The sequence below is a fragment of the Hypomesus transpacificus genome, chromosome 14 (assembly GCF_021917145.1).
Source record: "Hypomesus transpacificus isolate Combined female chromosome 14, fHypTra1, whole genome shotgun sequence".
Classification (NCBI taxonomy): Eukaryota; Metazoa; Chordata; class Actinopteri; order Osmeriformes; family Osmeridae; genus Hypomesus; species Hypomesus transpacificus.
Genome location: NC_061073.1, coordinates 3,145,869 through 3,216,463, shown reverse-complemented (window position 1 = coordinate 3,216,463; position 70,595 = coordinate 3,145,869). Strand labels below are relative to the sequence as shown.

Sequence of the window (70,595 nt, the reverse complement as noted above, 5' to 3'; positions counted from 1 at the left end):
AGAGACACTGCAAACACCAGGCCACTTGATAGAAAAACGTGATTTTACTTATCAGTTTACAATTAAAGTCTAATTTAGTACTCACCTTGGTCATTTATAGATGATCCTACATACTGATTATGACACCCTCTAAGTTCAGCAAATGTGTCACAATTTTACACCTGCCCTTCAAGCGAACACGCTGAACGATGGGTGAACGATAACTCTCCGGTATCTGAAATCACGGAACACAACATTTGACTGATTAATAACTAGTCTCTGAGAAATTTACAATTTTCCTAAAGAAAATATCACAATAGTATAAAACTATCAAAAACCGAGATGAACAACTTTGACTTTGAATGTTATCACAGTCCATTCGACGCCAAAGTTCTCAGATACCGTCAACATATTTACAGTAACAAAACCATTTAACACAAAAGTAGATTGTGAGGTTAGTTTTAGGCTATAACTTTCTTGGCAGATTCATCCCAGACCTCAATATTTGTTACTTACCCACGGAATCTTCTGCTACTTGTGCTGTGAAGTGTCCGCTTTCCACGGCGTGGCGTCTCCAAATGTATCACACAGGAACGATGCTGAAACGTATGATTTAACATGAATTTATATGCTCGGCTACATTATGACATCACGTATTGTCGTAGGCTACTAATGGCTGTGTTACGTCACGTCTAGTTTATTGGTTTTATCCAATGGTCACATCAATGGAACTCTTGAAACAATTATGTCACAATCCAGGTTAGATCGATTTTTGTTCCATCTCCTGCTGCCAAGAGGAAAAAGCTCCAAAATTAATGTCCGTTTCTATGCAAGTTTTGTATCACCTCGCGTCCAGTTATCAGCTGGTGTTCACAATCACAGCTATAATAACTGAGTGACACTTCCAAGCAGCTAACTATAGTTAAGTCTAAGAGCTAGTTTACAAAAAATACACGACAAGCAGGCCAACACATGGTACTGACAATTGCCATATTTACAAAAACGAATTTTAGTATATACGTTATGAAGTAGCCTGATAATAATAGTGAGTTCCTCCAAATCTAGTAGTAGTAGTACAGTTGGCCTATGGATTGAGACTTTCTGGTTAAATCGCAACTGTGGCGGTTTGTGGGGCCGTTTAGAAAATTCAGACTGTCCCTTACACAAACATGAACCACATAGACATTCACATATGAAACGTTCACACACATTCATACTACTGAAAAGTTACTACACATAGGCCTACAAATTAAATGCTGGCACAGGCGCATGTGAAACCTATTCACACTTTTTGGCAGATTCATCACGACCTCTCAATATTTGTTATTTACCCAAGGAATCTTCCGCTACTTGTGCTGTGAAGTGTCTCCCGCTTTCCACGGTTTGGCGTCTCCACATGTACACAGGAATGATGCTCAAACGTATAACTGACCTAAATGATTTGCCCATGGATTTATATGCTCGGCTACATTATGACGTCACGTGTTGCGGTACTCATGGCTGTGTCACTCACAAATATATATATTTATATATATATATATATATAAAGACTATGGTGTCACTCACAAATTGTTTATTGGTTTTATACAATGGTCGACTGCGAGGATTTTTCGTTGTCACTTCTTTTCATGGCAAGCCTACAGCCCTGCCCTGAAATGTATGGAGAGAGATATGTCTCAAAAGTATTCGTAAATGCAAGTACCATGATCCACAAATGTTTCACGATTTACAAATGTGTTTTGCGATCCACAAAAACAAAATTCTAACTCGTGATTTGTAAGTTGGCATTTACATAAATGTGCTATGATTTGTACACATAGATGTCCATTCGTAAATATATCGTTTGTAATTTCTTAAAATACTTAACATTTCGTGCGTGCATTTCTCATGGTCTGTCATTTGTAAATCTACAATTCGCGTGTGAAGTGTTGAATCTGCATTTGTGGATCGCCCAATACACGCGTGCAAATCCTTCTTCCTATGACGTAATTTTGAGACAATCTTTTCGGTCTTTTGCGATCCACACACAAATGGCTTTCTGATTCACAAATGCAAGCCTCCCCCCCCCCCCCCCCCCCCCCCCCCCCCCTTCGACAGTGCCATCCTATCCGGTAGGTGGCAGTGTTGTCCTCTGCCTTGATGGTTGTACGCCAGCGCGTTCAAGGATTTTGCCGCCTTCAGGGCGCTTTCAGATTCTTAAAGCTATGGCTGGACAAGGATCGACTCCTGATGGTGTGCCTTCGACAGTAAGTAAAAATCGCTTGAAAATGCCTTACTCGCTTAACAGCGAGATAGTAAGCCAGCTAGTTAGCTAATGAAATGTGTAACTTTGCTAAGAGAAGTGATTGTAATTGCTGGATTTGTGATAGTGATTGTAATTACATTACCTTACTACTTTGGTTCTTGTTAATTAGCTAGCTACTGTTAGCTGTACCAACATAAACAATGGAGCTAACGCTAGTTAACTAACTAGCTTTCGACAGTGAAATGATAGGCGGCAGTGTTGTTCGATCAGCCAGTGAGCAAGTTACACCTGGGCTGCTACGCTGCTGTCATGGAAGCTGACAGAAGTCAACAAACGGGATGGGTATGTGCTATGCAATATCAGTAAAAGCGATGTGCAGACTAGTCCCTGTGACTAACAGGTCCGTGTACTTTGCAGCCAACGGATTTTCGTTTACTGTAGCATTTCTTAAAGAAGATATGCAGCAGCAATGAAAGAAAGTAACATCGACCTGTACACATCTTGTATTGCTGCACACCAAATTACAGCTTACTTTGATATTTGAGTATGTAAATACGCTCTCAAACCGTACGTGTAGCATTGCCTTCAGCAGCGTCAAACTGACATTTCTCCATTGAAAGTGGTTGGGTAGACGATAATGGGACCCCCTGGCTAACTGCTAAAATCAGGAAAGTAACATTTCTAGGCATATCCTGATTGGATTTCAAAACCAGAATGTTATAATATATGTGTGTATCTATATATATTAAAAGTACAATGCTGTGACAACAACGTTTTTAATTTGTATTATAGAGCCAGTGTCACAATGTCATAAGTACCAGTTTAACTGTAGCTCATGTATCCTGATGGATGTACTGAGTACTTTTCTGCCGTGGACTCTCTTCTATAGAATTTAAATTATTGTTGCACTTTGCATGCTGCTGCCCTTTAGTGAATGTTAATTTTGGTTGAAAAGATTGACCTTGGTTTAAAAGCCTGACTTCTCACCAGACATTTCCTGTTATATTCGCTTTTTAGGAAATTTTAAGACAACACGTTCTGGATAGACTGCTCAGCAGAGTGACACATGCACTCCAGCAAACACCACTTGATACAGACTATCTGGAATTTGTATGTAGACAGGAAATGGTTTTCCTCAACGTTATGTCACACCATATTCCGGTGTCCCAGGAAGTTACAGAGAAGTTAATGGAGTTATGCAATGCACTTCAAAATCAGAGAGAACATCAGCAACGTCCTCCCACACCAGTCCAACTTGACATGCAAAGTGGATGTGGACGACCAAAGATAACAATATGTGTTGAATATCTAAGGCATCTACTGGAACTTGGACTGCCAGTGGTGACAATTGCAAGTTTAGTCGGGATTTCTCGTGCTACACTGTACAGAAGAATGGCTGACAACAACCTCTCTGTCAGAGGAATGTACAGTGCCATGACCGATGCAGAAGTAGATGAACGTGTCTCTGAAATAAAAGAGAGGATGCCGCATGCAGGGTACAGATTAGTGAAGGGTACTCTGAAGGCACAAGGACATCGACTCCAGTGGCTTCGTGTGAAAGCATCAATGCATCGTGTAGACAGCGTTGGGATACTGTCAAGAATGACCCAACTGGGATGTGTTATCAGGCGAACATACTCCGTGCCATGCCCCAAGTACCTTGTGCATATAGACACCAATCACAAACTCATCAGGTAACCTGTGTTCTTGTGCTTAATAAGGTGGACTAATTTATGCATGTTCGACAGATGTTTGATAACGAACATACAAAACTGAAAATAGCACCCGAGATGTAGTCACCTTTTTCTAAGGATTGTTCTTTTCACTGTCCATCAGGTACAACATAGTTATTTTTGGTGGAATTGATGGCTTTTCACGTAAGGTGAGAGTAACCTTCAATTTCACATAATGAGCAGCTCAATGTTAAGATAATCATTGGACTAACAACATACACTGCTTCAGCTCAGATAAAAGTTTTATTACCACAAGATATTAAAATCAACCAAGATTGAGTAAAACATTTCCTCTGCAATTTTGTCTGTTTACATTTGAGAGATCTTGTCAAAATTGATGTCATTGAAGATTTCAGTTATACTTGTACTATACATGTTCTATTCATCAGTTTCACCATGTAAGGGTATGCAAGAGAGTTGTGACACTCCACCATTATTTGGGTTGAACTACATTTTTTTGTATTCGCAATGATGGTACGTACAATAATTGTGTATGTCTACAGATTATGTACCTGAGGGCTGCAAACAATAATCGGTCCGACACCACCTTAGCCTTCTTCAGCCAGGCTGTTCAGGATTTTGGATATCCACTCAGGTAAATTTGTAACTCAGGTCAGGTGCTGTGTTAATGATTTGTTACCCAAAAAAAGCCTGTCTTGTTCCAAAGGTCCATTATTTGTGTTTTGGTCAATGTCTTTAGAGTGCGAGCAGATCAAGGGGGAGAGAATGTTGGTGTTGCCCGTTTGATGTTTACCGTGCGTGGACCAGACAGTGGCAGCTTTATAGCTGGAAAAAGTGTCCATAACCAAAGGTATACCTTGTCTTAAATATTTTAGTAAGAAGACAGAACTACTTAATGTGGCTAGCAGATATATATTTTGTTTTCAACAGAATCGAGAGACTTTGGCGTGACATTTGGATGGGGGTCACCAATGTGTTTTACCACATTTTCCACATGCTGGAGGAAGAGGGCCTCCTCGATCTAAGCAATGCCACGCATTTCTTTTGCCTTCACTATGTTTTTCTGCCACGTCTTGAAGTAAACCTAGATGTGTTTAGAGAAGGATGGGACAATCACCCTCTAAGAACGGAGCAGAACCTCACACCAAACCAGTTGTGGGAGGTTGGTCAGATGCAACATCCCATTCCAAATCCAGAGGTATCATTGAACATGAATTATTTTTGCTTATATTCCTTTCTCTTTATATGCAAATAGATACTGCAATACACAATGGTTTACTATAGGAAAAAAAATGTCCCTTTCTACATGTTTTTTCTTCCAACTTTTAAGGAGATGAACATCCCTCAGATTGATTGGGAGGAAAGTGGGGAGGTCCCAGACCCACATATTGGAGTGAATGTTCCTCAGCTGGGGAGCCCACTCACTCCTGAGCAACTGGCTGCATTACAGCACCACATTCATCCTCTGCAGCCTTCAGAATCCAATGGTATTGACATATATATGACAACCGTGCAGTATGTTGAAGGATTGCTGCAGGAACGTTAAGATGCTACTTTCATGTGAAAAATAGAAATCCTCAAAAAAAAAATTGGTTGATCAGATATTTATTTTTCTTTCAAGTTTTCAACACAAAAACAGAACACGTAACCCAAGTTCAGAAACCCTCACAAATGATTTTTTTTTTTGGTCAGAAATGTAATCCACAGTACCTTGATTTCTTTCTGTATTGAGGTGTGTTGAAAAGTATAACGTAGGGTGATTAGTCAAAAAATAAATACTCCAAAATAGAACAACTGACCATCACTTACTCAGTATGTGCTAGCTATGTTGTGTTACGCAAGCGCAGCAGAGAAGGCCATTCTTCATTCTGCATTCTTTTCAAAGTGTCACAAGCAAAATAAAATGTTTTTTTAAGTTGTTCACCTTATTACACCAGGCCGAACCCACTCTCAACAGACTGTAGACATATAATTAGATCCGCTTTTAGAGCGGAGTACCTGGTGTAGTGATTAGAGATACGTAAACGCTCATAGCAGGTGCTCGAGGTTGGTAGGTGGTTACGACCACATGAGTTCACAATTTCTAACTTGAGGGTATTGGATGGCACCTCCCAACCGACCCAGAACTTCAGAAGCTGCCGCAAAATGTCTGGGGATGCTAAAGCAATACAACAAAGATTATTACATATGGTATTTATATTTATGAACATGATTTGATGATTGTCTGCTAGATATTTGTATATTTAGATATATGTTTTAGAACTTGTACCCTCTTCAACGAAGGTTCGAAGAAATCCAGAGATGAGGCTGACTTTGCCATCTGAGATTTCACTGTCACTGTTGTCACTGTCATCTGTTTGTTTCGATGGGGGCCATGTGATGGACTCTAGGACCATCTGACAAGTGGGGAAAAACATTATTCCATGTAACATTTATAAAGAAGTAATCATATACATTGCTCATAACAATTAAGGGAACACTGAAGTCATCGGGTCTCAATGGACTAAATAGAAGAGAAAGGGTGCCAATGGCGGACCTGCCAGCCAATCCTGGTGTTGTCTGGCGAATGCCAATCAAGCTGCACGATGCTGGGCTGTGAGCACAGGTCCCACCGGAGAATGTCAGGCTTCATTGATTCAATCGCTTATGCTTCCTAACTGGACAGATTGATGTCTCTGAAGTTTAATTGACTTGGTGTTGTACTGTGATGATTACGTGTTCCCTTAATTTTTTTGAGCAGTGTAGTTACTTGTCAACTTACTTGGGAGGTGAGTTTCACAACAGACTCTCTGGGGAACAATAGGGGAGCAACATCTGGTCGACAGGCAAGTAGTGGCCAAATTCCAGTGTCCTTCAACCCCTTTCTGATTTGCTTTATTTGAGCATTTGATCTGCCAAGTACCTGTGAAATATTAACTTTTAAATTCAAGTTGGATAATTTTACATTCATTTTGATTAATAAATGATGCAAAGCGCAAGGAATTACTATAATATGGCTTATGGGTTAAGATATTTAAAAAAGGTTTTTCAGAGAAATACAAATTACAGCATGAGAAAGCAGCTGCTGGAAGAGTAGTAGTCTGTTTGTCTCCTTGGTTGGCACCGGGAAATACCACTCCAGACAAAGGTTGGTTACTCGTGAAGACTCTTCTTCACCCAATTCTTCCTTCAGCAACTTCAACAGAGTAAAATTAATATACACATCAGTTTGTGGACATGAAACATGAATGACGCTGATCTTGTGACAGAAGTTATTCTTTACTCACCAGACCGATGGTTTCCCTGTGGTCTATATCTGAGCAGTCCTCTAGGCAGAGCGATGATGTGGCCGTTTCCTTTGAGCCATATCTCAAGGAATCCACCACTGCCAGACTAAGCCCTGACAGAGTAGGACCGCCATGAATTGCGGAGTGGCCAATCATCCTACCAGCCATAAGGAACAGGTCACTGTCAATGAGGGCTGCGGACAAGGCAGGCACAAGGTGGTCTGTTTGTCCTTCAAACATTGTAGTCACTGCAGCATTTCCTGAACCATTACAGATAAATACACAAGCAAATCAAAGTTAATTGAAGAACATGACAGGTACTATAAGGACAGTTTGAAGAAACACATTTGAGAAATTTAGTGTCAGGAAATGTGTTTACACTGGTATCCCTATCTCGCTCCAGCCTATTAGTTTATGTTTGAATAGCACTAAATGCCAAATGTTAGTGAAAAGTACAAACCCAAGTTCAGTTTAAACCCATGTTTTAATTTGGAAATGGTTGATGACAGGGTATGTCTAGCAACCCCCACACCAACTGCAGCATCCCCTGCAATAAAAACACTTATGTGAGACAAGTATTTTACTTCCTTCTCTAACAAAATGTTCATATTTTGTCACTCTGCTCTTCAAAATCATCCACATACTGGTTAAAATAAAAGTAAATGTAAACACAGATGTGTCATTCTGAAATAGATATAGTTAAAGACCATGGTACTAACTCATCACATACAGTTTGGGAAATGTCCCAATTCATATGTGATTTGAAGTTGCTGGATTTACTGTACAACTATCATGGGGTCATTACAGAAATTTGATACAACATAGGCATGATTTCCATGGGCAGTGCATAAAAAAAAACGTATTAATGCTGATTGCACTTTAACATATAGAATGTTTAATTAATGTGTTACATCTATCAAACAATACCTAGAATGCGGCACTTGAAAGGTGCTGTCCATTGGCTCTTTTGACGCATTTCTTTGTAAAAAGAAACAAGGGCACTGTCCCGCTCCTCATCATCATCCCTGGCATCCAGTGACAGCAGTAGAGATGGCTGGTGTTCTCCTCCTTGCCTCAGTTCTTGTAGAAACAGCCGCATGGCTTCTAGGGGGGTATCTGCTGTTTTCCATGCTTTTTGTGAGACAAGGATGGAATGCGTGTAATTATACTACACTGATCATGAACAGTTTCATTTCCAAACAGGATATACAAATGTTGGATTCATGTAAGGATTTAGCTGACATGATGATTGTATGAGCAGTTGATCAGGTCCAAGAAAGCTTTAGTGTCTCCCTATATCACAATAGTCTTGCTTTGTTACCTGTTGCTAAAGAAGTTGTTAAACGAAGGGCTGATCGAGCCACAGAGGAATCTGCAGATGAAGGGCCTGGAACCTCCATATCAGGCTCCACAATTGTGTTGTTGCAGAAGGATCTTACAACAAAAGGGACATAACACAAAACATTATGGCACATGTCAATACCACAGTAATTGTGTAGAATAGCTTGGATCCTCTTTTGTTACCATACATTGCTTACCATAAAATCCTTTCACAACCTTAAACCTTTAAAACACATTTTATTCACCAAGCACAATTGTTTTATGTGCCATTTCTGTTTGTACACTTCCTATGCTATAGCTGGAAAATAAATGCTTTCACATGTGATACTGCATTAAAATTAACAAGTTGTTTTACCTTTCTGCACAAACACTGGCATGAAGAGGGAGCACTGAAGTAGGAAATACTTCTTGGCATATAGGGCACACCTGTACAGATGACAATATTGACAAATAGGAAACCATATATTCAACATCACTTACAACAGAAAACACTGATGACAACAATTATAAAAAAAATTGATAAAGATTTATAACAAAGTACATTAATCGCCATTTTCCATAGTTTGTTTCAAGTAGGTAAATTTGGCAACAGTTACCCCTTGCTCCTCTGAAGTGCCAATGGCATCATTCTCCTCCTCATTCTCCTCCTCTATGACCGCCACACCACTCTGCTCCTGTTAGCAATGTTGTTGAGCCATGTTACACAATGTAATTGTTTAAATAGTGCACATAATACGTAATACAGTGTAAAGATCAATTAACACTGTTGGATTGTGCCCAATTGACATTGTGATTGCAATTGACATTGAAACATCTTATCAACATGACATCCAATCACAGATCACACAACTCACCTCTGTTGTTGGTTGGCAATTCTCGGCATGAAGTGCCAACATTTGCAGGGGCATGGTTGTATTGCAAGTCAGGCAAGGCACCTGTGGCATCCTTGCAAATTCTGCTGCATTGTAAGGAAGTGGCTCTGTGTCCAACTCCTCTTGCAGAGGAACCAAAAAGAGGACATTTTTCCCATTGTTTGATGCAGTGCGAAGCTGCCGGACAGAGTAGCCTTCTGTGTCCATGGGGACGATAGAGAGCTTCCTTTGGCCACTGCCTCCTAAATCATAACATAAAATGATGTCAGTATGACAACAATAGTGGAAAAAAATGTCACACTGCTCTCTAACAGCCACACCAGCAGTAAGCATAAGGGCTAACCATCAGTGCAAAAAAGATCTTGTTTCTGTGAACAATACCTGTTGCCTTGAAAAACATCCACCTTCCTTCAAGGGGGCGGAGTTTCAAAAACTCCTCTTCTATCAGTGACACTATCTAAAAAGACATCAAAATCACAATAAAGATGTTGAGTTCTAAGTGGCATCCTCTGCAATGGACAAAGGGGCAGTGAAATCAATAATATATCAAATGAGGCCTACGTAAATGTCATTATTATTTCATAGCAACATATAAAATCAAATTAAGACCTCTTTATGGCTGCTGTCCTCTGGCACTGACACCATTCGTTTTCCTAGCCCTGTCTGGGCTAGCTCGAGCTCCTTAGAACCTGTGGGGGTCCGATTGGTGGGTCCTGACATTACATTTATTTGGAGGTCAAGGTTTTTAACAGGAACAGACCGGGGAGAGCTGGAAAACCGTCCTTTCCCTCTTTTGTTTGTTTTTGATAAAAACATATTTGGAAACTGCCTACAAAAGGAGACAAACAAGATAGCATTTACAAGAATAATGGAACTCTCATTTTTATTTATAACAGAAATGTAGTTGTTTCCCACTGGATGGCCATATTGTCTTAAAGTTTGCCATCTTCAGTCTTACCTCTTTAATGACTGGTTAACACTTGAAGTCATGGTGGGCGTGGTGGGGGTCTGACAGATACCGTTAGTTGTAGTTGGGCAGTTGGGGAGGATGCCGGGGTGTAGAGCTGGAGGAAGGCTATGAGAGGTATTGGCTGCCCTAGTCAGAGCAGTCAACAATGCCTGAGCCATGTTCTCCACCATGTTCTGTTATTTAAAATATGGTACAAATTCCCATTCAAAATGTTGTTACAAAGAGATATGGAATCATTATCTTATATCGAACACTGCCGCCTATCATTTCACTGTCGAAAGCTAGTTAGTTAACTAGCTCCATTGTTTATGTTGGTACAGCTAACAGTAGCTAGCTAATTAACAAAAACCAAAGTAGTAAGGTAATGTAATTACAATCACTATCACAAATCCAGCAATTACAATCACTTCTCTTAGCAAAGTTACACATTTCATTAGCTAACTAGCTGGCTTACTATCTCGCTGTTAAGCGAGTAAGGCATTTTCAAGCGATTTTTACTTACTGTCGAAGGCACACCATCAGGAGTCGATCCTTGTCCAGCCATAGCTTTAAGAATCTGAAAGCGCCCTGAAGGCGGCAAAATCCTTGAACGCGCTGGCGTACAACCATCAAGGCAGAGGACAACACTGCCACCTACCGGATAGGATGGCACTGTCGAAGGGGGGGGGGGGGGGGGGGGGGGGGGAGGCTTGCATTTGTGAATCAGAAAGCCATTTGTGTGTGGATCGCAAAAGACCGAAAAGATTGTCTCAAAATTACGTCATAGGAAGAAGGATTTGCACGCGTGTATTGGGCGATCCACAAATGCAGATTCAACACTTCACACGCGAATTGTAGATTTACAAATGACAGACCATGAGAAATGCACGCACGAAATGTTAAGTATTTTAAGAAATTACAAACGATATATTTACGAATGGACATCTATGTGTACAAATCATAGCACATTTATGTAAATGCCAACTTACAAATCACGAGTTAGAATTTTGTTTTTGTGGATCGCAAAACACATTTGTAAATCGTGAAATATTTGTGGATCATGGTACTTGCATTTACGAATACAATAAAATACAATACAATAGAATAAAGTGCAAGTAGACAGGTTTAGTGCAGTTCTGTGATGGTGGCTCTGAAAGAGGTAGATGAGTTGAACAGTCTTATTGCGGTTGGGAGGAACGATTTCCTGAATCGTTCCTTAGAGCAGCGGGGTTGAATGAGTCTGTGGCTGAAGCTGCTTCTTAGCTTGTCCAGGGTTTTGTGGAGGGGGTGAGAGGGATGGTCCATGATTGCCAGCAGTTTTGTCAGTATCCTGTCCTCCACCACCTCCTCCAGGGTGACAAGCTTAGAGCCAACCACAGACTCTGCTTTCCTTATGAGTTTTCTCAGTTTGTTGACGTCCTTTGCCTTGCAGACAGGAGAGTAAGTATTTGACCCAGTGTTAACAGTGCAGGTGAAAGAACCATGTTTCTGAACTGGCTCTCATGGGAGAGAAACTAGAGAAATATTTATTTGACAGGAACACATCAATTAATATGCTCAAGTCACGTGCCAATCTTGCTGGCGTTCATTGGCTAACATGTACCCTTAAATAGCCTGAGGAGTGAAACGGGCTAAACTAGCCTGGCTAGCTAGTAACGGAGATCTCTTTCTCAGGCAAATGATGAATGAAACAGGTTTGGTTGAAGAAATCCGAAATTCTGGCTATCTTCAGATGGCTTGTATCTACCAAAGGCAGTCCTCCCTGACGTTCTAAGTGTAGAATGGAGTGACAAACAACATTGTGCAGACTGCCAGTGAGCGAGCCGAGTCTGACTGAGGCTAACGTCAAAACACTACTGTACAGTAACGGGGACGCAGTCTCACTCAGATTGCCAGTTTTACACAAATCACAAAAATAATTGGACCAGCTGGCAAAAAGCAGAATTCCCAGATCTCTTGAAAGCTGCCCTGCTCGACTTTTTTTGATGTAGGACTGACTGTAAAACTGAAAAAAAAATGAACTTTGTCTTGACGTGAAGACATGGCTGCCGCCTAAGACTATGCGGTCTACCGGGCGACATTCTCACTCAAATTTCAAGAATTCCGTGCCCCAAATCAAAATTCTGATGTGACAGATCAATGTGGAATAGCTTTCTCCCAAAAAGGTTGTCCTCCTCGACCTTTTTGGTCTTTTAAAATCTAACTATTGGAATAATCCGTGTAACTAGCCCTTATAAAGGCTACAGTTACCCCGTTTTCTGCCACCATGCTGCGCGCGTATCCAGAATGTTTACAAACAAATAATTGGTCCGGATCCGTGTCAGACGGGCGAGGAGGGCAATACGCGGCTAGCAGGACCCATTAGCCGATCAGAAAGCTTGTACTGTCGTTGCCATATAATAATTCATATTACACCAATAGACCACCATTACATTTTTCCTCTCGCGCACCCCCTAGAGGCGCACCACACTTTGGGAATCCCTAGAAGCTGCACTATACTAACCCTAAATGCACATAAACACCATTACAACTCAATATCCTATTCTAACCTAGGTGGAGTACAGTACAATAGTGCAAAAATTGCAGATCAATGCAAAAATTGCAGATTACTTCAAATAACTAGTGTCTGTTAGAAATAGGCTCACAGTGAAAGAAATGAAGGCCTTCATTTAGCGGTTTGTTCTCTTAGAGGGCACATTGAAACGCTGACCGAGGGCTTTACAGTGAAGTCACCAGACAGCATGCTGGACCAGGCAGTGTTTACAGTGAAGTCACAGGACAGCATGCTGGACCAGGCAGTGTTTACAGTGAAGTCACAGGACAGCATGCTGGACCAGGCAGTGTTTGCAGTGAAGTCACCAGACAGCATGCTGGACCAGGCAGTGTTTACAGTGAAGTCACAGGACAGCATGCTGGACCAGGCAGTGTTTACAGTGAAGTCACAGGACAGCATGCTGGACCAGGCAGTGTTTGCAGTGAAGTCACCAGACAGCATGCTGGACCAGGCAGTGTTTACAGTGAAGTCACAGGACAGCATGCTGGACCAGGCAGTGTTTACAGTGAAGTCACCACACAGCATCCTGGACCAGGTAGTGTTCCCCGGCACATCTCTCTGTCTTCCAGGGTCATCTGTCTTTCTTGCCCCCAACCACCCTCACACTGAAGACACTATTTACAGTAACGACAATGTGTTTGTGGAGTGTTTGTAGAGTGTTTGCTTGAATGTAAATGTTCCGCCAGGTCAGTGTGGCTCTCCTCAGTCACAGGTGCAGTTCTTCCTGTTTCAGAGAGAGGTTATCTAGAAAAGCTAAGGCTATACGCAAATGGTAATGTAATGAAGTCTGTGGTAAAGAAGTCTTTTGAGCGCCTTGTGCTGGCACACCTCAAATCCATCACAGACCCCTTCCTGGACACACTGCAGTTTGCCTACAGAGCCAACAGGTCGGTGGATGATGCCGTTAACATGGCCCTCCACTTCACCCTACAGCATCTGGACTCCCCAGCATCCTACGCCAGGATCCTGTTTGTGGACTTCAGCTCTGCCTTCAACACCATCATCCCCGCCCTGCTCCAGGACAAGCTCTCCCAGCTGAACGTCCCCGACTCCACCTGCAGGTGGATCACAGACTTCCTGTCTGACAGGAAGCAGTGCATTAAGCTGGGAACACAAGTCTCTGACTCCCGGTCCATCAGCACCGGATCTGCTCAGGGCTGCGTCCTTTCTCCTCTGCTCTTCTCCCTGTACACCAACAGCTGCACCTCGAGTCATCCGTCTGTCAAACTCCTGAAGTTTGCGGATGACACCACCCTCATTGGGCTCATCTCTGACGGGTACGAGTCTGACTACAGGTGGGAAGCTGACAACCTGGTGACCTGGTGTAGCCAGAACAACTTAGAGCTCAATACTCTTAAGACAGTGGAGATGGTTGTGGACTTCAGGAAGAACACAGCCCCACTCACACCATAACCCTGTGTGACTCCCCAGTCAACACTGTGGAGTCCTTCCGCTTGGGTATTTTTAGGTTAAATTGTAAATTGCTACTTATATTTTTATGCTACTTATATTTTTATTTCTTATTCCCCTTAGTATTACCTAGACCCCCCTTAGTATTAGCTAGACTTTGCTCCTTTTGTATAGTTAGTCCACATATTTAAGTTTCAATATTCCTATATGTTAAATGTATGCACCTCCCTGCCAAAGTAAGTTCCTTGTTTGTGCAAACACTCATGACGAATAAAATCCCTTCTGATTCTGATTCTGAAATGTATTTGTTCATGAAATTAAATGCAACAAAACGTTTTCATGAATTCATGATTGTAAACCTGGCACATACACATGAATTGCCTACATGTTATTTTTTAAATGCAAAATTTATTACACGGAGCATGTTAAAGGAAATACATGAAAAAATCCTGTTGCTATGCTGTCACCCTGTTGGTAATCAGAGTGGAAGTTCTGTGTAATGTTGAGGCCAATCAGGGAGGTGTGTGAGGTCTGGAGGGCTGGTGGAGGAGGAGACTGTGCTGCAGGTTAGTTCCAGGGCTGAGGGATGTGTTCTTGATGGGACGTCTCGGATGTTCTGGAGAGTCTCTACGGGAGAACACCCAGGGGAAGGGGGGGGGAGGGGGGGGATTGGTTTGATGGGTCGTGCGTGTTTGTAGGATGAATGGTTGGATGGATGAATAGATAGAGGGATACAGAGAGAGAGAGAGAGAGAGAGAGAGAGAGAGAGAGAGAGAGAGAGAGAGAGAGAGAGAGAGAGAGAGAGAGAGATTGATGTATGTTGTAATGTATGTTTGAAGGATAATGGTTGTAGGGGTGCATAGACAGACAGAAAAATAAGATTGATAAATTGATAGTGTAGAGAGAGAGAGAGAGAGAGAGAGAGAGAGAGAGAGAGAGAGAGAGAGAGAGAGATGAGGGTGGATGGGGGGGAGGGGGGAGGGGTAAGAAGGTGTTGGGTGATCTCCTCGTTTAGGTGTTGAAAAGAGAGAGAGGACACATCATCTTCTCTAGAACCCTAGTCCTGCATGTCTGGATGGGCCCCAGACTATTGGGACCCGTCTCCTCTCAGGGTCTCCCTCTTGTTTCCAGACGTCATTTCAATATCTTCCTCCTCAAACATCTGCCCAAAGTCAGGCAGGAACACCCGCTCCTCCTGAGTGTTGTGGCTGTGCATCCACACGTGCTCTGGTGGGGTGCTGGGGCAGGACATGAGGCACTGGCTGAAGGAGTACTGCTCGGCCACAAGATCCAGCATCCTCTCAGGAGAGGAGGTCCCCTCCACCATGTCCATGGCTCTCCTCTTGGGGAGCAGAGCCGGCTGCTCCTCACTGGCCTGGGGCCTCAGCGGGGCCTGAGGTGGCCTGGTCAGCGGGGCCTGAGATGCCCTGGTCAGCGGGGCCTGAGATGCCCTGGTCAGCGGGGCCTGAGGTGGCCTGGTCAGCGGGGCCTGAGGCCTCAGCGGGGCCTGAGTCTTGCCGTCTCCGTCAGGCGGGTGGCGAGAGATCGGCGGGAAGAGACAGGATTTCTTCGCTGCGCCGTCGTCCTGGGAGGCCTCGGAGGCCTGGTCAGCACGCGCTTGCAGACGCCGGACCTTTTGGGAGGTACGCTTCTGTGGTTTGGCGCTGGTGGGTGGAGCCACAACCAGGTTGCTGACAGGGTTGGACAGTTTGGACGGGTGAGCTGACTTCTGTGTCCTGTCTGCGGAAGCTGCGTTGTCAATGGGTGGACGAATCAGAAGGTAGCTAGGACGCCGTTTGCCCACCAGACTGGTAGGAAGAGAGGGCAGAGTTTCCTGGGCAACCTTTGTTTGTTCTGTAGGGAAATCAAACTTCTGGTTAGCGTGACTTCCGGCAGCTTCTAGTCTAACTCCAGCAGGCATAGTGGGTGCCAGAAGGTTGAGAAGAGAATGTATTGAGGTTAGCATTCAAGAACTTACTTTGTAGGACGATCCGTGTAGTTGGCACAGCGCAGGAGACGTCCATCTGGGAGTCCAGCGTTGCGGTGCGTGAGACGGCCGGTGCCTCGATGTGAGGGAGGACCGGAGTCAGGGGCGCCTTCTCAGAGTCAGACGCGGCGACGAGACGTCTACGCTTGCCGCGAGCAGACGGCTGCCCTGGAGGCCGAGCAGGGGAGCACAGAGGAGGGAACGGCTGCCTCTGCTCTGTCTGATCCAGCTTCAGTCCAGTTTTGGGCCTGAACTCAAGTTTGGAGTATGGCTGGACGCTTGAATCTTTGTTTGAAATCAAACGAACCATAGAACTGGACTTGCAGCTCGGGGGCCGAGGAACTTTCAGTTTGGCCTCTTTTTTACCGTGCTGATTCTTAGAGGCACCTGCCGCCTCCTGTGTCTTCAGCGGAGGCAGGCGAGTCTTTGCTGCTGGAGCATCGGCCAAGGTGTCTTCTGGTACCGACTGCAAACCAGAGCTGGTCTTACCAGATAACTTTGGGTTTCTGGTGAGATCCCTGGACTGTTTCCCTGGCTCAGTCTCCTTCCGTTTCCTGGATGAGGTTAGTGAGGGAAAGCGAGACGCCCCTGGAAGGGACGCCCCATCTTCTTTCTTTCCTTTATTCATGACTGCAAAGGAAGGCGAAGGGAGAGACACTGCAAACACCAGGCCACTTGATAGAAAAACGTGATTTTACTTATCAGTTTACAATTAAAGTCTAATTTAGTACTCACCTTGGTCATTTATAGATGATCCTACATACTGATTATGACACCCTCTAAGTTCAGCAAATGTGTCACAATTTTACACCTGCCCTTCAAGCGAACACACTGAACGATGGGTGAACGATAAGTCTCCAGTATCTGAAACCACGGAACACAACATTTGACTGATTAATAACTAGGCTCTGAGAAATTTACAATTTTCATAAAGAAAATATCACAATAGTATAAAACTATCAAAAACCGAGATGGACAACTTTGACTTTGAATGTTATCACAGTCCATTCGACGCCAAAGTTCTCAGATACCGTCAACATATTTACAGTAACAAAACCATTTAACACAAAAGTAGATTGTGAGGTTAGTTTTAGGCTATAACTTTCTTGGCAGATTCATCCCAGACCTCAATATTTGTTACTTACCCACGGAATCTTCTGCTACTTGTGCTGTGAAGTGTTCGCTTTCCACGGCGTGGCGTCTCCAAATGTATCACACAGGAACGATGCTGAAACGTATGACTTAACATGAATTATATGCTCGGCTACATTATGACATCACGTATCGTCGTAGACTACTAATGGCTGTGTTACGTCACGACTAGTTTATTGGTTTTATCCAATGGTCACATCAATGGAACTCTGGAAACAAATATGTCACAATCCAGGTTAGTTCGATTTTTGTTCCATCTCCTGCTGCCAAGAGGAAAAAGCTCCAAAAAGTATGTCCGTTTCTATGCAAGTTTTGTATCACCTCGCGTCCAGTTATCTATGGAGGATTATAGGGGCCAAAACTAAATAAATAAATACTTGGATAAATAAATAATTATATAACACAAAGCTTAAATAAATGACACAAAATATATAAATGTTACATGTATTTGTGTTTTTTATGTATATATATATGTTTATGTTTTCATGTGTTTACATTTATTCATTTATACTTACATTTATTCATTTATACTTACATTTATTTATTTATACTTACATTTATGTATTTATACTTACATTTATCCACGGTGAAACTTCCTGCAGCAAAATAAATCTGTCGTCCCCCGTCACCAAGTCAGGGGGCGGGTCAAAGCCTCTGATTGGTGAATGAACTACGGTGGCCCTGAAGTGCAAACCACACCCCCTAATATGAGTACATCCCCCAAATGAAAATATTCCCCCCCCCGTACGAGTCAACCCCCCTACCAAAACGGATGACTTGTTCACCTCCCCCCAATACAAAAACCTGCTCCCCCCCAATAGAGTCAACTCCCCCCAAATCGGATGACTTGTTCACCTCCCCCCAATACAAAAACGCGCTCCCCCCCAATACGGGTCAACTCCCCCCAAAACGGATGACTTGTTCACCTCCCCCCAATACAAAAACCTGCTCCCCCCCAATAGAGTCAACTCCCCCCAAATCGGATGACTTGTTCACCTCCCCCCAATACAAAAACGCGCTCCCCCCCAATACGAGTCAACTCCCCCCAAATCGGATGACTTGTTCACCTCCCCCCAATACAAAAACGCGCTCCCCCAAATGGAAAACGACATTACATTAACTCAAAAACACATTACATTAACTCTGAACGGAAAGGGTAGGTACTACACTTTAGCACTGATTGGATGCAGTAGGCTAACTAACAAGAAATAAGAAATTGATCGACAGAAGTACAAAATGCAATAGCCTGGCAGAGTTACGTGCACCAGAACATGTGTTTGGCTATAGAAGAATGTAGCAAATAGTAGGCTACTTAGGCAAAAGTATTTCGAGTTAAATGTAAAAATCGATAGCCAAACATCTATCCTGGTCCACGTTACTCTGTCATTGTGGCATTTCATTCTTCTGTAGTGGACTATTAGTTTTTTCTTCTGAAAAGTCCTGCTTCCTTCAACTGCGTTTTTAGCGTGCGCATAGGCTACATATTGTGAAACGTTAACAGCAGATCTAAGATTATTTAATAGGAATTACCCTGATTAAAATAAAGAGTAGTGTAATGACTCTGAATTGTAAACATTAATGTTTCCTCTTTCCTTCCAATCAAAACGATTAAGTTCATGATAATGACAGAGTTACTTGGACTAGTTGTTTGGCTATCGATGTTTACGTTTAACACTGCAATTTATGCTTTTGCATACATAGCCTATGCTACATGCTTTGATACCCAAATAAATGTTCTGGTGCACGTAACTCTGTCAGGCTATTGCATTTTGTACTTCTGTCAATCAATTTCTTATTTCTTGTCAGTTAGCCTACTGCATCCAATCAGCGCTAAAGTGTAGTACCTACCCTTTCCGTTCAGAGTTAATGTAATGTGTTTTTGAGTTAATGTAATGTTGTTTTCCATTTGGGGGAGCGCGTTTTTGTATTGGGGGGAGGTGAACAAGTCATGCGATTTGAGGGGAGTTGACTCTATTGGGGGGGAGTATTTTCATTTGGGGGATGTACTCATATTAAGGGGGGTCATTTGCACTTCAAGGCCACCGTAATGAACAATATTACACACCACGCAGGCTCAACCAGTCGATCAAGCTCTCTTCAAGCTAGAGGGATCCTCTATCGCCTCACTCTACAGCTGTTAGGGGTGTGCGACACTGCACGATGTGGTATAGATCCGATACCAAGGAGTAAATACAGGGCCAGTATTGCCAATACCGATACTTTGGGCTTAGAAAAGCAGTGGAGGGGCAAAGTGAGTTTGAGCGAAGTTAGACGGTGTTTGCACAACCACTATGATGTAAAGGGAGTTGTGTACTCAGTGTGGAATGAAACTTAAGTATCGATCTTATCACGCTATCAATCAGGCTATTGATACCAACGTTGGTATCGATAGTTGCCGGGTTTCCCAACCCGGCCACTGTCGGTCTTAAGATCGATATGCCCACCCCTATGCTGTATCATCTCGCTGAGGATCGTGAACACGTTTTCATCGATGTCTGTGTCAGTTAGGGCCAATATCATTCCTATAATTTCAGCGAAGCTCTCAAAATGATGTAAAAAAAAAGTGAACTGGCAGGTGCCTCCATCTCTTCAGCTTCCGCCAACATTTCGACCACTGTAGCATTCAATATTTCATTCATTGAATACGCACAAGGTGCTGCCACCTTGAAATAGTCAAAAGCAGTCGATTCAAGTTTAACCACCAATCAGAGGCTTTGACCCGCCCCCTGACTTGGTGACGGGGGGACGACAGATTTATTTTGCTGCAGGAAGTTTCACCGTGGATAAATGTAAGTATAAATACATAAATGTAAGTATAAATAAATAAATGTAAGTATAAATGAATAAATGTAAGTATAAATGAATAAATGTAAACACATGAAAACGTAAACGTATATATATATATATATATATATACACACAAATACATGTAACATTTATATATTTTGTGTAATTTATTTAAGCTTTGTGTTATATAATTATTTATTTATCCAAGTATTTATTTATTTAGTTTTGGCCCCTATAATCCTCCATAGTTATCAGCTGGTGTTCACAATCACAGCTACAATAGCTGGGTGACACTTACATTTAGTCATTTAGCAGACGCTCTTACCCAGAGCGACTTAAAGTAAGTACAGGGACATTCCCCCCGAGGCAAGTAGGGTGAAGTGCCTTCTGACTCCTGCAGCTAAGTATATTTAATTTTATTTACTTGACACTTCCAAGCAGCTAAGTATATTTAAGTCTAAGAGCTAGTTTACAAAAAAATACACGACAAGCAGGCCAACACATTGTACTGACATTTGCCATATTTACAAAAACAAATTTGAGTATATACGTTATGAAGTAGCCTAATAATTATCAGTAGCGGTTAGAACCGAAACTGTACTGTCCTGTAGCTAGTGGTCCAGGACAGTGTAGCTAGTGGTCCAGGACAGCGCCTCCACTGGCACAGGACAGTAGCTAGTGGTCCAGGACAGCGCCTCCGCTGGCACAGGACAGTAGCTAGTGGTCCAGGACAGTGGTCCAGGACAGCGCCTCCGCTGGCACAGGACAGTAGTGTTAAGGAAGAATTCGAGTGGCACTGTGTCGATCTGAATAGTCAAGGGATATGGTTTTAATACAATTTATTAGACTATACAATTACATATGATTTAAACAAAGTACTTTGTGATCCGTCTTGGCGAAGGGTGTGATAGCCACAAATCGTTCGCAAGAGTGATGATCAGCCAGCACACATGCACTGCCTTATATAAACTTAAGATCAAATGGCATTCTATATGGTCAATCAATCAATGAAACAAACTCTGTGATTGGCCAACTCAACTTGGTGACAGTTTGAAACAATACATCTCCCTAGCAATTGCTTCACTGTTCTTTGATGGGGCATATCTCCCCAAACCAATAGATAATAAAGCAGCAGGAGTTGACCAGCCAAATGGTCAACTGTCCTTTGTGTGACCATCTTCAAACAAGAATTTAATTAACATCACCTATGAAGCAGGAAGGGTCAGAGCAGCTTGATCCATTTATCTACCTTCCCCCAGGTCACAAGAACAATACTTTTAATTAATACAAACAATGAAACAGGACACAGTCCTTCTAGCCAAAGTTCAGAGCAACTGTCTCATTGACCCCTTACAGTAACCAGAGGACAGAAGGCCATATAAAATGCTTCACCCATCCCCCAGGGCAAGCTGCCCACAGAGCCATCAGCACCTCACATTCCTTTGAACTCAACTTAATTATTTTCCCTTCCTGTCTCTTACCAATGAACATAGAAGATTATAGATTTCATACACATACATCTATGCATATGACCAACATTTCCACTACATTTCCATTCTTTTTTTTTTTTAAACAACACCATAATTCAAACAGTGCATTGAGAAAAATAAAAATCAACATCAAAATAAGTAAGCAATGCAACTCAGTAAAAAACATCCATACCGAATACAAACATACACAAAGCAAATGTATTCCCATCAATCTAAACATACCCTTATATTTAGAACATCAGAAGCAAACACATTAATATCTTCTTCTGTAAATCTGATTTCATACTATCATTCACATTGACCTCTTCTTCCATCTTCAGTTGGCTATAGGCAATCTTCTTTCAGGCAGTGTAGTCTAGTCGAACCAATTGCAAACGACGATCAAATTGCTCACAGCAACTTTCAACGACACTGCACTTTGCGTACAGCTCGGAAATTTTCTTGGTACTACGCAGAACGCGCATCCTCTCCTTCCGTCTCCAGGCAAGGCGCACGCTCGCAACGGTTAGCGTGTATCCACGTTGCTCTCCCCTCGATCCTAACCGCCGAATTAGTCGTCAGGAGAATCTGGTATGGTACCAGGACTTGCGTTTCAGGTCCTTCACCACAATCCAGTCCCCTGGTATCAAATCATGCAGCGGTCCAGTCACCGGAAGAAGAATAACCTCCACCTGCCTGTGAATCTCACACAAAGTACACTACAAAGGGTTGCACAGTGATAAACAAGCACACTCACAAAGGTCAGTTAAAAAGTTAACTGACTTCTTGTCGTCCGACTTCAAGATCCCATTTTCTCATTCAACTGAAATTATTGACACAATGTTGACTCCTATCAACTCCAAAAATAACTTCCTTAACCAAGTGTGACCCATTATCATTATATATCCTCAAAGAAAAGAAAAATCTAATTGAAGAATAATCTAAATTACCAAAAGCTTGACCACTGAGCCCAAATCTGCCTGAAATGTCTAAAACTTCTTCCAACAACTTCTTCTATCAATCATCAACAATCATGAAACAGTATCACTTCTCCAAAATGTAACTCTAAAAACTCCTTCTATCAATAATCAAATAGTTTCTCTAACCTTAAACGTGAAGCTTAACGTGTTAAATTCCCTTTCCCATATTACTTGTTCCACATATGAGTCTAACAAAATGAATATGCAATCATTACAAATCCCCATGTATGTTAAAATTAATATATCACACAAACTGTAGAGGCATGATCTTTCCATGTGTTAACTGAGCAAAATCTCAAGATAAATGTGTTATGCAGACCATACAACCTCCATTTCATTCTCATATCCTTCCTTTTTCCAAAATGCATTTTCTTGTGGATTAGTCCAAATCTCCATTCCACCATTCCTTTTTCCATCCGTCTGCTGCATTCTGTAATTCTTGTCAAATATACTCAAACAAAACACAATTCTCACTCTGGGTTAAATACAGTCAAACATTTTCAACTTAGCAGTATTTCATCAAACCCCCACAATCTTACCACAGAGCCAAACTTCTGACACTAAAGTCATAAAACCCCCATAGTCACTTTCTGTTTGGATCAGTCAGTCATCAGTCAGTCATAAATTACTAAACGTCATCTCTTCCTCTCTAAGAAGCCCGCGCTTCCCTTAAAGAATCTGTGACAAATATTGCAACAAAGTCACACAACAATTTTTCTCAAAAGACTCCTGTAAACCCAAATTTGTTAAGTTAAGCTTATCAGAACATGGCAACACCATCTCAGCACTCCCTGTAAACATATGTCAACATCAAAAACATATTCTAGTCAGTTCATCATTGCTTGCAGGCAATCTACAAACCTTCTCCAGCTAGTTTCAGCACTAGCATTTCTCTGTGAAATAATCATCATTGTTAGAGTGAACCCCACATTTGCATACAGCAAGTTGTTCTACAGGTGAAAATAAGAAACTCCCTGTTACCATACCTTTCCCAAATTCATATGTAACACCAATGATGTATTTAACCATCAGCTAATGTGTTTAACTCTTTTCCCTTTTATGAATTGACAAGCTTACACTGAAGCAACCAACTTTTGAACCAATCTTTAGAGAATCAAACTATTTTAGAAAACAACCAAACTAAGAATAACCTCAACTTTTAATCTCTTATTATCTTTTCTTAAAAATACTTTATGAACCGTTCAAATTACTACCTTTATATTTGATTCTCTTCTATTTTTCTGTATTTAAATTCACCAAATCAAATCTCTCTTTGTCCAAGACATTAGGAAAACCATCCACTACCCCAAATCAGAATTTAATCTGCATGATTCCAAAATGAAACATAAATCTTAGCCAAACCTATACCCCCTGTATATTTCTACATAGGTTAGATAGGTAGAGCTTCATAACTTGCTTTGGCTGCAGTCCAAAACAGGCTAATTAGCACAAACCATCAAAACCACAATTTATCAGACATAATGAGTCTTCCCAAATCATTTCAAACCCAAAAGTTATAATAACCCTCTTCATGCATCAATACCACAATAAAACATCCTCATCACAGCCTAACTGTTCATCCCAAACCTTGTGACAGGCTCTGATAAAACACCCAAATAAAACTTAAAACCACATTACAATCAAACTCAAATAAAAGTACATTGTAATAATCTTCTCTTTCTCATTTCAAAACCAAATTACATCCAATACTCTATCAAACTCTTAAAAACCTTAGATTTTACTTTTTTTTTTTTTTTACTTAAAATGTTTGCCCATATACTTCTTCAAAGCATATGCATAGTTCCTTTTCCTTTTTTAACCTTTAAATTCACAATTTAACAAAAGTAACATAACCCCATAAAACAAAACCTTGTTCTTTAACTTTTCAAATGTCTTATCAAAGCATGTAATACAGAATACTCCTTTGAATATTCATATACCAACCAAAACACCCTTAGCATGCGTAATGCACGGATCTCAAATCTCAAATTGGCGGACCAAAAACCCCAAAATGAAAACATTTAACTTGACTATTTTGTAGTTTGTATATGGTTTAGTGTAACACTTCTCACTTTTACTCTTAGTTTTACTCAATGAATCAACTCAAATAAACATAGCTTATCTATCAGCACGCATTTTAAACTCGAATCAAACAAGCGCTCTGGGACAGAGCAAAACTCTGAAACTTTTTCTTTAAACAACCATCACATCTGTGAACTTCCCACACAAATGAAAATAAAAACCATCGTTTGCTTCCATGTCAATGGATATCTAGTACGCACATGTTAAAATCAAATGTAGATATTACAGTAACCTCATTCACATAACACAAAACCGAAGCAACATTTCCAGATAAATTCAATACGTAGGCCTGAACAAAAAATATTCCTTTAACAACATAAACTGAAATTTCCGTTTGAACACATAAAAAACTCTATAAACGTTTCAATAACCTTGGATTGTAATTCTTCGAATGAATATCGCTTTCGTTGCCAAAACTGGCCTTCACCAATTATCTGACCCAAGAACCCAAATTTAGCAGCGCAATAGCCTACTAATCTAATATCGAATCAAGCTCATAAGATAGAAACTCGGTCTGTACATGATTTCCAAATCAAAAGTATGCCAACTCACAATATTTTCTTAACTTTGACAAAGAAACAGAAACACACATGTGTTTCAAACCAATACATTTCTATTTTCAACGTCAAATTCTCTTTCAGATGAGTGTATATATATATATTTTTATTTCCTCTTTCTTTTTTTTTAAATCACTCATGATGCTGTGGGCCACTGCACGCAGAATGAGCCGCTAGACTCAAGCGCATGCGCCTCTTTTCAAATGGAGAATTCAGCCAAAGAATTAACATTAGCATTTTCAAGAACAGACTGTCTCCATCCTCAAAACAAATCAGACAGATGTAAAATCTAACATCAAATATCGGTTAACACACAGTTGTAAAACAATATAACAAGTCAATCGTCACTCCTCTACCAACGATGTCATAACCGATAAACATCCATAAGAATCTGAAGAGAATATAACAAAGTCTCTCCCAAGTGTTTCATCTGTGTACGTGTGTCAACATAGTAGCCTTCGTCACCAGTTCGGACTTCAATTTACGGTCAAGAATTTGCGAGTTTGCCCCCAATTTCCAGAAAACTTTCAACAGTGATGACACATCTTCGTACATTCACGTCCATAATGCTCAATACACCCAATCAAACCACACATTTTGTGCTCAACATAGATTGACCATTCCTATCCAATCGTGTTGGCCTAACTTTGTGTCTTCGACTTTCCTACATGTTTTCCAACCACATTTAAACATGTTCTGCATTCACTTTGATCAATCGTAACTCAGTGCTGTCCCTCGAGACAGAAGCAATGCCACCCAAGCCTATAACATTCTTAAACTCGTTCAGGGACTCAAACCCTTTTGTACCGGAGGGGACTTTAACTTCTCCTTAGGGACTCAAACCCTTTTGTACCGGAGGGGACTTTAACTTCTCCTTCTTTTGAATAATAGGCAATAGTGCAATAGTGCAAGTCAAAGCACAAGCCGCAATCTTTGCGGGAATCCAAAGCAAATCTATAAACAAATTCCAGGATCCTGCTTTCTTGACTTATCTTAGACATCCGTCTGTCAGAAAACACTTCAGTCGTAAGACAAACGTACGTCTGACCTCAGTTTCTTCTCGCTTAGCCAGCAAGACCTAATGCGCCTGCGCATCCACCCGCTAACCACTACGGGCTACAGATGAATACCCACCGCAAAGTTTGTCTGCGGAACAGCCATACAATTTGAATCGTGAATCTGTGTGGAAATAGATGAAAATTTCCCCACACTATCTGTTCTAATATCTATTTCTCTTTGACTCTACCTACCTCCATCCAATTCTGAAAAGCCATCCAACCAAGCTTACATCTATTATTTTCCAAATCGTGTAACAATTTCTCTCTGCACAAGCTTTTCATAATTTCACAACAAAATGAACCCACACTCCGAAATCCACATATATCAATCCATATTTGCATTTGCAATAAACTATCGTTACCATACTTTTGCTTCATGTAATCAATGTTTGGGCAGGTTAATTCTGCCTCCAGACCATCTTTAGCCCTATTCATTTTCGAATTACAATCCGTATTTGAACACATTGAACCAACAATAACCAACGAAGGAACATAAAGACACAATTACCCCCTTCCTTCCTTTCTTTTTTTTTTTTCTCAAATTCCGATTTCACAACTTGTCAATGAACATATACCCTTACCGAATAGCCTACAATCGTAAATTACAAACGTTCAAACCAAAATAAAAAATAATTTAAAATTTTGATTTTTGTAATTTGTAGATATAGCTTTTACGTTAACACCATTAATTACTACCCATACTTCTTTTAACCTAAAAAAACATAACTTGCAAGTAAAACAAAAATGAACACGCGCGTTTACAAACTCACTTTGAAATTTCATAGGCCCATACTTCCTAACTTCTTTTCTTTATCTTTTTTTTTTTTTTTTTTTAACTCAGCTGGTTACCAATTCTCACAAGTATACTTTTCCACTTCTCTTCTGGACTTAGAAATCATGTAGCGCCTTAGTAATAAATAAGAACTGTTATGACCACCATAAGCCAATACAACTTCTCAAACTATCACCAATCCAACATATTCTAATCCTTAGGGTCTCCAAGAAACACATAACACGATATCACATGTGAATTTTTTCTCCCTCTGTGTTGTTTCGTCAAACACACGACCTCTATGTATGTCCGTCGACACACTCTGCAGATTTGTTTTTTACGACTCTCACGTAAAAGATAGGTTCAACAACCGTACCTCATTAATTCGTACGACTCACACGTACAGGACACTGTTCCTCTGACCACTGCCCAATTACTAACTTTTAACCGAATTATTGACAATAGCCTATAACCATATTTAGACAATTCAATATCACACAGTGACCAAAAAGAATATCTCACCTGTTTCTTTAAGACCCCGCGTCAGCAACAGCGCAACCAGTAAAACTCCCCTAGAATCGGCCCCGCTGTCTCCGAAAAATTTTGGAGGTTAAGGCAGCTGTTCCAGCCGGACTGATCAAATCGCCGTCAGAGGGAGAAGTCTGTTAAACGCTGAGCAGACGAGGATCCCGGGTTTCGGCACCAAGTGTTAAGGAAGAATTCGAGTGGCACTGTGTCGATCTGAATAGTCAAGGGATATGGTTTTAATACAATTTATTAGACTATACAATTACATATGATTTAAACAAAGTACTTTGTGATCCGTCTTGGCGAAGGGTGTAATAGCCACAAATCGTTCGCAAGAGTGATGATCAGCCAGCACACATGCACTGCCTTATATAAACTTAAGATCAAATGGCATTCTATATGGTCAATCAATCAATGAAACAAACTCTGTGATTGGCCAACTCAACTTGGTGACAGTTTGAAACAATACATCTCCCTAGCAATTGCTTCACTGTTCTTTGATGGGGCATATCTCCCCAAACCAATAGATAATAAAGCAGCAGGAGTTGACCAGCCAAATGGTCAACTGTCCTTTGTGTGACCATCTTCAAACAAGAATTTAATTAACATCACCTATGAAGCAGGAAGGGTCAGAGCAGCTTGATCCATTTATCTACCTTCCCCCAGGTCACAAGAACAATACTTTTAATTAACACAAACAATGAAACAGGACACAGTCCTTCTAGCCAAAGTTCAGAGCAACTGTCTCATTGACCCCTTACAGTAACCAGAGGACAGAAGGCCATATAAAATGCTTCACCCATCCCCCAGGGCAAGCTGCCCACAGAGCCATCAGCACCTCACATTCCTTTGAACTCAACTTAATTATTTTCCCTTCCTGTCTCTTACCAATGAACATAGAAGATTATAGATTTCATACACATACATCTATGCATATGACCAACATTTCCACTACAGTAGCTAGTGGTCCAGGACAGCGCCTCCGCTGGCACAGGACAGTGGTACGTGACAGCGCCTCCACTGGTACATGACAGTTACTGTTCTGTTGATAGTGGTACGCAACTGTCTCGTAACAGTTGCATTGGTTGTCTTGCAGCATTTTTGTTGACTGTCGCATAACATTTTAGAATGGGAGAACAGGCTATAAACTTTTATTTTCAAAATATAAGTTAAACTGTCTTTAAACCATGCTTGACATGTCGCTACAAACTTACCGTACAAAGTAGTCAATTTTTATATTGTGTGTAATGTAAAGCAGACTGTTATGTATTGACTTAGTAAAAACGTATTTTACTCAGAGTAACTGAATTTAGACGTCTATTAATTGTATATTACACATAAATCTGTTTATGTAAATATAAAAAAGTAGGCTACAATTGTTTCAGTATCCACTTAACAAAACACACAGGATTCAGGAAGATCCGTCTTATATCTTAGGAACTGTTTTGTTTAAAAAGTTAAAGCCTATGGCTATAATGTTAAAGAAGGCTATTTTAACTGTCTCGCAACACTCACATAGCGTATCCTGTTGTCTTGTGACAGTGTGTCTCTAAGTTAATTGGTTTAAACCAGAGCTGGTTTCAACCAGAGTTGGCCCTTACAGTTCTACAAGATTTTATTTTAGTCTTGGTGCAATCAATGGCGGGTAAGGCGACATTTTCTGATTCTGATTTCAGATTTTAACAATCAATTTGGTTTTGAAATAAGGTCAAAAGATAGGCAAATTAGATAGGCTATTTGACTGTTTGATATTGTTTTAACACAAATGGTATATTTGTCCATAGAAGTGTGGCGATTTGTAAGAGCACAAATCCCCGCTGTCCTGTTACCGTTGTCTCTGCAGACTGCCACTGCTGCGCGACACTCACATGCTATTAAGCCTCATAAAATATGTTTTTTGCACAAACTGTATATTAGTCTATTGTAGGCTATAGGCCTATGTATATGGGTTCGGGTTAGAAGCGTCGATTACCGGTCGTATGTTTACTTTGAAGAGTGAAAAATATTTGCACTCGACAAAATTTCAGGAGCTAGCTTTCTTGACATCCAGTATTTTTCATTTTCAAAATCACACTGGGAAAAGCAGTAGGCAACATGAGTGTATGGCGGCTGACCTGAATGTCTTTGTTTTCCAGAAGCTGGGGACAGAGGGGTAGGAAATGTATTTACTGAGCATATGCCTGCATGAGGGAGTATGTGTTGGTTGTAGGTGTTGTGATTTTCTTATATTTATTCCACCTGCAGTTCACTCTATCCAGAGGTAAAGACTCTCCTCTGGCTACAGTGTGAAGACTGCAAAGGATGGCTGCACACAGATTGTGCTGGTGTCGTAGAGCAATCCATCAGAGATCCCTACTGGTGTGGTTGCAAGAGACCTTTGCCTTTGAACTTTGATGGGTATGTGGCTGGTTTGGTATACTTTCCTACTTTCACATTACAAATTAAATGGATGTCAATGACTTGTTATTCTTTGTAGGACACTAAGAGCTCTGCAGCAGGATGGAGTGCAGGGTCTCATTGGTGACGATGAGCTCCAGGTAAATCTGGTTCACTAAACAATAGTAATCAACAATAATAATAATAAACACACATTATTGTCTTGGCTTGGGTGTCTTATGGTCTGCAAAAATATGTCCTCACAGAAAATACATCAAGCACTGGTGTCTGATGAAATTAAGTCGAGCCGGATGTAACTTTGGAGAAATCCCGGAACCTCATTGAAACTGAAGCAGCTTTTAAGACCAAGCGTTTCCTTTTCAATGAAGAAAATGTAAGTTTAATGCATTTGGTTATTAACAAAATATTCCACAAGTGCCTTGGATTAATTTATTAGTCATTGGATTCTGCTATGACCATTACATATCTTTGAACAAAAATATATACTGCATGCGTTTGCCAAAGTAGCCTATGTGGTCAAATAATGTACATATGTCAAGAAGACAATTAATGATCCGGATATTACATGATATAATCTTCACATATTAATATGAAAACTCATTGTGTGCTTTAGCAAGAAACATGCATTTTTATAACAGACTATTTCTCTCTTTTCTTAACATTTTGTATCCATCCCCAGAGTATCAAACTACTTGACAGAATAAAGGGCACTTTGGAGTTGGATGGTGACCGGACATACTTGATTTTCTGTTTGATGTGATGAAGCCTGAAGTAAGGAAATATCAAGTCAATTCATTTCACACCTTTTATGTAATGTATATGTCTAAATTGGCCCTGGTCAAAATAATTGTAACAATATATTCTGTTACCGTTGTTTTTGATGAGCATTTCAATTGTTGATGTCTTTGTTAAGGTCACCATCCACATCATCAAAAAGAACGACAGTGTTTGCCGGTACATGGCTGAGATGTGCCTTGCCTCAGGAACTGTGTTTGAGTGAATATATAGTGTACTACAGTGTTTTGTACATGTACAAAAAGTGTTTTGAATTGTATTATTTATGTTTTCAAATACATCTATTTTTATTGAAAATATTAATGGTATGTGTTGATTTTTATTTTATTGAGAGAAATGCTTGTAAACAAAGAAAACTAATGTAACCTGGCTGTGCTGACTGACAGGGAACTGCAATTTAACAGTGTATTGGAAAATGAAAATACTCAAACCTTGTTATTATAAACACATTCACATTTCATTTTGTCTTTACAATAATAAAGAAAACATAATTCTTCATTATTTCCATATGAAGAACAATGTCAATAAATGACACCCCTTGACTGCAAAATGTAGGTAACCTATAGCCTATGTTGACTTTAATCATTAAAATTAATGATATACACGCCGTCACTAGGAGGCGCTGATAACAATAATGCAATAATAACGTCTCCGGCGGTGGCTCATGTGCATTCAGTTACTCTGAGTAAAATACGTTTTTACTAAGTCAATACGTAACAGTCTGCTTTACATTACACACAATGTAAAAATGGACTACTTTGTATGGTAAGCTTGTAGCGACACGTCAAGCATGGTTTAGAGACAGTTTAACTTATATTTTGAAAATAAAAGTTTATAGCCTGTTCTCCCATTCTAAAATGTTATGCGACAGTCAATAAAAATGCTGCAAGACAACCAATGCAACTGTTACGAGACAGTTGCGTTCCACTATCAACAGAACAGTAACTGTCATGTACCAGTGGAGGCGCTGTCACATACCACTGTCCTGTGCCAGCGGAGGCGCTGTCCTGGACCACTAGCTACTGTCATGTACCAGTGGAGGCACCTCCTGGACCACTAGCTATTGTCCTGTGCCAGCGGAGGCGCTGTCCTGGACCAATAGCTACTGTCATGTACCAGTGGAGGCGCTGTCCTGGACCACTAGCTACTGTCCTGTGCCAGCGGAGGCGCTGTCCTGGACCACTAGAGGCGCTGTCCTGGACCACTAGAGGCGCTGTCCTGGACCACTAGCTACACTGTCCTGGACCACTAGCTACAGGACAGTACAGTTTCGGTTCTAACCGCCTCTCATAATAATAGTGAGTTCCTCCAAATCTGGTACAGATAGCAATAAATAATCGACTATACTAACCCTAATACTAAAACTTTCTAAATATACAGGTAACAATAAATAATACACTAAAAGCGGTTCCCAAACGTTTTAGGCCACGCACCCCCTACTACATGCCGACTGGGTTCACGCACCCCCACTCCCCCACACCTTTAAAAAAATAGCAACAGCCTATTAAGCCGCATTAAAATCGTACCAATGAGAGAACAGTTTGCTAGCGTGTGGAGTTTGTTTACAAGATTTAGTCCGCTGAAAACGCCCTGTTTTGCAGAGTAGGTTTCTGCAGCGATCCTGGCGTAAGATAGATAGATAGATAGATAGATAGATAGATAGATAGATAGATAGATAGATAGATAGATAGATAGATAGATAGATAGACAGAGTACTTTATTCATCCCCGAAGGGAAATTAAGTTGTCATAGCAGCCGGTATATTTGAATACAATAAAATACAATACAATAGAATAAAGTGCAAGGAGACAGGTTTAGTGCAGTTCTGTGATGGTGGCTCTGACAGAGGTAGATGAGTTGAACAGTCTTATTGCGGTTGGGAGGAACGATTTCCTGTATCGTTCCTTAGAGCAGCGGGGTTGAATGAGTCTGTGGCTGAAGCTGCTTCTTAGCTTGTCCAGGGTTTTGTGGAGGGGGTGAGAGGGATGGTCAATGATTGCCAGCAGTTTTGCCAGTATCCTGTCCTCCACCACCTTCTCCAGGGTGACAAGCTTAGAGCCAACCACAGACTCTGCTTTCCTTATGAGTTTTCTCAGTTTGTTGGCGTCCTTTGCCTTGATGCCCGCACCCCAGGACACCACAGCAAAGAGGATGGTGCTCGCCACAACAGACTGATAGAACATCTGCAGTATCTTGTTGCAGACGTGGAAGGACCTGAGCCTCCTCAGGAAGTAAAGCCGGCTCAGGCCCGTCTTGTAGACGGCCTGTGTGTTGGCGGACCAGTCCGGTTTATTGTCCAGTGTGACACCCAGGTACTTGTATGCCGACACCACCTCCACATCCGTCCCACCGATGCAGACAGGAGAGTAAGTATTTGACCCAGTGTTAACAGTGCAGGTGAAAGAAACATGTTTCTGAACTAGCTCTCATGGGAGAGAAACTAGAGAAATATTTATTTGACAGGAACACATCAATTTATATGCTCAAGTCACGTGCCAATCTTGCTGGCGTTCATTGGCTAACATGTACCCTTAAATAGCCTGAGGAGTGAAACAGGCTAAACTAGCCTGGCTAACTAGTAACAGAGATCTCTTTCTCAGGCAAATGATGAATGAAACAGGCTTGGTTGAAGAAATACGAGATTCTGGCTAGATTCTAGATCTTCAGCTGGCTTGTATCTACCAAAGGCAGTCCTCCCTGACGTTTAAAGTGTAGAATGGAGTGACAAACAACATTGTGCAGACTGCCAGTGAGCGAGTCGAGTCTGACTGAGGCTAACGTCAAAACACTACTGTACAGTAACGGGGACGCAGTCTCACTCAGATTGCCAGTTTTACACAAATCACAAAAATAATTGGACCAGCTGGCAAAAAGCAGAATTCCCAGATCTCTTGAAAGCTGCCCTGCTCGACTTTTTTTGTTGTAGGACTGACTGTAAAACTGTAAAAAAGATTAACTTTGTCATGACGTGAATACATGGCTGCCGCCTAAGACTATGCGGTCTACCGGGCTACATTCTCACTCAAATTTCAAGACTTTCGTGCCCCAAATCAAAATTCTGATGTGACAGATCAATGTGGAGTCTCCCAAAAAGGTTGTCCTCCTCGACCTTTTTGGTCTTTTAAAATCTAACTATTGGAATAATCCGTGTAACTAGCCCTTATAAAGGCTACATTTTCCCCGTTTTCTGCCACCATGATGCGCGCGCATCCAGAATGTTTACAAACAAATAATTGGTCCGGATCCGTGTCAGACGGGCGAGGAGGGCAATATGCGTCTAGCAGGACCCATTAGCCAATCAGAAAGCTTGTACTGTTGCCATATAATAATTCATATTACACCAATAGACCACCATTACATTTTTCCTCTCGCGCACCCCCTAGAGGCGCACCACACTTTGGGAATCCCTAGAAGCTGCACTATACTAACCCTAAATGCACATAAACGCCATTACAACTCAATATCCTATTCTAACCTAGGTGGAGTACAGTACAATAGTGCAAAAATTGCAGATCAATGCAAAAATTGCAGATTACTTCAAATAACTACTGTCTGTTAGAAATAGGCTCACAGTGAAAGAAATGAAGGCCTTCATTCAGCGGTTTGTTCTCTTAGAGGGCACATTGAAACGCTGACCGAGGGCTTTACAGTGAAGTCACCAGACAGCATGCTGGACCAGGCAGTGTTTACAGTGAAGTCACCAGACAGCATGCTGGACCAGGCAGTGTTTACAGTGAAGTCACAGGACAGCATGCTGGACCAGGCAGTGTTTACAGTGAAGTCACAGGACAGCATGCTGGACCAGGCAGTGTTTACAGTGAAGTCACCAGACAGCATGCTGGACCAGGCAGTGTTTACAGTGAAGTCACCAGACAGCATCCTGGACCAGGCAGTGTTTACAGTGAAGTCACAGGACAGCATGCTGGACCAGGCAGTGTTTACAGTGAAGTCACCACACAGCATCCTGGACCAGGCAGTGTTCCCCGGCACATCTCTCTGTCTTCCAGGGTCATCTGTCTTTCTTGCCCCCAACCACCCTCACACTGAAGACACTATTTACAGTAACGACAATGTGTTTGTAGAGTGTTTGTAGAGTGTTTGCTTGAATGTAAATGTTCCGCCAGGTCAGTGTGGCTCTCCTCAGTCACAGGTGCAGTTCTTCCTGTTTCAGAGAGAGGTTATCTAGAAAAGCTAAGGCTATACGCAAATGGTAATGTAATGAAGTCTGTGGTAATGAAGTCTTTTGAGCGCCTTGAGCTGGCACACCTCAAATCCATCACAGACCCCTTCCTGGACCCACTGCAGTTTGCCTACAGAGCCAACAGGTCGGTGGATGATGCCGTTAACATGGCCCTCCACTTCACCCTACAGCATCTGGACTCCCCAGCATCCTACGCCAGGATCCTGTTTGTGGACTTCAGCTCTGCCTTCAACACCATCAGCCCCGCCCTGCTCCAGGACAAGCTCTCCCAGCTGAACGTGCCCGACTCCACCTGCAGGTGGATCACAGACTTCCTGTCTGACAGGAAGCAGTGCGTTAAGCTGGGAACACAAGTCTCTGACTCCCGGTCCATCAGCACCGGATCTCTTCAGGGCTGCGTCCTTTCTCCTCTGCTCTTCTCCCTGTACACCAACAGCTGCACCTCGAGTCATCCGTCTGTCAAACTCCTGAAGTTTGCGGATGACACCACCCTCATTGGGCTCATCTCTGACGGGTACGAGTCTGACTACAGGTGGGAAGCTGACAACCTGGTGACCTGGTGTAGCCAGAACAACTTAGAGCTCAATACTCTTAAGACAGTGGAGATGGTTGTGGACTTCAGGAAGAACACAGCCCCACTCACACCATAACCCTGTGTGACTCCCCAGTCAACACTGTGGAGTCCTTCCGCTTGGGTATTTTTAGGTTAAATTGTAAATTGCTACTTATATTTTTATGCTACTTATATTTTTATTTCTTATTCCCCTTAGTATTACCTAGACCCCCCTTAGTATTAGCTAGACTTTGCTCCTTTTGTATAGTTAGTCCACATATTTAAGTTTCAATATTCCTATATGTTAAATGTATGCACCTCCCTGCCAAAGTAAGTTCCTTGTTTGTGCAAACACTCATGACGAATAAAATCCCTTCTGATTCTGATTCTGAAATGTATTTGTTCATGAAATTAAATGCAACAAAACGTTTTCATGAATTCATGATTGTAAACCTGGCACATACACATGAATTGCCTACATGTTATTTTTTAAATGCAAAATTTATTACACGGAGCATGTTAAAGGAAATACATGAAAAAATCCTGTTGCTATGCTGTCACCCTGTTGGTAATCAGAGTGGAGGTTCTGTGTAATGTTGAGGCCAATCAGGGAGGTGTGTGAGGTCTGGAGGGCTGGTGGAGGAGGAGACTGTGCTGCAGGTTAGTTCCAGGGCTGAGGGATGTGTTCTTGATGGGACGTCTCGGATGTTCTGGAGAGTCTCTACGGGAGAACACCCAGGGGAAGGGGGGGGAGGGGGGGGATTGGTTTGATGGGTCGTGCGTGTTTGTAGGATGAATGGTTGGATGGATGAATAGATAGAGGGATACAGAGAGAGAGAGAGAGAGAGAGAGAGAGAGAGAGAGAGAGAGAGAGAGAGAGAGAGAGAGAGAGAGAGAGAGAGATTGATGTATGTTGTAATGTATGTTTGAAGGACAATGGTTGTAGGGGTGCATAGACAGACAGAAAAATAAGATTGATAAATTGATAGTGTAGAGAGAGAGAGAGAGAGAGAGAGAGAGAGAGAGAGAGAGAGTGAGAGAGAGATGAGGGTGGATGGGGGGGAGGGGGGAGGGGTAAGAAGGTATTGGGTGATCTCCTCGTTTAGGTGTTGAAAAGAGAGAGAGGACACATCATCTTCTCTAGAACCCTAGTCCTGCATGTCTGGATGGGCCCCAGACTATTGGGACCCGTCTCCTCTCAGGGTCTCCCTCTTGTTTCCAGACGTCATTTCAATATCTTCCTCCTCAAACATCTGCCCAAAGTCAGGCAGGAACACCCGCTCCTCCTGGGTGTTGTGGCTGTGCATCCACACGTGCTCTGGTGGGGTGCTGGGGCAGGACATGAGGCACTGGCTGAAGGAGTACTGCTCGGCCACCAGATCCAGCATCCTCTCAGGAGAGGAGGTCTTCTCCACCATGTCCATGGCTCTCCTCTTGGGGAGCAGAGCCGGCTGCTCCTCACTGGCCTGAGGCCTCAGCGGGGCCTGAGGTGGCCTGGTCAGCGGGGCCTGAGATGCCCTGGTCAGCGGGGCCTGAGATGCCCTGGTCAGCGGGGCCTGAGGTGGCCTGGTCAGCGGGGCCTGAGGCCTCAGTGGGGCCTGAGTCTTGCTGTCTCCGTCAGGCGGGTGGCGAGAGATCGGCGGGAAGAGACAGGATTTCTTCGCTGCGCCGTCGTCCTGGGAGGCCTCGGAGGCCTGGTCGGCACGCACTTGCAGACGCCGGACCTTTTGGGAGGTACGCTTCTGTGGTTTGGCGCTGGTGGGTGGAGCCACAACCAGGTTGCTGACAGGGTTGGACAGTTTGGACGGGTGAGCTGACTTCTGTGTCCTGTCTGCGGAAGCTGCGTTGTCAATGGGTGGACGAATCAGAAGGTAGCTAGGACGCCGTTTGCCCACCAGACTGGTAGGAAGAGAGGGCAGAGTTTCCGGGGCAACCTTTGTTTGTTCTATAGGGAAATCAAACTTCTGGTTAGCGTGACTTCCGGCAGCTTCTAGTCTAACTCCAGCAGGCATAGTGGGTGCCAGAAGGTTAGAGAATGTATTGAGGTTAGCATTCAAGAACTTACTTTGTAGGACGATCCGTGTAGTTGGCACAGCGCAGGAGACGTCCATCTGGGAGTCCAGCGTTGCGGTGCGTGAGACGGCCGGTGCCTCGATGTGAGGGAGGACCGGAGTCAGGGGCGCCTTCTCAGAGTCAGACGCGGCGACGAGACGTCTACGCTTGCCGCGAGCAGACGGCTGCCCTGGAGGCCGAGCAGGGGGGCACAGAGGAGGGAACGGCTGCCTCTGCTCTGTCTGATCCAGCTTCAGTCCAGTTTTGGGCCTGAACTCAAGTTTGGAGTCTGGCTGGACGCTTGAATCTTTGTTTGAAATCAAACGAACCATAGAACTGGACTTGCAACTCGGGGGCCGAGGAACTTTCAGTTTGGCCTCTTTTTTACCGGGCTGACTCTTAGAGGCGCCTGCCGCCTCCTGTGTCCTCAGCGGAGGCAGGCGAGTCTTTGCTGCTGGAGCATCGGCCAAGGTGTCTTCTGGTACCGACTGCAAACCAGAGCTGGTCTTACCAGATAACTTTGGGTTTCTGGTGAGATCCCTGGACTGTTTCCCTGGCTCAGTCTCCTTCCGTTTCCTGGATGAGGTTAGTGAGGGAAAGCGAGACGCCCCTGGAAGGGACGCCCCATCTTCTTTCTTTCCTTTATTCATGACTGCAAAGGAAGGCGAAGGGAGAGACACTGCAAACACCAGGCCACTTGATAGAACTGATTAGAAAAACGTGATTTTACTTATCAGTTTACAATTAAAGTCTAATTTAGTACTCACCTTGGTCATTTATAGATGATCCTACATACTGATTATGACACCCTCTAAATTCAGCAAATGTGTCACACTTTTACACCTGCCCTTCAAGCGAACACGCTGAACGATGGGTGAACGATAAGTCTCCGGTATCTGAAATCACGGAACACAACATTTGACTGATTAATAACTAGTCTCTGAGAAATGTAAAATGTTCCTAAAGAAAATATCACAATAGTATAAAACTATCAAAAACCGAGATGAACAACTTTGACTTTGAATGTTATCACAGTCCATTCGACGCCAAAGTTCTCAGATACCGTCAACTTATTTACAGTAACAAAACCATTTAACACAAAAGTAGATTGTGAGGTTAGTTTTAGGCTATAACTTTCTTGGCAGATTCATCCCAGACCTCAATATTTGTTACTTACCCACGGAATCTTCTGCTACTTGTGCTGTGAAGTGTCCGCTTTCCACGGCGTGGCGTCTCCAAATGTATCACACAGGAACGATGCTGAAACGTATGATTTAACATGAATTTATATGCTCGGCTACATTATGACATGACGTATTGTCGTAGGCTACTAATGGCTGTGTTACGTCACGTCTAGTTTATTGGTTTTATCCAATGGTCACATCAATGGAACTCTTGAAACAATTATGTCACAATCCAGGTTAGATCGATTTTTGTTCCATCTCCTGCTGCCAAGAGGAAAAAGCTCCAAAATTAATGTCCGTTTCTATGCAAGTTTTGTATCACCTCGCGTCCAGTTATCAGCTGGTGTTCACAATCACAGCTATAATAACTGAGTGACACTTCCAAGCAGCTAACTATAGTTAAGTCTAAGAGCTAGTTTACAAAAAATACACGACAAGCAGGCCAACACATGGTACTGACAATTGCCATATTTACAAAAACGAATTTTAGTATATACGTTATGAAGTAGCCTGATAATAATAGTGAGTTCCTCCAAATCTAGTAGTAGTAGTACAGTTGGCCTATGGATTGAGACTTTCTGGTTAAATCGCAACTGTGGCGGTTTGTGGGGCCGTTTAGAAAATTCAGACTGTCCCTTACACAAACATGAACCACATAGACATTCACATATGAAACGTTCACACACATTCATACTACTGAAAAGTTACTACACATAGGCCTACAAATTAAATGCTGGCACAGGCGCATGTGAAACCTATTCACACTTTTTGGCAGATTCATCACGACCTCTCAATATTTGTTATTTACCCAAGGAATCTTCCGCTACTTGTGCTGTGAAGTGTCTCCCGCTTTCCACGGTTTGGCGTCTCCACATGTACACAGGAATGATGCTCAAACGTATAACTGACCTAAATGATTTGCCCATGGATTTATATGCTCGGCTACATTATGACGTCACGTGTTGCGGTACTCATGGCTGTGTCACTCACAAATATATATATTTATATATATATATATATATAAAGACTATGGTGTCACTCACAAATTGTTTATTGGTTTTATACAATGGTCGACTGCGAGGATTTTTCGTTGTCACTTCTTTTCATGGCAAGCCTACAGCCCTGCCCTGAAATGTATGGAGAGAGATATGTCTCAAAAGTATTCGTAAATTCAAGTACCATGATCCACAAATGTTTCACGATTTACAAATGTGTTTTGCGATCCACAAAAACAAAATTCTAACTCGTGATTTGTAAGTTGGCATTTACATAAATGTGCTATGATTTGTACACATAGATGTCCATTCGTAAATATATCGTTTGTAATTTCTTAAAATACTTAACATTTCGTGCGTGCATTTCTCATGGTCTGTCATTTGTAAATCTACAATTCGCGTGTGAAGTGTTGAATCTGCATTTGTGGATCGCCCAATACACGCGTGCAAATCCTTCTTCCTATGACGTAATTTTGAGACAATCTTTTCGGTCTTTTGCGATCCACACACAAATGGCTTTCTGATTCACAAATGCAAGCCTCCCCCCCCCCCCCCCCCCCCCCCCCCTTCGACAGTGCCATCCTATCCGGTAGGTGGCAGTGTTGTCCTCTGCCTTGATGGTTGTACGCCAGCGCGTTCAAGGATTTTGCCGCCTTCAGGGCGCTTTCAGATTCTTAAAGCTATGGCTGGACAAGGATCGACTCCTGATGGTGTGCCTTCGACAGTAAGTAAAAATCGCTTGAAAATGCCTTACTCGCTTAACAGCGAGATAGTAAGCCAGCTAGTTAGCTAATGAAATGTGTAACTTTGCTAAGAGAAGTGATTGTAATTGCTGGATTTGTGATAGTGATTGTAATTACATTACCTTACTACTTTGGTTCTTGTTAATTAGCTAGCTACTGTTAGCTGTACCAACATAAACAATGGAGCTAATGCTAGTTAACTAACTAGCTTTCGACAGTGAAATGATAGGCGGCAGTGTTGTTCGATCAGCCAGTGAGCAAGTTACACCTGGGCTGCTACGCTGCTGTCATGGAAGCTGACAGAAGTCAACAAACGGGATGGGTATGTGCTATGCAATATCAGTAAAAGCGATGTGCAGACTAGTCCCTGTGACTAACAGGTCCGTGTACTTTGCAGCCAACGGATTTTCGTTTACTGTAGCATTTCTTAAAGAAGATATGCAGCAGCAATGAAAGAAAGTAACATCGACCTGTACACATCTTGTATTGCTGCACACCAAATTACAGCTTACTTTGATATTTGAGTATGTAAATACGCTCTCAAACCGTACGTGTAGCATTGCCTTCAGCAGCGTCAAACTGACATTTCTCCATTGAAAGTGGTTGGGTAGACGATAATGGGACCCCCTGGCTAACTGCTAAAATCAGGAAAGTAACATTTCTAGGCATATCCTGATTGGATTTCAAAACCAGAATGTTATAATATATGTGTGTATCTATATATATTAAAAGTACAATGCTGTGACAACAACGTTTTTAATTTGTATTATAGAGCCAGTGTCACAATGTCATAAGTACCAGTTTAACTGTAGCTCATGTATCCTGATGGATGTACTGAGTACTTTTCTGCCGTGGACTCTCTTCTATAGAATTTAAATTATTGTTGCACTTTGCATGCTGCTGCCCTTTAGTGAATGTTAATTTTGGTTGAAAAGATTGACCTTGGTTTAAAAGCCTGACTTCTCACCAGACATTTCCTGTTATATTCGCTTTTTAGGAAATTTTAAGACAACACGTTCTGGATAGACTGCTCAGCAGAGTGACACATGCACTCCAGCAAACACCACTTGATACAGACTATCTGGAATTTGTATGTAGACAGGAAATGGTTTTCCTCAACGTTATGTCACACCATATTCCGGTGTCCCAGGAAGTTACAGAGAAGTTAATGGAGTTATGCAATGCACTTCAAAATCAGAGAGAACATCAGCAACGTCCTCCCACACCAGTCCAACTTGACATGCAAAGTGGATGTGGACGACCAAAGATAACAATATGTGTTGAATATCTAAGGCATCTACTGGAACTTGGACTGCCAGTGGTGACAATTGCAAGTTTAGTCGGGATTTCTCGTGCTACACTGTACAGAAGAATGGCTGACAACAACCTCTCTGTCAGAGGAATGTACAGTGCCATGACCGATGCAGAAGTAGATGAACGTGTTTCTGAAATAAAAGAGAGGATGCCGCATGCAGGGTACAGATTAGTGAAGGGTACTCTGAAGGCACAAGGACATCGACTCCAGTGGCTTCGTGTGAAAGCATCAATGCATCGTGTAGACAGCGTTGGGATACTGTCAAGAATGACCCAACTGGGATGTGTTATCAGGCGAACATACTCCGTGCCATGCCCCAAGTACCTTGTGCATATAGACACCAATCACAAACTCATCAGGTAACCTGTGTTCTTGTGCTTAATAAGGTGGACTAATTTATGCATGTTCGACAGATGTTTGATAACGAACATACAAAACTGAAAATAGCACCCGAGATGTAGTCACCTTTTTCTAAGGATTGTTCTTTTCACTGTCCATCAGGTACAACATAGTTATTTTTGGTGGAATTGATGGCTTTTCACGTAAGGTGAGAGTAACCTTCAATTTCACATAATGAGCAGCTCAATGTTAAGATAATCATTGGACTAACAACATACACTGCTTCAGCTCAGATAAAAGTTTTATTACCACAAGATATTAAAATCAACCAAGATTGAGTAAAACATTTCCTCTGCAATTTTGTCTGTTTACATTTGAGAGATCTTGTCAAAATTGATGTCATTGAAGATTTCAGTTATACTTGTACTATACATGTTCTATTCATCAGTTTCACCATGTAAGGGTATGCAAGAGAGTTGTGACACTCCACCATTATTTGGGTTGAACTACATTTTTTTGTATTCGCAATGATGGTACGTACAATAATTGTGTATGTCTACAGATTATGTACCTGAGGGCTGCAAACAATAATCGGTCCGACACCACCTTAGCCTTCTTCAGCCAGGCTGTTCAGGATTTTGGATATCCACTCAGGTAAATTAGTAACTCAGGTCAGGTGCTGTGTTAATGATTTGTTACCCAAAAAAAGCCTGTCTTGTTCCAAAGGTCCATTATTTGTGTTTTGGTCAATGTCTTTAGAGTGCGAGCAGATCAAGGGGGAGAGAATGTTGGTGTTGCCCGTTTGATGTTTACCGTGCGTGGACCAGACAGTGGCAGCTTTATAGCTGGAAAAAGTGTCCATAACCAAAGGTATACCTTGTCTTAAATATTTTAGTAAGAAGACAGAACTACTTAATGTGGCTAGCAGATATATATTTTGTTTTCAACAGAATCGAGAGACTTTGGCGTGACATTTGGATGGGGGTCACCAATGTGTTTTACCACATTTTCCACATGCTGGAGGAAGAGGGCCTCCTCGATCTAAGCAATGCCACGCATTTCTTTTGCCTTCACTATGTTTTTCTGCCACGTCTTGAAGTAAACCTAGATGTGTTTAGAGAAGGATGGGACAATCACCCTCTAAGAACGGAGCAGAACCTCACACCAAACCAGTTGTGGGAGGTTGGTCAGATGCAACATCCCATTCCAAATCCAGAGGTATCATTGAACATGAATTATTTTTGCTTATATTCCTTTCTCTTTATATGCAAATAGATACTGCAATACACAATGGTTTACTATAGGAAAAAAAATGTCCCTTTCTACATGTTTTTTCTTCCAACTTTTAAGGAGATGAACATCCCTCAGATTGATTGGGAGGAAAGTGGGGAGGTCCCAGACCCACATATTGGAGTGAATGTTCCTCAGCTGGGGAGCCCACTCACTCCTGAGCAACTGGCTGCATTACAGCACCACATTCATCCTCTGCAGCCTTCAGAATCCAATGGTATTGACATATATATGACAACCGTGCAGTATGTTGAAGGATTGCTGCAGGAACGTTAAGATGCTACTTTCATGTGAAAAATAGAAATCCTCAAAAAAAAAATTGGTTGATCAGATATTTATTTTTCTTTCAAGTTTTCAACACAAAAACAGAACACGTAACCCAAGTTCAGAAACCCTCACAAATGATTTTTTTTTTGGTCAGAAATGTAATCCACAGTACCTTGATTTCTTTCTGTATTGAGGTGTGTTGAAAAGTATAACGTAGGGTGATTAGTCAAAAAATAAATACTCCAAAATAGAACAACTGACCATCACTTACTCAGTATGTGCTAGCTATGTTGTGTTACGCAAGCGCAGCAGAGAAGGCCATTCTTGCATTCTTTTCAAAGTGTCACAAGCAAAATAAAATGTTTTTTTAAGTTGTTCACCTTATTACACCAGGCCGAACCCACTCTCAACAGACTGTAGACATATAATTAGATCCGCTTTTAGAGCGGAGTACCTGGTGTAGTGATTAGAGATACGTAAACGCTCATAGCAGGTGCTCGAGGTTGGTAGGTGGTTACGACCACATGAGTTCACAATTTCTAACTTGAGGGTATTGGATGGCACCTCCCAACCGACCCAGAACTTCAGAAGCTGCCGCAAAATGTCTGGGGATGCTAAAGCACTACAACAAAGATTATTACATATGGTATTTATATTTATGAACATGATTTGATGATTGTCTGCTAGATATTTGTATATTTAGATATATGTTTTAGAACTTGTACCCTCTTCAACGAAGGTTCGAAGAAATCCAGAGATGAGGCTGACTTTGCCATCTGAGATTTCACTGTCACTGTTGTCACTGTCATCTGTTTGTTTCGATGGGGGCCATGTGATGGACTCTAGGACCATCTGACAAGTGGGGAAAAACATTATTCCATGTAACATTTATAAAGAAGTAATCATATACATTGCTCATAACAATTAAGGGAACACTGAAGTCATCGGGTCTCAATGGACTAAATAGAAGAGAAAGGGTGCCAATGGCGGACCTGCCAGCCAATCCTGGTGTTGTCTGGCGAATGCCAATCAAGCTGCACGATGCTGGGCTGTGAGCACAGGTCCCACCGGAGAATGTCAGGCTTCATTGATTCAATCGCTTATGCTTCCTAACTGGACAGATTGATGTCTCTGAAGTTTAATTGACTTGGTGTTGTACTGTGATGATTACGTGTTCCCTTAATTTTTTTGAGCAGTGTAGTTACTTGTCAACTTACTTGGGAGGTGAGTTTCACAACAGACTCTCTGGGGAACAATAGGGGAGCAACATCTGGTCGACAGGCAAGTAGTGGCCAAATTCCAGTGTCCTTCAACCCCTTTCTGATTTGCTTTATTTGAGCATTTGATCTGCCAAGTACCTGTGAAATATTAACTTTTAAATTCAAGTTGGATAATTTTACATTCATTTTGATTAATAAATGATGCAAAGCGCAAGGAATTACTATAATATGGCTTATGGGTTAAGATATTTAAAAAAGGTTTTTCAGAGAAATACAAATTACAGCATGAGAAAGCAGCTGCTGGAAGAGTAGTAGTCTGTTTGTCTCCTTGGTTGGCACCGGGAAATACCACTCCAGACAAAGGTTGGTTACTCGTGAAGACTCTTCTTCACCCAATTCTTCCTTCAGCAACTTCAACAGAGTAAAATTAATATACACATCAGTTTGTGGACATGAAACATGAATGACGCTGATCTTGTGACAGAAGTTATTCTTTACTCACCAGACCGATGGTTTCCCTGTGGTCTATATCTGAGCAGTCCTCTAGGCAGAGCGATGATGTGGCCGTTTCCTTTGAGCCATATCTCAAGGAATCCACCACTGCCAGACTAAGCCCTGACAGAGTAGGACCGCCATGAATTGCGGAGTGGCCAATCATCCTACCAGCCATAAGGAACAGGTCACTGTCAATGAGTTCAAGTTCAAGTTCAGTTCAAGTCTTTTATTTGTCAGGTGCACAGAGCAACACAAGGTTAGACTGGGCACTGAAATTCTTAAGACAAGACAACGCAAGCACTTGGCATAACATAACATATAAGTACACAGAACAAATTTACATCTATGCTGAGCTTAGATAAGTGAACTTCCTAAATATACAGATAGCAATAAATAAACGACTATACTAACCCTAACACTAAAACTTCCTAAATTACAGATAACAATAAATAGTACGCTATACTAACCCTAATACACAAAAAAAAAAAAAAAAAACCTGTTACAACCCTATAAACTAATCTAACCTAAATGGAGTACAGTGCAGTAGTGCAAATTTACAGATCAGTGACTTTGTCAATGACCAAACAGGAGCCTGGTGGCGAGGTACAGTAGTGCAATGTTACTGAAAGAGCAACCAGTAGCTGAAAGTGACAGTGTATAAGTGACTAGTGTGCAGTAAAAATGTCCATATCAGTGTCCATTGAGAAGCCTGATGACCCTTGGGTAGAAACTGTTGTCCAGTCTGCGTGTGCGCGACCGGATGCTGCGGTAACGCCTGCCAGAAGGCAACGGGGTAAAGAGACTGAAGGATGGGTGGGAACAGTCTCTTAGAATCCTGCTGGCTTTCCTAAGGCAACGTGTGTGGTAGGTGTCCTGTAGGGCTGGGAGCTTCCTGCCGATGATGAACTCAGCAGAACGGACCACACTTCGTAGGGCCTTGCGGTCCCGGTCTGTGCAGCTCCCATACCACACTGTGATACAACCAGTCAGAATGCTTTCTATAGTGCATCTGTAAAAGTTAGTAAGGATGACTGAGTCCATACCAAACTTCTTCAGTCTCCTCAGGAAGAAGAGGCGCTTACGGGCCGTTTTGACCACCTTGTCCGTGTGAACAGACCAGGTGAGGTCATTGCTGATGTTCACCCCGAGGAACTTGAAGCAGCTGACCTTCTCCACTTCCGATCCATTGATGAATAGGGGTGCATGCTCCTCCTCCTGCCGCCTCCTAAAGTCCACAATCATCTCCTTGGTCTTGCTGATGTTAAGAGAGAGGTTGTTGTCCTGACACCATGATGTCAGGGTGTCAACCTCCTCTCTGTAGGCTGACTCGTCACTGTCAGAGATGAGGCCCACGATGGTTGTGTCGTCAGCAAACTTAACGAGGAGGTTGGAGCTGTGCGTAGCCGCACAGTCGTGGGTGAACAAGGAGAACAGGAGAGGGCTGAGCACACAGCCCTGGGGGGTGCCTGTGTTGGTGATCAGTACAGATGAAGTGCGGTCACCGATTCTCACCACCTGTGGCCTCCCCGTCAGGAAGTGGAAGATCCACTTGCAGAGGGAGGTGCTTAGTCCCAGGTCCACAAGCTTGGAGACCAGTCTGGAGGGGATGATGGTGTTGAATGCAGAGCTGTAGTCAATGAACAGCATCCTCACATATGTATTCCCCTTGTCCAGGTGGGAGAGAGCGGTGTGCATGGTCAGAGCGATGGCATCGTCTGTAGACCTATTGGACCGGTATGCAAACTGCATAGGGTCCAGTGTGGGGGGCAGCGAGGAGCAGATGAATGATTTGACTAGCCGCTCGAAGCACTTCATGATGATAGAGGTCAGTGCTATTGGGCGATAGTCATTCAGACATGTGACCTTGGTGTTCTTGGGCACAGGGATGATGGTGGTCCTCTTGAAGCAGGTGGGGAGTACAGACAGGTTAAGGGAGAGGTTGAAGATGTCACTGAAGACCCCTGCCAGCTGGTCAGCGCAGCCCCTAAGGGCCCTACCTGATATGCCGTCTGGGCCAGGTGCCTTGCGAGGGTTGATCTTCTTAAAGCATAACCTCACCTCAGCTACAGTTAGTGTAGGCACACCACTGGCTTGGCCTTCAGGTAGCTCCACTGCAGGGGGTTCACTGTCCCTCTCAAAGCGAGCGTAGAAGGAGTTCAGCTCGTCTGGCAGTAGGACAGAAGACTGGGTCTCATTGTAGCCTCTCCCTTTGTAGTCTGTAATGGCTTTAAGTCCACTCCACATGCGCCTGGGGTCAGAGCCATGGTAGCTGGACTCCACCTTGGTCCTGTAGGCCCTTTTCGCTGCTTTGATGGCCTTCAGAAGGTCGTATCTGGCCTTCCTGTACTCATCAGGGTCCCCAGAATTAAAGGCGACAGTACGGGCTCTCAGCTTGGCCCGGACCGCGGCATCAACCCAGGGCTTCTGATTTGGGAAAGACCGGACAACCTTCTTGGGGACAACGTCATCAATGCAGTGCTGGATGTAGCTGGAGACAGTGTCTGAGTATTCGTTAATGTCCCCATCTGCTGCGTCCCTGAACATCAGCCAGTCAGTGGTGTCAAAGCAGTCCTGGAGGGTCGCCACACACTCGTCACTCCATAGGTGAACTGACCTCTCAACCGGTCTGACCTGTTTGAGCTTTTGTTCATATGCGGGGAGAAGAAGAATGGAGGTGTGATCAGCCTTCCCAAAGGCAGGGCGGGGGAGGGGTTTGTAACTGCCCTTGAATGTTGTATAACAATGGTCAAGGATCTGGTCTCCACGTGTGAAGAAGTCAATGTGCTGATAGTATTTGGGCAGGACTTTCTTCATGTTAGCTCTGTTGAAATCACCAACAACAATGAAGGCTGCCTCTGGGTGCACATTTTCCAGACCATTGATAATCCCATACAGTTCATCCAAAGCAGCGGCCTTGTCTACCTGGGGGGGGATGTAGACTGCACTCATGACGACCGCAGTGAATTCCCGAGGTAGATAGAAGGGTCTGATTTTTACAGTTAGCAGCTCAAGGACTGTAAAAATCAGACCCTTCTATCTACCTCGGGAATTCACTGCGGTCGTCATGAGTGCAGTGCAATGAGGGCTGCGGACAAGGCAGGCACAAGGTGGTCTGTTTGTCCTTCAAACATTGTAGTCACTGCAGCATTTCCTGAACCATTACAGATAAATACACAAGCAAATCAAAGTTAATTGAAGAACATGACAGGTACTATAAGGACAGTTTGAAGAAACACATTTGAGAAATTTAGTGTCAGGAAATGTGTTTACACTGGTATCCCTATCTCGCTCCAGCCTATTAGTTTATGTTTGAATAGCACTAAATGCCAAATGTTAGTGAAAAGTACAAACCCAAGTTCAGTTTAAACCCATGTTTTAATTTGGAAATGGTTGATGACAGGGTATGTCTAGCAACCCCCACACCAACTGCAGCATCCCCTGCAATAAAAACACTTATGTGAGACAAGTATTTTACTTCCTTCTCTAACAAAATGTTCATATTTTGTCACTCTGCTCTTCAAAATCATCCACATACTGGTTAAAATAAAAGTAAATGTAAACACAGATGTGTCATTCTGAAATAGATATAGTTAAAGACCATGGTACTAACTCATCACATACAGTTTGGGAAATGTCCCAATTCATATGTGATTTGAAGTTGCTGGATTTACTGTACAACTATCATGGGGTCATTACAGAAATTTGATACAACATAGGCATGATTTCCATGGGCAGTGCATAAAAAAAACGTATTAATGCTGATTGCACTTTAACATATAGAATGTTTAATTAATGTGTTACATCTATCAAACAATACCTAGAATGCGGCACTTGAAAGGTGCTGTCCATTGGCTCTTTTGACGCATTTCTTTGTAAAAAGAAACAAGGGCACTGTCCCGCTCCTCATCATCATCCCTGGCATCCAGTGACAGCAGTAGAGATGGCTGGTGTTCTCCTCCTTGCCTCAGTTCTTGTAGAAACAGCCGCATGGCTTCTAGGGGGGTATCTGCTGTTTTCCATGCTTTTTGTGAGACAAGGATGGAATGCGTGTAATTATACTACACTGATCATGAACAGTTTCATTTCCAAACAGGATATACAAATGTTGGATTCATGTAAGGATTTAGCTGACATGATGATTGTATGAGCAGTTGATCAGGTCCAAGAAAGCTTTAGTGTCTCCCTATATCACAATAGTCTTGCTTTGTTACCTGTTGCTAAAGAAGTTGTTAAACGAAGGGCTGATCGAGCCACAGAGGAATCTGCAGATGAAGGGCCTGGAACCTCCATATCAGGCTCCACAATTGTGTTGTTGCAGAAGGATCTTACAACAAAAGGGACATAACACAAAACATTATGGCACATGTCAATACCACAGTAATTGTGTAGAATAGCTTGGATCCTCTTTTGTTACCATACATTGCTTACCATAAAATCCTTTCACAACCTTAAACCTTTAAAACACATTTTATTCACCAAGCACAATTGTTTTATGTGCCATTTCTGTTTGTACACTTCCTATGCTATAGCTGGAAAATAAATGCTTTCACATGTGATACTGCATTAAAATTAACAAGTTGTTTTACCTTTCTGCACAAACACTGGCATGAAGAGGGAGCACTGAAGTAGGAAATACTTCTTGGCATATAGGGCACACCTGTACAGATGACAATATTGACAAATAGGAAACCATATATTCAACATCACTTACAACAGAAAACACTGATGACAACAATTATAAAAAAAATTGATAAAGATTTATAACAAAGTACATTAATCGCCATTTTCCATAGTTTGTTTCAAGTAGGTAAATTTGGCAACAGTTACCCCTTGCTCCTCTGAAGTGCCAATGGCATCATTCTCCTCCTCATTCTCCTCCTCTATGACCGCCACACCACTCTGCTCCTGTTAGCAATGTTGTTGAGCCATGTTACACAATGTAATTGTTTAAATAGTGCACATAATACGTAATACAGTGTAAAGATCAATTAACACTGTTGGATTGTGCCCAATTGACATTGTGATTGCAATTGACATTGAAACATCTTATCAACATGACATCCAATCACAGATCACACAACTCACCTCTGTTGTTGGTTGGCAATTCTCGGCATGAAGTGCCAACATTTGCAGGGGCATGGTTGTATTGCAAGTCAGGCAAGGCACCTGTGGCATCCTTGCAAATTCTGCTGCATTGTAAGGAAGTGGCTCTGTGTCCAACTCCTCTTGCAGAGGAACCAAAAAGAGGACATTTTTCCCATTGTTTGATGCAGTGCGAAGCTGCCGGACAGAGTAGCCTTCTGTGTCCATGGGGACGATAGAGAGCTTCCTTTGGCCACTGCCTCCTAAATCATAACATAAAATGATGTCAGTATGACAACAATAGTGGAAAAAAATGTCACACTGCTCTCTAACAGCCACACCAGCAGTAAGCATAAGGGCTAACCATCAGTGCAAAAAAGATCTTGTTTCTGTGAACAATACCTGTTGCCTTGAAAAACATCCACCTTCCTTCAAGGGGGCGGAGTTTCAAAAACTCCTCTTCTATCAGTGACACTATCTAAAAAGACATCAAAATCACAATAAAGATGTTGAGTTCTAAGTGGCATCCTCTGCAATGGACAAAGGGGCAGTGAAATCAATAATATATCAAATGAGGCCTACGTAAATGTCATTATTATTTCATAGCAACATATAAAATCAAATTAAGACCTCTTTATGGCTGCTGTCCTCTGGCACTGACACCATTCGTTTTCCTAGCCCTGTCTGGGCTAGCTCGAGCTCCTTAGAACCTGTGGGGGTCCGATTGGTGGGTCCTGACATTACATTTATTTGGAGGTCAAGGTTTTTAACAGGAACAGACCGGGGAGAGCTGGAAAACCGTCCTTTCCCTCTTTTGTTTGTTTTTGATAAAAACATATTTGGAAACTGCCTACAAAAGGAGACAAACAAGATAGCATTTACAAGAATAATGGAACTCTCATTTTTATTTATAACAGAAATGTAGTTGTTTCCCACTGGATGGCCATATTGTCTTAAAGTTTGCCATCTTCAGTCTTACCTCTTTAATGACTGGTTAACACTTGAAGTCATGGTGGGCGTGGTGGGGGTCTGACAGATACCGTTAGTTGTAGTTGGGGAGTTGGGGAGGATGCCGGGGTGTAGAGCTGGAGGAAGGCTATGAGAGGTATTGGCTGCCCTAGTCAGAGCAGTCAACAATGCCTGAGCCATGTTCTCCACCATGTTCTGTTATTTAAAATATGGTACAAATTCCCATTCAAAATGTTGTTACAAAGAGATATGGAATCATTATCTTATATCGAACACTGCCGCCTATCATTTCACTGTCGAAAGCTAGTTAGTTAACTAGCTCCATTGTTTATGTTGGTACAGCTAACAGTAGCTAGCTAATTAACAAAAACCAAAGTAGTAAGGTAATGTAATTACAATCACTATCACAAATCCAGCAATTACAATCACTTCTCTTAGCAAAGTTACACATTTCATTAGCTAACTAGCTGGCTTACTATCTCGCTGTTAAGCGAGTAAGGCATTTTCAAGCGATTTTTACTTACTGTCGAAGGCACACCATCAGGAGTCGATCCTTGTCCAGCCATAGCTTTAAGAATCTGAAAGCGCCCTGAAGGCGGCAAAATCCTTGAACGCGCTGGCGTACAACCATCAAGGCAGAGGACAACACTGCCACCTACGGATAGGATGGCACTGTCGAAGGGGGGGGGGGGAGGCTTGCATTTGTGAATCAGAAAGCCATTTGTGTGTGGATCGCAAAAGACCGAAAAGATTGTCTCAAAATTACGTCATAGGAAGAAGGATTTGCACGCGTGTATTGGGCGATCCACAAATGCAGATTCAACACTTCACACGCGAATTGTAGATTTACAAATGACAGACCATGAGAAATGCACGCACGAAATGTTAAGTATTTTAAGAAATTACAAACGATATATTTACGAATGGACATCTATGTGTACAAATCATAGCACATTTATGTAAATGCCAACTTACAAATCACGAGTTAGAATTTTGTTTTTGTGGATCGCAAAACACATTTGTAAATCGTGAAACATTTGTGGATCATGGTACTTGCATTTACGAATACTTTTGAGACATATCTCTCTCCATAACGCACCCCCTACTACATGCCGACTGGGTTCACGCACCCCCACTAACCCACACCTTTAAAAAAAAAAGCAACAGCCTATTAAGCCGCATTAAAATCGTACCAATGAGAGAACAGTTTGCTAGCGCGTGGAGTTTTTTTACAAGATTTAGTCCGCTGAAAATGCCCTGTTTTGCAGAGTAGGTTTCTGCAGCGATCCTGGCGTAAGATAGATAGATAGACAGAGTACTTTATTCATCCCCGAACGGAAATTAAGTTGTCATAGCAGCCGGTATATTTGAATACAATAAAATACAATACAATAGAATAAAGTGCAAGTAGACAGGTTTAGTGCAGTTCTGTGATGGTGGCTCTGAAAGAGGTAGATGAGTTGAACAGTCTTATTGCGGTTGGGAGGAACGATTTCCTGAATCGTTCCTTAGAGCAGCGGGGTTGAATGAGTCTGTGGCTGAAGCTGCTTCTTAGCTTGTCCAGGGTTTTGTGGAGGGGGTGAGAGGGATGGTCCATGATTGCCAGCAGTTTTGCCAGTATCCTGTCCTCCACCACCTCCTCCAGGGTGACAAGCTTAGAGCCAACCACAGACTCTGCTTTCCTTATGAGTTTTCTCAGTTTGTTGACGTCCTTTGCCTTGCAGACAGGAGAGTAAGTATTTGACCCAGTGTTAACAGTGCAGGTGAAAGAACCATGTTTCTGAACTGGCTCTCATGGGAGAGAAACTAGAGAAATATTTATTTGACAGGAACACATCAATTAATATGCTCAAGTCACGTGCCAATCTTGCTGGCGTTCATTGGCTAACATGTACCCTTAAATAGCCTGAGGAGTGAAACGGGCTAAACTAGCCTGGCTAGCTAGTAACGGAGATCTCTTTCTCAGGCAAATGATGAATGAAACAGGTTTGGTTGAAGAAATCCGAAATTCTGGCTATCTTCAGATGGCTTGTATCTACCAAAGGCAGTCCTCCCTGACGTTCTAAGTGTAGAATGGAGTGACAAACAACATTGTGCAGACTGCCAGTGAGCGAGCCGAGTCTGACTGAGGCTAACGTCAAAACACTACTGTACAGTAACGGGGACGCAGTCTCACTCAGATTGCCAGTTTTACACAAATCACAAAAATAATTGGACCAGCTGGCAAAAAGCAGAATTCCCAGATCTCTTGAAAGCTGCCCTGCTCGACTTTTTTTGATGTAGGACTGACTGTAAAACTGAAAAAAAAATGAACTTTGTCTTGACGTGAAGACATGGCTGCCGCCTAAGACTATGCGGTCTACCGGGCGACATTCTCACTCAAATTTCAAGAATTCCGTGCCCCAAATCAAAATTCTGATGTGACAGATCAATGTGGAATAGCTTTCTCCCAAAAAGGTTGTCCTCCTCGACCTTTTTGGTCTTTTAAAATCTAACTATTGGAATAATCCGTGTAACTAGCCCTTATAAAGGCTACAGTTACCCCGTTTTCTGCCACCATGCTGCGCGCGTATCCAGAATGTTTACAAACAAATAATTGGTCCGGATCCGTGTCAGACGGGCGAGGAGGGCAATACGCGGCTAGCAGGACCCATTAGCCGATCAGAAAGCTTGTACTGTCGTTGCCATATAATAATTCATATTACACCAATAGACCACCATTACATTTTTCCTCTCGCGCACCCCCTAGAGGCGCACCACACTTTGGGAATCCCTAGAAGCTGCACTATACTAACCCTAAATGCACATAAACACCATTACAACTCAATATCCTATTCTAACCTAGGTGGAGTACAGTACAATAGTGCAAAAATTGCAGATCAATGCAAAAATTGCAGATTACTTCAAATAACTACTGTCTGTTAGAAATAGGCTCACAGTGAAAGAAATGAAGGCCTTCATTTAGCGGTTTGTTCTCTTAGAGGGCACATTGAAACGCTGACCGAGGGCTTTACAGTGAAGTCACCAGACAGCATGCTGGACCAGGCAGTGTTTACAGTGAAGTCACAGGACAGCATGCTGGACCAGGCAGTGTTTACAGTGAAGTCACAGGACAGCATGCTGGACCAGGCAGTGTTTGCAGTGAAGTCACCAGACAGCATGCTGGACCAGGCAGTGTTTACAGTGAAGTCACAGGACAGCATGCTGGACCAGGCAGTGTTTACAGTGAAGTCACAGGACAGCATGCTGGACCAGGCAGTGTTTGCAGTGAAGTCACCAGACAGCATGCTGGACCAGGCAGTGTTTACAGTGAAGTCACAGGACAGCATGCTGGACCAGGCAGTGTTTACAGTGAAGTCACCACACAGCATCCTGGACCAGGTAGTGTTCCCCGGCACATCTCTCTGTCTTCCAGGGTCATCTGTCTTTCTTGCCCCCAACCACCCTCACACTGAAGACACTATTTACAGTAACGACAATGTGTTTGTGGAGTGTTTGTAGAGTGTTTGCTTGAATGTAAATGTTCCGCCAGGTCAGTGTGGCTCTCCTCAGTCACAGGTGCAGTTCTTCCTGTTTCAGAGAGAGGTTATCTAGAAAAGCTAAGGCTATACGCAAATGGTAATGTAATGAAGTCTGTGGTAAAGAAGTCTTTTGAGCGCCTTGTGCTGGCACACCTCAAATCCATCACAGACCCCTTCCTGGACACACTGCAGTTTGCCTACAGAGCCAACAGGTCGGTGGATGATGCCGTTAACATGGCCCTCCACTTCACCCTACAGCATCTGGACTCCCCAGCATCCTACGCCAGGATCCTGTTTGTGGACTTCAGCTCTGCCTTCAACACCATCATCCCCGCCCTGCTCCAGGACAAGCTCTCCCAGCTGAACGTCCCCGACTCCACCTGCAGGTGGATCACAGACTTCCTGTCTGACAGGAAGCAGTGCATTAAGCTGGGAACACAAGTCTCTGACTCCCGGTCCATCAGCACCGGATCTGCTCAGGGCTGCGTCCTTTCTCCTCTGCTCTTCTCCCTGTACACCAACAGCTGCACCTCGAGTCATCTGTCTGTCAAACTCCTGAAGTTTGCGGATGACACCACCCTCATTGGGCTCATCTCTGACGGGTACGAGTCTGACTACAGGTGGGAAGCTGACAACCTGGTGACCTGGTGTAGCCAGAACAACTTAGAGCTCAATACTCTTAAGACAGTGGAGATGGTTGTGGACTTCAGGAAGAACACAGCCCCACTCACACCATAACCCTGTGTGACTCCCCAGTCAACACTGTGGAGTCCTTCCGCTTGGGTATTTTTAGGTTAAATTGTAAATTGCTACTTATATTTTTATGCTACTTATATTTTTATTTCTTATTCCCCTTAGTATTACCTAGACCCCCCTTAGTATTAGCTAGACTTTGCTCATTTTGTATAGTTAGTCCACATATTTAAGTTTCAATATTCCTATATGTTAAATGTATGCACCTCCCTGCCAAAGTAAGTTCCTTGTTTGTGCAAACACTCATGACGAATAAAATCCCTTCTGATTCTGATTCTGAAATGTATTTGTTCATGAAATTAAATGCAACAAAACGTTTTCATGAATTCATGATTGTAAACCTGGCACATACACATGAATTGCCTACATGTTATTTTTTAAATGCAAAATTTATTACACGGAGCATGTTAAAGGAAATACATGAAAAAATCCTGTTGCTATGCTGTCACCCTGTTGGTAATCAGAGTGGAGGTTCTGTGTAATGTTGAGGCCAATCAGGGAGGTGTGTGAGGTCTGGAGGGCTGGTGGAGGAGGAGACTGTGCTGCAGGTTAGTTCCAGGGCTGAGGGATGTGTTCTTGATGGGACGTCTCGGATGTTCTGGAGAGTCTCTACGGGAGAACACCCAGGGGAAGGGGGGGGAGGGGGGGGATTGGTTTGATGGGTCGTGCGTGTTTGTAGGATGAATGGTTGGATGGATGAATAGATAGAGGGATACAGAGAGAGAGAGAGAGAGAGAGAGAGAGAGAGAGAGAGAGAGAGAGATTGATGTATGTTGTAATGTATGTTTGAAGGATAATGGTTGTAGGGGTGCATGGACAGACAGAAAAATAAGATTGATAAATTGATAGTGTAGAGAGAGAGAGAGAGAGAGAGAGAGAGATATGAGGGTGGATGGGGGGGAGGGGGGAGGGGTAAGAAGGTGTTGGGTGATCTCCTCGTTTAGGTGTTGAAAAGAGAGAGAGGACACATCATCTTCTCTAGAACCCTAGTCCTGCATGTCTGGATGGGCCCCAGACTATTGGGACCCGTCTCCTCTCAGGGTCTCCCTCTTGTTTCCAGACGTCATTTCAATATCTTCCTCCTCAAACATCTGCCCAAAGTCAGGCAGGAACACCCGCTCCTCCTGGGTGTTGTGGCTGTGCATCCACACGTGCTCTGGTGGGGTGCTGGGGCAGGACATGAGGCACTGGCTGAAGGAGTACTGCTCGGCCACGAGATCCAGCATCCTCTCAGGAGAGGAGGTCCCCTCCACCATGTCCATGGCTCTCCTCTTGGGGAGCAGAGCCGGCTGCTCCTCACTGGCCTGGGGCCTCAGCGGGGCCTGAGGTGGCCTGGTCAGCGGGGCCTGAGATGCCCTGGTCAGCGGGGCCTGAGATGCCCTGGTCAGCGGGGCCTGAGGTGGCCTGGTCAGCGGGGCCTGAGGCCTCAGCGGGGCCTGAGTCTTGCCGTCTCCGTCAGGCGGGTGGCGAGAGATCGGCGGGAAGAGACAGGATTTCTTCGCTGCGCCGTCGTCCTGGGAGGCCTCGGAGGCCTGGTCAGCACGCGCTTGCAGACGCCGGACCTTTTGGGAGGTACGCTTCTGTGGTTTGGCGCTGGTGGGTGGAGCCACAACCAGGTTGCTGACAGGGTTGGACAGTTTGGACGGGTGAGCTGACTTCTGTGTCCTGTCTGCGGAAGCTGCGTTGTCAATGGGTGGACGAATCAGAAGGTAGCTAGGACGCCGTTTGCCCACCAGACTGGTAGGAAGAGAGGGCAGAGTTTCCTGGGCAACCTTTGTTTGTTCTGTAGGGAAATCAAACTTCTGGTTAGCGTGACTTCCGGCAGCTTCTAGTCTAACTCCAGCAGGCATAGTGGGTGCCAGAAGGTTGAGAAGAGAATGTATTGAGGTTAGCATTCAAGAACTTACTTTGTAGGACGATCCGTGTAGTTGGCACAGCGCAGGAGACGTCCATCTGGGAGTCCAGCGTTGCGGTGCGTGAGACGGCCGGTGCCTCGATGTGAGGGAGGACCGGAGTCAGGGGCGCCTTTTCAGAGTCAGACGCGGCGACGAGACGTCTACGCTTGCCGCGAGCAGACGGCTGCCCTGGAGGCCGAGCAGGGGGGCACAGAGGAGGGAACGGCTGCCTCTGCTCTGTCTGATCCAGCTTCAGTCCAGTTTTGGGCCTGAACTCAAGTTTGGAGTATGGCTGGACGCTTGAATCTTTGTTTGAAATCAAACGAACCATAGAACTGGACTTGCAACTCGGGGGCAGAGGAACTTTCAGTTTGGCCTCTTTTTTACCGTGCTGATTCTTAGAGGCACCTGCCGCCTCCTGTGTCCTCAGCGGAGGCAGGCGAGTCTTTGCTGCTGGAGCATCGGCCAAGGTGTCTTCTGGTACCGACTGCAAACCAGAGCTGGTCTTACCAGATAACTTTGGGTTTCTGGTGAGATCCCTGGACTGTTTCCCTGGCTCAGTCTCCTTCCGTTTCCTGGATGAGGTTAGTGAGGGAAAGCGAGACGCCCCTGGAAGGGACGCCCCATCTTCTTTCTTTCCTTTATTCATGACTGCAAAGGAAGGCGAAGGGAGAGACACTGCAAACACCAGGCCACTTGATAGAAAAACGTGATTTTACTTATCAGTTTACAATTAAAGTCTAATTTAGTACTCACCTTGGTCATTTATAGATGATCCTACATACTGATTATGACACCCTCTAAGTTCAGCAAATGTGTCACAATTTTACACCTGCCCTTCAAGCGAACACACTGAACGATGGGTGAACGATAAGTCTCCAGTATCTGAAACCACGGAACACAACATTTGACTGATTAATAACTAGGCTCTGAGAAATTTACAATTTTCATAAAGAAAATATCACAATAGTATAAAACTATCAAAAACCGAGATGGACAACTTTGACTTTGAATGTTATCACAGTCCATTCGACGCCAAAGTTCTCAGATACCGTCAACATATTTACAGTAACAAAACCATTTAACACAAAAGTAGATTGTGAGGTTAGTTTTAGGCTATAACTTTCTTGGCAGATTCATCCCAGACCTCAATATTTGTTACTTACCCACGGAATCTTCTGCTACTTGTGCTGTGAAGTGTTCGCTTTCCACGGCGTGGCGTCTCCAAATGTATCACACAGGAACGATGCTGAAACGTATGACTTAACATGAATTATATGCTCGGCTACATTATGACATCACGTATCGTCGTAGACTACTAATGGCTGTGTTACGTCACGACTAGTTTATTGGTTTTATCCAATGGTCACATCAATGGAACTCTGGAAACAAATATGTCACAATCCAGGTTAGTTCGATTTTTGTTCCATCTCCTGCTGCCAAGAGGAAAAAGCTCCAAAAAGTATGTCCGTTTCTATGCAAGTTTTGTATCACCTCGCGTCCAGTTATCTATGGAGGATTATAGGGGCCAAAACTAAATAAATAAATACTTGGATAAATAAATAATTATATAACACAAAGCTTAAATAAATGACACAAAATATATAAATGTTACATGTATTTGTGTTTTTATGTATATATATATGTTTATGTTTTCATGTGTTTACATTTATTCATTTATACTTACATTTATTCATTTATACTTACATTTATTTATTTATACTTACATTTATGTATTTATACTTACATTTATCCACGGTGAAACTTCCTGCAGCAAAATAAATCTGTCGTCCCCCCGTCACCAAGTCAGGGGGCGGGTCAAAGCCTCTGATTGGTGAATGAACTACGGTGGCCCTGAAGTGCAAACCACACCCCCTAATATGAGTACATCCCCCAAATGAAAATATTCCCCCCCCCGTACGAGTCAACCCCCCTACCAAAACGGATGACTTGTTCACCTCCCCCCAATACAAAAACCTGTTCCCCCCCAATAGAGTCAACTCCCCCCAAATCGGATGACTTGTTCACCTCCCCCCAATACAAAAACGCGCTCCCCCCCAATACGGGTCAACTCCCCCCAAAACGGATGACTTGTTCACCTCCCCCCAATACAAAAACCTGCTCCCCCCCAATAGAGTCAACTCCCCCCAAATCGGATGACTTGTTCACCTCCCCCCAATACAAAAACGCGCTCCCCCCCCAATACGAGTCAACTCCCCCCAAATCGGATGACTTGTTCACCTCCCCCCAATACAAAAACGCGCTCCCCCAAAGGGAAAACGACATTACATTAACTCAAAAACACATTACATTAACTCTGAACGGAAAGGGTAGGTACTACACTTTAGCACTGATTGGATGCAGTAGGCTAACTAACAAGAAATAAGAAATTGATCGACAGAAGTACAAAATGCAATAGCCTGGCAGAGTTACGTGCACCAGAACATGTGTTTGGCTATAGAAGAATGTAGCAAATAGTAGGCTACTTAGGCAAAAGTATTTCGAGTTAAATGTCAAAATCGATAGCCAAACATCTATCCTGGTCCACGTTACTCTGTCATTGTGGCATTTCATTCTTCTGTAGTGGACTATTAGTTTTTTCTTCTGAAAAGTCCTGCTTCCTTCAACTGCGTTTTTAGCGTGCGCATAGGCTACATATTGTGAAACGTTAACAGCAGATCTAAGATTATTTAATAGGAATTACCCTGATTAAAATAAAGAGTAGTGTAATGACTCTGAATTGTAAACATTAATGTTTCCTCTTTCCTTCCAATCAAAACGATTAAGTTCATGATAATGACAGAGTTACTTGGACTAGTTGTTTGGCTATCGATGTTTACGTTTAACACTGCAATTTATGCTTTTGCATACATAGCCTATGCTACATGCTTTGATACCCAAATAAATGTTCTGGTGCACGTAACTCTGTCAGGCTATTGCATTTTGTACTTCTGTCAATCAATTTCTTATTTCTTGTCAGTTAGCCTACTGCATCCAATCAGCGCTAAAGTGTAGTACCTACCCTTTCCGTTCAGAGTTAATGTAATGTGTTTTTGAGTTAATGTAATGTTGTTTTCCATTTGGGGGAGCGCGTTTTTGTATTGGGGGGAGGTGAACAAGTCATGCGATTTGGGGGGAGTTGACTCTATTGGGGGGGAGTATTTTCATTTGGGGGATGTACTCATATTAGGGGGTGTCATTTGCACTTCAGGGCCACCGTAATGAACAGTATTACACACCACGCAGGCTCAACCAGTCGATCAAGCTTTCTTCAAGCTAGAGGGATCCTCTATCGCCTCACTCTACAGCTGTTAGGGGTGTGCGACACTGCACGATGTGGTATAGATCCGATACCAAGGAGTAAATACAGGGCCAGTATTGCCTATACCGATACTTTGGGCTTAGAAAAGCAGTGGAGGGGCAAAGTGAGTTTGAGCGAAGTTAGACGGTGTTTGCACAACCACTATGATGTAAAGGGAGTTGTGTACTCAGTGTGGAATGAAACTTAAGTATCGATCTTATCACGCTATCAATCAGGCTATTGATACCAACGTTGGTATCGATAGTCGGCCACTGTCGGTCTTAAGATCGATATGCCCACCCCTATGCTGTATCATCTCGCTGAGGATCGTGAACACATTTTCATTGATGTCTGTGTCAGTTAGGGCCAATATCATTCCTATAATTTCAGCGAAGCTCTCAATATGATGTAAAAAAAAAGTGAACTGGCAGGTGCCTCCATCTTTTCAGCTTCCGCCAACATTTCGACCACTGTAGCATTCAATATTTCATTCATTGAATGCGCACAAGGTGCTGCCACCTTGGAATAGTCAAAAGCAGTCGATTCAAGTTGAACCACCAATCAGAGGCTTTGACCCGCCCCCTGACTTGGTGACGGGGGACGACAGATTTATTTTGCTGCAGGAAGTTTCACCGTGGATAAATGTAAGTATAAATACATAAATGTAAGTATAAATAAATAAATATAAGTATAAATGACATTTGCCATATTTACAAAAACAAATTTTAGTATATACGTTATGAAGTAGCCTAATAATAATAGTGAGTTCCTCCAAATCTGGTACAGATAGCAATAAATAATCGACTATACTAACCCTAATACTAAAACTTTCTAAATATACAGGTAACAATAAATAATACACTAAAAGCGGTTCCCAAACGTTTTAGGCCACGCACCCCCTACTACATGCCGACTGGGTTCACGCACCCCCACTAACCCACACCTTTAAAAAAAAAAGCAACAGCCTATTAAGCCGCATTAAAATCGTACCAATGAGAGAACAGTTTGCTAGCGCGTGGAGTTTGTTTACAAGATTTAGTCCGCTGAAAATGCCCTGTTTTGCAGAGTAGGTTTCTGCAGCGATCCTGGCGTAAGATAGATAGATAGACAGAGTACTTTATTCATCCCCGAACGGAAATTAAGTTGTCATAGCAGCCGGTATATTTGAATACAATAAAATACAATACAATAGAATAAAGTGCAAGTAGACAGGTTTAGTGCAGTTCTGTGATGGTGGCTCTGACAGAGGTAGATGAGTTGAACAGTCTTATTGCGGTTGGGAGGAACGATTTCCTGAATCGTTCCTTAGAGCAGCGGGGTTGAATGAGTCTGTGGCTGAAGCTGCTTCTTAGCTTGTCCAGGGTTTTGTGGAGGGGGTGAGAGGGATGGTCCATGATTGCCAGCAGTTTTGCCAGTATCCTGTCCTCCACCACCTCCTCCAGGGTGACAAGCTTAGAGCCAACCACAGACTCTGCTTTCCTTATGAGTTTTCTCAGTTTGTTGACGTCCTTTGCCTTGCAGACAGGAGAGTAAGTATTTGACCCAGTGTTAACAGTGCAGGTGAAAGAACCATGTTTCTGAACTGGCTCTCATGGGAGAGAAACTAGAGAAATATTTATTTGACAGGAACACATCAATTAATATGCTCAAGTCACGTGCCAATCTTGCTGGCGTTCATTGGCTAACATGTACCCTTAAATAGCCTGAGGAGTGAAACGGGCTAAACTAGCCTGGCTAGCTAGTAACGGAGATCTCTTTCTCAGGCAAATGATGAATGAAACAGGTTTGGTTGAAGAAATCCGAAATTCTGGCTATCTTCAGATGGCTTGTATCTACCAAAGGCAGTCCTCCCTGACGTTCTAAGTGTAGAATGGAGTGACAAACAACATTGTGCAGACTGCCAGTGAGCGAGCCGAGTCTGACTGAGGCTAACGTCAAAACACTACTGTACAGTAACGGGGACGCAGTCTCACTCAGATTGCCAGTTTTACACAAATCACAAAAATAATTGGACCAGCTGGCAAAAAGCAGAATTCCCAGATCTCTTGAAAGCTGCCCTGCTCGACTTTTTTTGATGTAGGACTGACTGTAAAACTGAAAAAAAAATGAACTTTGTCTTGACGTGAAGACATGGCTGCCGCCTAAGACTATGCGGTCTACCGGGCGACATTCTCACTCAAATTTCAAGAATTCCGTGCCCCAAATCAAAATTCTGATGTGACAGATCAATGTGGAATAGCTTTCTCCCAAAAAGGTTGTCCTCCTCGACCTTTTTGGTCTTTTAAAATCTAACTATTGGAATAATCCGTGTAACTAGCCCTTATAAAGGCTACAGTTACCCCGTTTTCTGCCACCATGCTGCGCGCGTATCCAGAATGTTTACAAACAAATAATTGGTCCGGATCCGTGTCAGACGGGCGAAGAGGGCAATACGCGGCTAGCAGGACCCATTAGCCGATCAGAAAGCTTGTACTGTCGTTGTCATATAATAATTCATATTACACCAATAGACCACCATTACATTTTTCCTCTCGCGCACCCCCTAGAGGCGCACCACACTTTGGGAATCCCTAGAAGCTGCACTATACTAACCCTAAATGCACATAAACGCCATTACAACTCAATATCCTATTCTAACCTAGGTGGAGTACAGTACAATAGTGCAAAAATTGCAGATCAATGCAAAAATTGCAGATTACTTCAAATAACTACTGTCTGTTAGAAATAGGCTCACAGTGAAAGAAATGAAGGCCTTCATTTAGCGGTTTGTTCTCTTAGAGGGCACATTGAAACGCTGACCGAGGGCTTTACAGTGAAGTCACCAGACAGCATGCTGGACCAGGCAGTGTTTACAGTGAAGTCACAGGACAGCATGCTGGACCAGGCAGTGTTTACAGTGAAGTCACAGGACAGCATGCTGGACCAGGCAGTGTTTGCAGTGAAGTCACCAGACAGCATGCTGGACCAGGCAGTGTTTACAGTGAAGTCACAGGACAGCATGCTGGACCAGGCAGTGTTTACAGTGAAGTCACAGGACAGCATGCTGGACCAGGCAGTGTTTACAGTGAAGTCACAGGACAGCATGCTGGACCAGGCAGTGTTTACAGTGAAGTCACAGGACAGCATGCTGGACCAGGCAGTGTTAACAGTGAAGTCACCAGACAGCATCCTGGACCAGGCAGTGTTTACAGTGAAGTCACAGGACAGCATGCTGGACCAGGCAGTGTTTACAGTGAAGTCACAGGACAGCATGCTGGACCAGGCAGTGTTTACAGTGAAGTCACCAGACAGCATCCTGGACCAGGCAGTGTTTACAGTGAAGTCACAGGACAGCATCCTGGACCAGGCAGTGTTTACAGTGAAGTCACCAGACAGCATGCTGGACCAGGCAGTGTTTACAGTGAAGTCACTAGACAGCATCCTGGACCAGGTAGTGTTCCCCGGCACATCTCTCTGTCTTCCAGGGTCATCTGTCTTTCTTGCCCCCAACCACCCTCACACTGAAGACACTATTTACAGTAACGACAATGTGTTTGTGGAGTGTTTGTAGAGTGTTTGCTTGAATGTAAATGTTCCGCCAGGTCAGTGTGGCTCTCCTCAGTCACAGGTGCAGTTCTTCCTGTTTCAGAGAGAGGTTATCTAGAAAAGCTAAGGCTATACGCAAATGGTAATGTAATGAAGTCTGTGGTAAAGAAGTCTTTTGAGCGCCTTGTGCTGGCACACCTCAAATCCATCACAGACCCCTTCCTGGACACACTGCAGTTTGCCTACAGAGCCAACAGGTCGGTGGATGATGCCGTTAACATGGCCCTCCACTTCACCCTACAGCATCTGGACTCCCCAGCATCCTACGCCAGGATCCTGTTTGTGGACTTCAGCTCTGCCTTCAACACCATCATCCCCGCCCTGCTCCAGGACAAGCTCTCCCAGCTGAACGTCCCCGACTCCACCTGCAGGTGGATCACAGACTTCCTGTCTGACAGGAAGCAGTGCATTAAGCTGGGAACACAAGTCTCTGACTCCCGGTCCATCAGCACCGGATCTGCTCAGGGCTGCGTCCTTTCTCCTCTGCTCTTCTCCCTGTACACCAACAGCTGCACCTCGAGTCATCCGTCTGTCAAACTCCTGAAGTTTGCGGATGACACCACCCTCATTGGGCTCATCTCTGACGGGTACGAGTCTGACTACAGGTGGGAAGCTGACAACCTGGTGACCTGGTGTAGCCAGAACAACTTAGAGCTCAATACTCTTAAGACAGTGGAGATGGTTGTGGACTTCAGGAAGAACACAGCCCCACTCACACCATAACCCTGTGTGACTCCCCAGTCAACACTGTGGAGTCCTTCCGCTTGGGTATTTTTAGGTTAAATTGTAAATTGCTACTTATATTTTTATGCTACTTATATTTTTATTTCTTATTCCCCTTAGTATTACCTAGACCCCCCTTAGTATTAGCTAGACTTTGCTCCTTTTGTATAGTTAGTCCACATATTTAAGTTTCAATATTCCTATATGTTAAATGTATGCACCTCCCTGCCAAAGTAAGTTCCTTGTTTGTGCAAACACTCATGACGAATAAAATCCCTTCTGATTCTGATTCTGAAATGTATTTGTTCATGAAATTAAATGCAACAAAACGTTTTCATGAATTCATGATTGTAAACCTGGCACATACACATGAATTGCCTACATGTTATTTTTTAAATGCAAAATTTATTACACGGAGCATGTTAAAGGAAATACATGAAAAAATCCTGTTGCTATGCTGTCACCCTGTTGGTAATCAGAGTGGAGGTTCTGTGTAATGTTGAGGCCAATCAGGGAGGTGTGTGAGGTCTGGAGGGCTGGTGGAGGAGGAGACTGTGCTGCAGGTTAGTTCCAGGGCTGAGGGATGTGTTCTTGATGGGACGTCTCGGATGTTCTGGAGAGTCTCTACGGGAGAACACCCAGGGGAAGGGGGGGGAGGGGGGGGATTGGTTTGATGGGTCGTGCGTGTTTGTAGGATGAATGGTTGGATGGATGAATAGATAGAGGGATACAGAGAGAGAGAGAGAGAGAGAGAGAGAGAGAGAGAGAGAGAGAGAGAGAGAGATTGATGTATGTTGTAATGTATGTTTGAAGGATAATGGTTGTAGGGGTGCATGGACAGACAGAAAAATAAGATTGATAAATTGATAGTGTAGAGAGAGAGAGAGAGAGAGAGAGAGAGAGAGAGTATGAGGGTGGATGGGGGGGAGGGGGGAGGGGTAAGAAGGTGTTGGGTGATCTCCTCGTTTAGGTGTTGAAAAGAGAGAGAGGACACATCATCTTCTCTAGAACCCTAGTCCTGCATGTCTGGATGGGCCCCAGACTATTGGGACCCGTCTCCTCTCAGGGTCTCCCTCTTGTTTCCAGACGTCATTTCAATATCTTCCTCCTCAAACATCTGCCCAAAGTCAGGCAGGAACACCCGCTCCTCCTGGGTGTTGTGGCTGTGCATCCACACGTGCTCTGGTGGGGTGCTGGGGCAGGACATGAGGCACTGGCTGAAGGAGTACTGCTCGGCCACGAGATCCAGCATCCTCTCAGGAGAGGAGGTCCCCTCCACCATGTCCATGGCTCTCCTCTTGGGGAGCAGAGCCGGCTGCTCCTCACTGGCCTGGGGCCTCAGCGGGGCCTGAGGTGGCCTGGTCAGCGGGGCCTGAGATGCCCTGGTCAGCGGGGCCTGAGATGCCCTGGTCAGCGGGGCCTGAGGTGGCCTGGTCAGCGGGGCCTGAGGCCTCAGCGGGGCCTGAGTCTTGCCGTCTCCGTCAGGCGGGTGGCGAGAGATCGGCGGGAAGAGACAGGATTTCTTCGCTGCGCCGTCGTCCTGGGAGGCCTCGGAGGCCTGGTCAGCACGCGCTTGCAGACGCCGGACCTTTTGGGAGGTACGCTTCTGTGGTTTGGCGCTGGTGGGTGGAGCCACAACCAGGTTGCTGACAGGGTTGGACAGTTTGGACGGGTGAGCTGACTTCTGTGTCCTGTCTGCGGAAGCTGCGTTGTCAATGGGTGGACGAATCAGAAGGTAGCTAGGACGCCGTTTGCCCACCAGACTGGTAGGAAGAGAGGGCAGAGTTTCCTGGGCAACCTTTGTTTGTTCTGTAGGGAAATCAAACTTCTGGTTAGCGTGACTTCCGGCAGCTTCTAGTCTAACTCCAGCAGGCATAGTGGGTGCCAGAAGGTTGAGAAGAGAATGTATTGAGGTTAGCATTCAAGAACTTACTTTGTAGGACGATCCGTGTAGTTGGCACAGCGCAGGAGACGTCCATCTGGGAGTCCAGCGTTGCGGTGCGTGAGACGGCCGGTGCCTCGATGTGAGGGAGGACCGGAGTCAGGGGCGCCTTTTCAGAGTCAGACGCGGCGACGAGACGTCTACGCTTGCCGCGAGCAGACGGCTGCCCTGGAGGCCGAGCAGGGGGGCACAGAGGAGGGAACGGCTGCCTCTGCTCTGTCTGATCCAGCTTCAGTCCAGTTTTGGGCCTGAACTCAAGTTTGGAGTATGGCTGGACGCTTGAATCTTTGTTTGAAATCAAACGAACCATAGAACTGGACTTGCAACTCGGGGGCAGAGGAACTTTCAGTTTGGCCTCTTTTTTACCGTGCTGATTCTTAGAGGCACCTGCCGCCTCCTGTGTCCTCAGCGGAGGCAGGCGAGTCTTTGCTGCTGGAGCATCGGCCAAGGTGTCTTCTGGTACCGACTGCAAACCAGAGCTGGTCTTACCAGATAACTTTGGGTTTCTGGTGAGATCCCTGGACTGTTTCCCTGGCTCAGTCTCCTTCCGTTTCCTGGATGAGGTTAGTGAGGGAAAGCGAGACGCCCCTGGAAGGGACGCCCCATCTTCTTTCTTTCCTTTATTCATGACTGCAAAGGAAGGCGAAGGGAGAGACACTGCAAACACCAGGCCACTTGATAGAAAAACGTGATTTTACTTATCAGTTTACAATTAAAGTCTAATTTAGTACTCACCTTGGTCATTTATAGATGATCCTACATACTGATTATGACACCCTCTAAGTTCAGCAAATGTGTCACAATTTTACACCTGCCCTTCAAGCGAACACACTGAACGATGGGTGAACGATAAGTCTCCAGTATCTGAAACCACGGAACACAACATTTGACTGATTAATAACTAGGCTCTGAGAAATTTACAATTTTCATAAAGAAAATATCACAATAGTATAAAACTATCAAAAACCGAGATGGACAACTTTGACTTTGAATGTTATCACAGTCCATTCGACGCCAAAGTTCTCAGATACCGTCAACATATTTACAGTAACAAAACCATTTAACACAAAAGTAGATTGTGAGGTTAGTTTTAGGCTATAACTTTCTTGGCAGATTCATCCCAGACCTCAATATTTGTTACTTACCCACGGAATCTTCTGCTACTTGTGCTGTGAAGTGTTCGCTTTCCACGGCGTGGCGTCTCCAAATGTATCACACAGGAACGATGCTGAAACGTATGACTTAACATGAATTATATGCTCGGCTACATTATGACATCACGTATCGTCGTAGACTACTAATGGCTGTGTTACGTCACGACTAGTTTATTGGTTTTATCCAATGGTCACATCAATGGAACTCTGGAAACAAATATGTCACAATCCAGGTTAGTTCGATTTTTGTTCCATCTCCTGCTGCCAAGAGGAAAAAGCTCCAAAAAGTATGTCCGTTTCTATGCAAGTTTTGTATCACCTCGCGTCCAGTTATCTATGGAGGATTATAGGGGCCAAAACTAAATAAATAAATACTTGGATAAATAAATAATTATATAACACAAAGCTTAAATAAATGACACAAAATATATAAATGTTACATGTATTTGTGTTTTTATGTATATATATATGTTTATGTTTTCATGTGTTTACATTTATTCATTTATACTTACATTTATTCATTTATACTTACATTTATTTATTTATACTTACATTTATGTATTTATACTTACATTTATCCACGGTGAAACTTCCTGCAGCAAAATAAATCTGTCGTCCCCCCGTCACCAAGTCAGGGGGCGGGTCAAAGCCTCTGATTGGTGAATGAACTACGGTGGCCCTGAAGTGCAAACCACACCCCCTAATATGAGTACATCCCCCAAATGAAAATATTCCCCCCCCCGTACGAGTCAACCCCCCTACCAAAACGGATGACTTGTTCACCTCCCCCCAATACAAAAACCTGTTCCCCCCCAATAGAGTCAACTCCCCCCAAATCGGATGACTTGTTCACCTCCCCCCAATACAAAAACGCGCTCCCCCCCAATACGGGTCAACTCCCCCCAAAACGGATGACTTGTTCACCTCCCCCCAATACAAAAACCTGCTCCCCCCCAATAGAGTCAACTCCCCCCAAATCGGATGACTTGTTCACCTCCCCCCAATACAAAAACGCGCTCCCCCCCCAATACGAGTCAACTCCCCCCAAATCGGATGACTTGTTCACCTCCCCCCAATACAAAAACGCGCTCCCCCAAATGGAAAACGACATTACATTAACTCAAAAACACATTACATTAACTCTGAACGGAAAGGGTAGGTACTACACTTTAGCACTGATTGGATGCAGTAGGCTAACTAACAAGAAATAAGAAATTGATCGACAGAAGTACAAAATGCAATAGCCTGGCAGAGTTACGTGCACCAGAACATGTGTTTGGCTATAGAAGAATGTAGCAAATAGTAGGCTACTTAGGCAAAAGTATTTCGAGTTAAATGTAAAAATCGATAGCCAAACATCTATCCTGGTCCACGTTACTCTGTCATTGTGGCATTTCATTCTTCTGTAGTGGACTATTAGTTTTTTCTTCTGAAAAGTCCTGCTTCCTTCAACTGCGTTTTTAGCGTGCGCATAGGCTACATATTGTGAAACGTTAACAGCAGATCTAAGATTATTTAATAGGAATTACCCTGATTAAAATAAAGAGTAGTGTAATGACTCTGAATTGTAAACATTAATGTTTCCTCTTTCCTTCCAATCAAAACGATTAAGTTCATGATAATGACAGAGTTACTTGGACTAGTTGTTTGGCTATCGATGTTTACGTTTAACACTGCAATTTATGCTTTTGCATACATAGCCTATGCTACATGCTTTGATACCCAAATAAATGTTCTGGTGCACGTAACTCTGTCAGGCTATTGCATTTTGTACTTCTGTCAATCAATTTCTTATTTCTTGTCAGTTAGCCTACTGCATCCAATCAGCGCTAAAGTGTAGTACCTACCCTTTCCGTTCAGAGTTAATGTAATGTGTTTTTGAGTTAATGTAATGTTGTTTTCCATTTGGGGGAGCGCGTTTTTGTATTGGGGGGAGGTGAACAAGTCATGCGATTTGGGGGGAGTTGACTCTATTGGGGGGGAGTATTTTCATTTGGGGGATGTACTCATATTAGGGGGTGTCATTTGCACTTCAGGGCCACCGTAATGAACAGTATTACACACCACGCAGGCTCAACCAGTCGATCAAGCTTTCTTCAAGCTAGAGGGATCCTCTATCGCCTCACTCTACAGCTGTTAGGG

General features: G+C 43.3%; 6 protein-coding genes across 7 annotated transcripts in view; 2 read left to right on the top strand and 4 right to left on the bottom strand.

Annotated features, from left to right (window-relative positions):
* Positions 1-581, bottom strand: part of LOC124476228 (arginine-glutamic acid dipeptide repeats protein-like) — a 2,191-nt gene extending 1,610 nt beyond the window's left edge. The window contains exons 1-2 of the mRNA XM_047033172.1: positions 496-581; positions 86-214 (exon numbers count right to left, since the gene is read on the bottom strand). The gene's annotated coding sequence lies outside the window, so the exon portion shown is untranslated. The remainder of the gene's footprint in view (positions 1-85; positions 215-495) is intronic.
* Positions 582-3,086: 2,505 nt separating this feature from the next.
* On the top strand, positions 3,087-5,803 carry LOC124477256. The gene is made up of 6 exons (XM_047034940.1): positions 3,087-3,918; positions 4,061-4,106; positions 4,461-4,552; positions 4,658-4,768; positions 4,849-5,116; positions 5,249-5,803. Exons 1-6 carry the CDS (start codon positions 3,350-3,352, stop codon positions 5,462-5,464), a joined length of 1,302 nt encoding a protein of 433 aa, XP_046890896.1. The 5' UTR covers positions 3,087-3,349; the 3' UTR covers positions 5,465-5,803.
* LOC124477255 lies at positions 5,765-10,155 on the bottom strand. Of its 2 annotated transcripts, XM_047034938.1 has the most exons (14): positions 10,007-10,155; positions 9,779-9,854; positions 9,380-9,639; positions 9,122-9,199; positions 8,881-8,951; positions 8,506-8,618; positions 8,112-8,315; positions 7,645-7,731; positions 7,185-7,444; positions 6,965-7,093; positions 6,680-6,820; positions 6,455-6,511; positions 6,188-6,314; positions 5,765-6,076 (listed from the first exon to the last, which is right to left on the bottom strand). In XM_047034938.1, the coding sequence occupies exons 1-14, from the start codon at positions 10,115-10,117 to the stop codon at positions 5,847-5,849; spliced, it is 1,944 nt and encodes a 647-aa protein (XP_046890894.1). In that variant the 5' UTR covers positions 10,118-10,155; the 3' UTR covers positions 5,765-5,846. The 2 variants fall into 2 exon arrangements, with proteins under 2 accessions (XP_046890894.1, XP_046890895.1); XM_047034939.1 differs by lacking the exon at positions 6,455-6,511.
* A 31,937-nt stretch (positions 10,156-42,092) lies between these two features.
* Positions 42,093-44,124, top strand: LOC124477257. Its single transcript, XM_047034941.1, has 6 exons — positions 42,093-42,276; positions 42,419-42,464; positions 42,819-42,910; positions 43,016-43,126; positions 43,207-43,474; positions 43,607-44,124. The coding sequence occupies exons 1-6, from the start codon at positions 42,149-42,151 to the stop codon at positions 43,820-43,822; spliced, it is 861 nt and encodes a 286-aa protein (XP_046890897.1). The 5' UTR covers positions 42,093-42,148; the 3' UTR covers positions 43,823-44,124.
* Positions 44,125-44,153: 29 nt separating this feature from the next.
* Positions 44,154-45,691, bottom strand: LOC124476360. The gene is made up of 6 exons (XM_047033463.1): positions 45,536-45,691; positions 45,316-45,444; positions 45,031-45,171; positions 44,806-44,862; positions 44,539-44,665; positions 44,154-44,427 (listed from the first exon to the last, which is right to left on the bottom strand). The coding sequence occupies exons 1-6, from the start codon at positions 45,689-45,691 to the stop codon at positions 44,198-44,200; spliced, it is 840 nt and encodes a 279-aa protein (XP_046889419.1). The 3' UTR covers positions 44,154-44,197.
* Positions 45,692-48,590: 2,899 nt separating this feature from the next.
* On the bottom strand, positions 48,591-51,389 carry LOC124476359. The gene is made up of 9 exons (XM_047033462.1): positions 51,241-51,389; positions 51,013-51,088; positions 50,614-50,873; positions 50,356-50,433; positions 50,115-50,185; positions 49,740-49,852; positions 49,346-49,549; positions 48,880-48,966; positions 48,591-48,679 (listed from the first exon to the last, which is right to left on the bottom strand). The coding sequence occupies exons 1-9, from the start codon at positions 51,349-51,351 to the stop codon at positions 48,591-48,593; spliced, it is 1,089 nt and encodes a 362-aa protein (XP_046889418.1). The 5' UTR covers positions 51,352-51,389.
* Between the last annotated feature and the right edge of the window lie 19,206 nt (positions 51,390-70,595).

Bases quoted from the DNA above. Each gene is read 5' to 3' on its own strand.
- LOC124477255 (XM_047034938.1), bottom strand. From the start codon at position 10,117: ATGTCAGGACCCACCAATCGGACCCCCACAGGTTCTAAGGAGCTCGAG. The intron at 7,094-7,184 runs GTGAGTAAAGAA...ACTCTGTTGAAG, and splicing joins ACAGGGAAACCATCGGTCTG to TTGCTGAAGGAAGAATTGGG. The intron at 6,077-6,187 runs GTACAAGTTCTA...GTATTGCTTTAG, and splicing joins TCGAACCTTCGTTGAAGAGG to CATCCCCAGACATTTTGCGG.
- LOC124476360 (XM_047033463.1), bottom strand. From the start codon at position 45,691: ATGATTGGCCACTCCGCAATTCATGGCGGTCCTACTCTGTCAGGGCTT. The intron at 45,172-45,315 runs GTAATTTGTATT...AATATTTCACAG, and splicing joins AGCAGCTGCTTTCTCATGCT to GTACTTGGCAGATCAAATGC. The intron at 44,666-44,805 runs GTCCGCCATTGG...CCCACTTGTCAG, and splicing joins ACACCAGGATTGGCTGGCAG to ATGGTCCTAGAGTCCATCAC.
- LOC124477257 (XM_047034941.1), top strand. From the start codon at position 42,149: ATGCATCGTGTAGACAGCGTTGGGATACTGTCAAGAATGACCCAACTG. The intron at 42,277-42,418 runs GTAACCTGTGTT...ACTGTCCATCAG, and splicing joins ACCAATCACAAACTCATCAG to GTACAACATAGTTATTTTTG. The intron at 42,911-43,015 runs GTAAATTAGTAA...CAATGTCTTTAG, and splicing joins GATTTTGGATATCCACTCAG to AGTGCGAGCAGATCAAGGGG.
- LOC124477256 (XM_047034940.1), top strand. From the start codon at position 3,350: ATGGTTTTCCTCAACGTTATGTCACACCATATTCCGGTGTCCCAGGAA. The intron at 3,919-4,060 runs GTAACCTGTGTT...ACTGTCCATCAG, and splicing joins ACCAATCACAAACTCATCAG to GTACAACATAGTTATTTTTG. The intron at 4,107-4,460 runs GTGAGAGTAACC...GTATGTCTACAG, and splicing joins TTGATGGCTTTTCACGTAAG to ATTATGTACCTGAGGGCTGC.
- LOC124476359 (XM_047033462.1), bottom strand. From the start codon at position 51,351: ATGTCAGGACCCACCAATCGGACCCCCACAGGTTCTAAGGAGCTCGAG. The intron at 50,874-51,012 runs GTATTGTTCACA...GTTATGATTTAG, and splicing joins GATGTTTTTCAAGGCAACAG to GAGGCAGTGGCCAAAGGAAG. The intron at 48,680-48,879 runs GTTTGTACTTTT...GTAATGGTTCAG, and splicing joins TGGGTTTAAACTGAACTTGG to GAAATGCTGCAGTGACTACA.